This window comes from Haliotis rubra, unplaced genomic scaffold (assembly GCF_003918875.1).
Source record: "Haliotis rubra isolate DU_JTF1 unplaced genomic scaffold, ASM391887v1 Scf659, whole genome shotgun sequence".
NCBI classification, from domain to species: domain Eukaryota; kingdom Metazoa; phylum Mollusca; class Gastropoda; order Lepetellida; family Haliotidae; genus Haliotis; species Haliotis rubra.
The window spans coordinates 400-72,488 of NW_025767367.1; the positions used below are offsets into that span (position 1 = coordinate 400).

The following is a 72,089-nucleotide window of genomic DNA, read 5'->3' on the forward strand; positions in this document are numbered from 1 at the left end:
TATATTACAGTTGTTTATCATCATCCATATAGCTTTCTTGCTTGTTTTGCTTGTCAGAATTGAGGCAGTAAATGTGTCATTTATTTACAATTCATCACAATTTTCCAGCGTCCCCTAACTTCCTGTTCGAGCGAAAAAAGCACACCAAAGGGACTATGACTTTTACAAACAGTGATTTCTATTTACTTGCTTGTTTTGGCTTGAGCAAGATTGTTAAAGGGACACAACTCGATAAAAACTCTTCAAAAGGCTGGGCGTGTGAATTATACACATAGTTCAGTTAAAGGTATCAACGTTATCGTAAATCATACTGTGATATGGCATGGTGTTATTCACGTGTCCGCGGAATCTATGGGTGCAAGTGGATGTTACAATGTGGCTATAATACAGTTGTATACGTGTCCACGAGGAATCTATGGTACAACTGATTGTTACAATATGTATATTACAGTTTACGAAAATTGTCCGCCGGACTCTCTATGGGTACAACAGATTGTTACAATATATATATTACAGTTGTTTACGTGTCCGCGGAATCTATGGGTACAACTGTTTGTTACAATGTGTATATTACAGTTGTTATACGTTATCCTGCGAATCTGTGGAGTACAACTGATTGTTACAATATGTAACCATATTACCCAGATTGTATAAGTGTCGCGGAATCTATAGGTTTAGCTTCAATTGTTACAATATGTATATTACAGTTGTATCGTGTCCCGCCGGAATCTATGGGTACAACTAGTTACAATATGTATATTACAGTTGGTAATGCGTGTCCTGCCGGAATCTATATGGTTTCAACTGATTGTTACAACCATGGCAATATTACAGTTTGGTAATGCGTAATCCGCGGAATCTATGAGTAAAACTGATAGTTATAGCGTCGTTGCTCATTACAGTTGTATATCGTCATGGAATCTATGGGTACAACTGATTATTTACAATATGTATATTACAGTTGTTATCGTGCCTTGGAATCTATAATAGTACAACTGATTGTTACAATAATATATTACAGTTGTATCGTGTCCGCGGAATCTAGGGTAGAAGTCGTTGTTACAATATATGTATATTACAGTTGTATCGTATCCGCGAATGTATGGGTACAACTGATTGTTACAACATAATATATTACAGTTGTATCGCGTGTCCGCGGAATGTATGGGTACAACCTGATTGTTACAATATGCTAGTATTACAGTTGTATCGCGATGTCATGGAATCTATGGGTACAACTTCCAGTTGTTACAACATGTATATTACAGTTGTATCGTGTCCGCAGGAATGTATGGGTACTTCGATTGTTACCAATATGTATATTACGAAGTTGTATGCACGTGTCATGGAATCTATTATCGCCTGAGATGGTTGTTACAATGTGTGTATATTACAGTTGTTTTGCGTGTGAAGGGAATCTATGGGTACAACTGATTGTTACCTAATATGTATATTACAGTTGCAAGCGTGTCCGCGGACCCTATGGATCTACAACCAGATTGTTACAATATGTCACGCTGCAAATGTCTGTACATATATTACTTTCTACCGCGGTTCCAACTTATAAACTTTATTCTGTGTTTTATCTGTATGTACTGTTTCTGTTACTTCTGCTGTTGCGGTTGAAAAACCGTATTGCCGCCACTGAACTCCCACACTGAACACTGTACATTGCATGCTTCTGTTCCCAAAGTTATCTCCCCTTTTACAGTCATGTGACTTACCACTAGATCACATATGATCTCAATCTAAATATAGCTCAAGCATTTGACGCCAACATTCAGACCCTTAGTTGTTGCAAGTAACAATTACAATACTAATAGTACTCTCGTCAAGCGATCTGAAACATATTCAGTTTCACATAAACTGATACATTTAAACTGAACATAACTTTATAACTGCATCAAATGGCTCTGAGAGATGTGAATCAATCACATACACACACTCATACACATTATGAACTTTGCATAATAAACCTAAAATATCCACACTGGTTAAGTAAATTATCAAATGTACACTTCTCTACACTATCAGCTCAGCAGTAGAGACTGAAAACTGATATTGTCGCACTGGCTTAGCAGTAGAACTGAAAACTGATATTGTCAACATTCACCTTCAAGCAGTAAACACAACTTTAGAAGTAGATCTGTTCAAAACACCTGGCTTCGTTTGACTTCAACACTCTTTCAAACCAGCTGTGATCAGGATAAACTTTCTCTCAATTTTGCCATAATAAGACCATGAATTTCCTAGGTGCTGCTTCATCGACGACCAGAACTACATCTCAACATGAATATTATTGCGTCGGGCTTTGACCACTTTTATTAGGTACCTGTAGCGACGTAGCAAGATACTCTCGAGACCACCTCTTCAAAAGAGATCTGCTAAGTATTGGTTATGTCTCCATAAGCCGGCGTGGAGTGCGCAAGCTCTCAGAAAATATACCGGAGGTAGGTTAGAGCTTGCCTTTAAACAAAGCAGGTGATTTGGTGTCAGCGCATCTAAATCACTTGGATCATCGAAACTCTTGAGAAATTGTGACTGTTAACTATGGCTTCTACTTCACACAGCACTGTGGTAATTCCTCATCACCTACAGGCTGATCCTTGAGAACTGAAAAAGTATCTTCCGGACACTCACATTATCTATGCAGTTCCCAGATTCCGCCATGATGTGATCAGTAGGAGGATTGAATATCCACTCAACATTCTTCTGTATCATACTTCTCTTAATGGTAGATTGATTCCAATGCTTGATTGCCTCCCAGAAGTTCCCTCTCTGTGCCTTTCAGATTGGGGTACCATTATCTGACCTGATTTGCTGAATCTGACCTCTCCTTTGCTACAAATCTTCTCAAAAGCGTTGATACATGAACTGGTATCAGCTGATGCTAGAACCTCGATATGAACTGCGCGTTAGTCAAACAGGTGAAAATTACTCCATACCTTTTGACCAAGGCACGCGACCACGCAACTTCAAGGGACCAAAATAATCCGCCCCTACAAATGTAAATGGAGGATCATTTGGAGGTAACCACGATCTCTGGAAAGATCAGCCATCTTCTGTTCCAGAACACCAGCATGATGTCTTCTACATGTAACACATCTGTGTATCACTCTCTTGATTAAAGAGGTAGCTCCAAGAATCCAGTACTTACTGAGTAACTTTGTACAATACATGATTTCTGCCAACATGTCCTGAAGATTCATGGAATATTCCTAACTATCATCTCTGAAATATTGCTGTCCTTAAGGCAGTATCACTGGATGTTTTGGTATGTTCAGACATACATGCTCTGTCGAGCACGCCCGTAACCTTCAACAGGTTATCTTCTACAAAGGGATCAAGCTTGTATAGCTTACTTGACTTACAAAGTCCAGCCTTAGAGTTCTCAATGATGTGAATTTCATGTGCAAATGCAAGTCTCTGTACAAACTGAACAATTGAAGTTAAGCTGCATCAACCATGTCCTGCAATGTTAATTCAATGTCTGAACCCTTCTGTTGCAGATCTGTATTGTTCCCCTTGACTTTGTCCCTCAAGTGTCTCCTCACTTGATGTAAAATCCATGCTACTGCGTTTCAGTCTGTACCACTGTGAGAAATGGCTAAACAATTTCATAACTTTAATAAGCTAGCATCTGTGAGTTTTACTGTATTTACAGTTTCCATTTCACTTCTGAATCGTTGCCTGGAATCTCCACGGTTCACAACAATCACTGGCCATTCATCTTGCTGATGCCACAAGAATTCAGGACCACTTTTCCATCGTTCACTCTTCATGAAATCTTTCACTGAGAGTCCCGTGAAGCATCATCATCAGCTGGGTTTAGCTTCGAGAGTCAACATAGTGCCACTCTCGTTGGAGATGAGCCATCATGGATAACTGAAAGTCTGTTTGCTACAAAAGTGTGAAATCTTGAGTTGACATTTTTCAATGTATCTTATTACAGACATACTGTCTGTCCAATAAAAACTGTCATCAATAGCAATCTCCAGTTCTCTTTTGAGCAGATTATCAACTTTCTCGGTTGCCACTGTAGCTGCAGTTAACTCCATCCGGTGGAATGGTTATTTGCTTGAGAGGGGCTACTCTGGACTTGCTCAATATAAATGAACAATGAATGTCTCCTGTTTCACTGACAAGTCTCAAATAGGTCACTACTCCATACCCAGTTTCACTCGCATCCACAGAAATGGTGAAGCTGTGAAATAACAACCCTTCAAACCAATTTGGCTTCATGCATCTGTCAAATGAAGTGTACTCTAGTTGTGGCAATTCTGCAAGCCATTTCTTCCAGCACGAGAGATACTTGTCCTGAATTTCATCATCAACCACATTTTATCCTGCATAAGTCCTGCAATAATTGTTTAGCTGGTAAGATTACTGGAGCTACAAAGCCCATTGGGTCATAGACTGAACTGGTAATGGAAAGAATGCCTTCTAGTTGCTGGTTTGTCTTTTATCAAGATCTTGAACACAAACTGATCCGATTCAATGCACCATCCGAGTCTAATGCTCTTTCCATTGGCAGCTTGTCTTGGTCCAAGTCTAAATCCTTGATTTTACTGCTCTTTCCTGTTCAGGTACTGTCTCTAGAACCAACCGACTGTTACTCACCCATTTAGTGAGATGAAAACCTCCTCTTGAACAAACATCACTTATGTCTGCAACAAAGTTAATGGCATCTATGTCTGTTTTCTACAGACTTCAGGCAATCATCAACATAAAAGTTTCTTCTGATGCTATCAGTTAATCCTTTATCAAAATATGCTGAGTTATCTTTCCCTGTCAATCTGGCCGCATAGTTAGCGCACAACTTGGACTTGACACAGCACCAAAGATATGTACTGTCATCTCATATTCCTCTAAATCTCTTGTGATGTCACCATCTGCCTACACAAAAGCATGAAGACACTCACGATCACTTGGTAGCACCTTTACCTGGTAAAACATTGCCTCAATATCAGAGATTAACGCCAACTGGTTCTTGGTGAAACCTCAATAGGACTCTAGCAAAGAACTAGTCATATCCGACCCCTTTTAGCAACTGGTCATTTAATGAAGTTCCCTGATAGCGTGCAGAACAATCATAAACCACCGCAATTTTGCCTGGTTTTGAGGATGATAAATACCATGATGTGGTACATACCATGTCTTCTCTGTATGATGACTGTCATCTGTCAGTACTTTCTCTTCTGATAGCCTTTCTTCAACAAATCAGTCATGAATACTGTATAGTCCTTGTGAAATGATTCGCTTAAAAACTTCTTCTTTAACTGCTCTGCCCTGTATTCTGCATGTGTTCTGTTGCTGGGTAAGGTTTCAGATGATGGCTTAAATGGCAAAGGGATTTCATAATGTCCATCAACAAGCTCAGCAAGAGTTCATAATGTCCATAAAGAGTTTGTCATTCTTAGACATTTCGAGCTTGTCATCTACAAGTCTTTCACTGAAATCATGGTTGTACTGGCTGACTAACTGTTTCTCTAAATTTTCCATCACACCAATTCTGTTCACTGATACTCTTGTCAGACACCCATCAATGTTGCCACATTCACCACTGACAATCCACCCTAACAAGTCCGTACTGCATAAGGTCCACCTTGCTGAGAGTTTATGATCTGCCATGGTTCTAGAGCAATGGGAACATTACTTCCTATCAACAACTGTACTTCAGCATCAATCTGTGGCAATGTAACTTCCTCTAAGTAAGACCACTTATTCAAAGCTTTCCAATCGTATGCATCATTTCTGGTGACTGGGATCTCCTTCTGAGTATATAGTTTAGGTAACTTCACACAGTTGTCACCCTTCAAATCTGTCACTACCAACCCTGTCACTGTGTAGCACTGAACTGACTTTTTCTGACTCATAGTTTGCAACATTATCTGAGTTTTCCTACCCTCTATACCTAAATCTCCCATCAGGCTTTCTGTACAAAATGAAGCAGAGCTTCCATAATCAAGGAATGCATAGGTTTCATAACACCTATCACTATTCTCCAAAATCACCCTGACAGGCACAATAGGCAAAGAGCCACTTGTTCCACTACCACAACCATATGTCACACCTTCACACATGCTCACACAATTATTACAAGCAACCTTCACATCTGTTTTAGTGTCTTTAGCATTAACCTTGAATGCAATACTGTCTTTGTCATAAAACTGAGAATGCAAAACAGTTGCATGCATGCGTTCACACACATTGCATTTCAGTCTGTTAGTACAATGTTTACTCAAATGCCCTGGGGATAAACATCCAAAGCACAAAGATTTTAATTTGAGAAAGTCAAGCTTTTCAGGATATGGCTTATTCCATGCAGTTTCTTACACAAGTTCAAAACATGCTGTTCCCCTACAAAAAAGGAACACACTGCTGCATTTATCCACTGTCTGCTAGGCACTTGGATGTCTCTATGTTTCATCTTGTCAACAATTGTTCTGTCTGGTGTTTCGATGTTAGTTGCAAAGTTACTGCCTCTGGTTCCTTTCATCTTGTCTTGTCTATGTCTGTTAACTCGTGGTGGCACTTGTCTCCCATCCTCAATGTTACCGTACAATGGATCGGCCAATATCTGTGCCTGTTCTTCAACAAAGGTAACTAAATCTTGAAAGTTACTTTTTGTCCTTTTCCCTGAATAGTGAACACAAGACTACGCCATCTGTCCCAAGCATCTTGTAAGGCAACTTGGAAATGATAATTTTCATGTTTTGGGGGTGTTCTAGCTCCTTCAAATACTCAATGTCTGCCATACTGTTGTAACACTCAAGCAGATACAATGAATATCTGTTCAGTTCATCACTGTCTTCAGCTTTTATATGCGCCACTGTAGAGCTTTCTCTGTGTATGCTGTAGCTACTTTAAACTTATTTCCAAACTTGGTCTGAAGCAGCTGTTTAGCTCGTGGTAGCCTTGCTCAGGCTCCATGTGAATACAGCTACGCACCAATTCCCCTGGCATTCCACTAGTATATTGTTCCAGATAATAAAGTCTATCTTTGAAACTGTCTGTCTTACTTTCTATGCAATGTTCAAATGCCATGACGAATGTCTTAAAATCCAAAGGATCTCCTCTGAACACAGGAACTTTACGCCCGGTAATGTAGCTAATCGCTGATTCTCAATGACCATCTTCATCGTTGGCATTTTCAGTATTCTGTGGAACATCTTCAAACAATTGTGTCTCTGAGGCACAGTCGGGTACACAAGTCTGGCTAGTGGGACATAGTACTGATGGAGGATTTGATTTACCACTCTTAAACATGTTCAACTGTTCTTTGCGATTCATTTTACTCACACTGTCTGTCTCCAATTCCTCAAGTGCTTCTACCTGAGCATTAGCAACTGCCAATTCTGTCTCTATCTCTAACTTTTCTTTCTTCTGTTTTAGATACTGTTCTTCCTCCTCCAAGGCATGTCTCTGTTGAAGACACTGTGAACGTGCCTTTAACTCTGCCAGCTTTGCTACCATCTTCATTCTTGTAGATGAAACACTACTCCTAACTGAATCTTTTGAACCCTGACCTGAAGATTTCTTGCTTTCAGACTTCTTTGACTGAGCGCTACTTGCTACACTAGCCTTCTCAACCTTTTCAAGGCTCTGTGAATTGTCTTCTATCCACACTTCCATATCAGCCTTAAAACTACGAAACATACTGTCTTTTTAGCAAACCATGACTGAACATCTGCATCAACAACTTCTGGTGTAAGCATATCGCAATATGAATCATATGACTGAAGAAAAGCACTGTATTTATCCTTCCATCTATCATAATGTTCCTGGATATCTGACACTTCTACATTATTCTTCAGCAAATCTTCAATAATGCTCTTTTCTCTTGTTACATTCCAACAAAGTCTACACTTCTCTTCCTTCAATCTTTGTATTTTATACAAACGTCCTTTCTCTGACAAAGTCCTTGATCTGATTGACATATCGTCTTCCTTGCGTTCAATGTTCCTTTCTGGTAGAGCATATGCACCTTTAGACGACATGTTGACACAAATTATCAGTCAACAATACAATTATTCACAAAATATGTCAATGTCCCATTCAAAATGTCTGCATAAAACTTTCAAACTTGTGCGCGGCGAGGCGAATTTAAACTGGAAACGTGCTTGCCACTTTGTAAACAAACCTCTTGCCGTCACTTCCGGTCAAAGGAACGAAATTCACGTGCGAAGTGTGAAGATACAGAGGATATTCAACAATTCACTAAAAAGTCACTTTAAGTCAATATTCCACAGCAATATCCTTTCTTCATTCAAAATAATCAACTGTCATTATAATATCCGAAGTTAGAATGCGAAATATCAAACTTAGCTGAATATCACGTGCACTGTCAAACTGCATGTGTAGTCCACGCTCGCTGTCCAGGTTTTTCAACTTTGTCACCGCTGCAAATGTCTGTACATATATTAACAACTCCCACGGTTCCAACACAGCAAACTTTATTCTGTGTTTTATCTGTGTGCACTGTTTTCTGTTACTTCTGCTGTTGCCGGTTGAAAAACCGTATTGCAACACTGAACTCCACACTGAAACTGTACATTGCATGCTTCTGTTCCCAAGTTATCTCCCCTTTTTACAGTCATGTGACTTACCCTAGATCACATGATCTCAATCTAAATATAGCTCAAGCATTTGACCGCAACACAATATGTATATTACAGTTGTTTACGTGTCTCAAAATCTATGGGTACAACTGTTTGTTACAATGTGTATATAACAGTTGTATACGTGTCACGGAATCTGTGGGTACAACTGATTGTTACAATATGTATATTACAGTTGTATAAGTGTCACGGAATCTATGGGTACAACTGATTGTTACAATATGTATATTACAGTTGTATACGTGTCGCGGAATCTTTGGGTACAACTGATTGTTACAATATGTATATTACACTTGTTTACGTGTCACGGAATCTATGAGTAAAACTGATTGTTACAACGTGTATATTACAGTTGTATATGTGTCATGGAATCTATGGGTACAACTGATTGTTACAATGTGTATATTACAGTTGTATACGTGCCTCGGAATCTATGGTACAACTGATTGTTACAATATGTATATTACAGTTGTATACGTGTCACGGAATGTATGGGTACAACTGATTGTTACATTATGTATATTACAGTTGTGTATGTGTCACGGAATCTATGGGTACAACTGATTGTTACAATATGTATATTACAGTTGTTTACGAGTCGCGGAATGTATGGGTACAACTGATTGTTACAATATGTATATTACAGTTGTTTACGTGTCGCGGAATGTATGGGTACAACTGGTTGTTACAATATGTATATTACAGTTGTTTATGTGTCGCGGAATCTATGGGTACAACTGAATGTTACAATATGTATATTACAGTTGTATACGTGTCACAGAATCTATGAGTAAAACTGATTGTTACAATATGTATATTACAGTTGTTTACGTGTCACGGAATCTATGGGTACAACTGATTGTTACAATATGTATATTACAGTTGTGTACGTGTCACGGAATGTATGAGTAAAACTGATTGTTACAACGTGTATATTACAGTTGTATATGTGTCATGGAATCTATGGGTACAACTGATTGTTACAATGTGTATATTACAGTTGTATACGTGTCACGGAATCTATGAGTAAAACTGATTGTTACAATATGTATATTACAGTTGTTTACGTGTCACGGAATCTATGGGTACAACTGATTGTTACAATATGTATATTACAGTTGTGTACGTGTCACGGAATGTATGAGTAAAACTGATTGTTAGAACGTGTATATTACAGTTGTATATGTGTTATGGAATCTATGGGTACAACTGATTGTTACAATGTGTATATTACAGTTGTATACGTGTCACGGAATCTATGAGTAAAACTGATTGTTACAACGTGTATATTACAGTTGTATATGTGTCATGCAATCTTTGGGTACAACTGATTGTTACAATATGTATATTACAGCTGTGTACGTGTCACGAAATCTATGAGTAAAACTGATTGTTACAACGTGTATATTACAGTTGTATATGTGTCATGGAATCTATGGGTACAACTGATTGTTACAATATGTATATTGCAGTTGTATACGTGTCACGGAATGTATGGGTACAACTGATTGTTACAATATGTATATTACAGTTGTGTACGTGTCACGGAATCTATGGGTACAACTGATGTTACAATATGTATATTACAGTTGTTTACGTGTCGCGGAATGTATGGGTACAACTGATTGTTACAATGTGTATATTACAGTTGTTTATGTGTCAGGGAATCTATGGGTACAACTGAATGTTACAATATGTATATTACAGTTGTATACGTGTCACGGAATCTAGGGGTAGAAGTGGTTGTTACAATATGTATATTACAGTTGTTTATGTGTCACGGAATCTATGGGTGAAACCGATTGCTACAATATGTATATTACAGTTGTTTACGTGTCACGGAATCTATGGGTACACCTGATTGTTACAATATGTATATTACAGTTGTATACGTGTCGGGAAATCTAGGGGTACAACTGATTGTTACAATTTGTATATTACAGTTGTATACGTGTCGCGGAATCTATGGGTACACCTGATTGTTACAATATGTATATTACAGTTGTATACGTGTCGCGAAATGTATGGGTACAACTGATTGTTACAATATGTATGTTACAGTTGTATACGTCTCACGGAATCTATTGGTACAACTGAATGTTACAATATGTATATTACAGTTGTATACGTGTCACGGAATCTATGGGTACAACTGATTGTTACAATATGTATATTACAGTTATTTACGTGTCACAGAAATCTATGGGTACACCTGATTGTTACAATATGTATATTACAGTTGTATACGTGTCGCGGAATCTATGGGTACAACTGATTGTTACAATATGTATATTACAGTTATATACGTGTCACGGAATCTATGAGTAAAATTGATTGTTACAATATGTATATTACAGTTGTATACGTGTCGCGAAATCTAGGGGTACAACTGATTGTTACAATATGTATATTACAGTTATATACGTGTCACGGAATCTATGGGTACAACTGATTGTTACAATATGTATATTACAGTTGTATACGTCTCACGGAATCTATGGGTACAACTGATTGTTACAATATGTATATTACAGTTGTATACGTGTCACGGAATCTATGAGTAAAATTGATTGTTACAATATGTATATTACAGTTGTATACGTGTCGCGAAATCTAGGGGTACAACTGATTGTTACAATATGTATGTTACAGTTGTATACGTCTCACGGAATCTATGGGTACAACTGATTGTTACAATATGTATATTACAGTTATTTACGTGTCACGAAATCTATGGTTACACCTGATTGTTACAATATGTATATTACAGTTGTATACGTGTCGCGAAATCTAGGGGTACAACTGATTGTTACAATATGTATATAACAGTTGTATACGTGTCGCGAAATCTATGGGTACAAGTGATTGTTACAATATGTATGTTACAGTTGTATACGTCTCACGGAATCTATGGGTACAACTGATTGTTACAATATGTATATTACAGTTGTATACGTGTCACGGAATCTATGGGTAGAACTGATTGTTACAATATGTATATTACAGTTGTATACGTGTCACGGAATCTATGAGTACAACTGATTGTTACAATATGTATATTACAGTTGTATACGTGTCACGGAATCTATGAGTACAACTGATTGTTACAATATGTATATTACAGTTGTATACGTGTCGCGGAATCTATGGGTACGAGTGATTGTTACAATGTGTATATTACAGTTGTATACGTGTCGCGGAATCAATGAGTACAAGTGGTTGTTACAATATGTATATTACAGTTGTATACGTGTCACGGAATCTATGGGTACGAGTGATTGTTGCAATGTGTATATTACAGTTGTATACGTGTCGCGGAATCTATGAGTACAAGTGGTTGTTACAATATGTATATTACAGTTGTATACGTGTCACGGAATCTATGGGTACAAGTGGTTGTTACAATGTGTATATTACAGTTATACCATCAGGGTGTGGTCATGTTATCAACATCCACAAATAGCTACCTCTGGCTAGTCTAAACCACCACACACTGTACACTAGACAAATCATCGTTCCGTACAGATGTACGTACAGTGTACACCTTACCTGAGTAAGATGGTACAGATGGTTTGAACACAGAGAGGGCGAGAGCAACTTTCACCTGTCGGATACCTGTAATCCTAGTTTCGGTTTGACCCGACTTCCGTTTAATCAGTGTATTTTACGTGCACTTTATTTAATATCAAACGGAGGACAACTCTGTGATTAACGTATTGTAAGACCAGAATAACACTCACCCCCCCCCTCCCCATACAGTCTAACGTCAGAAGGACGTTGTTATCATCCAGTAACAGTATTTAAATCTACATGTTATCAACGCTGTATTCAATAGAAGCCTATCTACATTGGAGGTAGATGTCTACCTCTGTAACAATGTCTCTCATATATACGTTTCACAATTTTGATTAAAAAGAAACTTTCAGCAATCGTCAGCAAGAGATGTTCATTTCCAAACAAAGTTGATCTTGAATCCGAAGACTGGAAGATCATTCATCCCCAGAAGAGTTACACTGCATCATGTAAATAGCTGAAAATAATGCAGGAATGAAGCACTGATTTTATTCAGGGTATACGAAAGGAAAGGCTGTATCCTCCTCTGCCAGTGTTGAGATCACCATGTACAGGTTGTTTATACTAGAAATCCAATTAAACATATTCCTAAAATTCTCAATAATTTCTGGTCATACGATAACACTCACCCCCACCCCTCTCCCATACAGTCTAACGTCAGTAGAACGTTGTTGTCATCCAGTAACAGTATTTAAATCTACATGTTATCAACGCTGTATTCAATAGAAGCCTATCTACATTGGAGGTAGATGTCTACCTCTGTAACAATGTCTCTCATATATACGTTTCACAATTTTGATTAAAAAGAAACTTTCAGCAATCGTCAGCAAGAGATGTTCATTTCCAAACAAAGTTGATCTTGAATCCGAAGACTGGAAGATCATTCATCCCCAGAAGTGTTACACTGCATCATGTAAATAGCTGAAAATAATGCAGGAATGAAGCACTGATTTTATTCAGGGTATACGAAAGGAAAGGCTGTATCCTCCTCTGCCAGTGTTGAGATCACCATGTACAGGTTGTTTATACTAGAAATCCAATTAAACATATTCCTAAAATTGTCAATAATTTCTGGTCATACGATAACACTCACCCCCACCCTTCCCCCATACAGTCTAACGTCAGTAGAACGTTGTTGTCATCCAGTAACAGTATTTAAACCTACATGTTGTCAACGCTGTATTCAATAGAAGCCTATCTACATTGGAGATAAATGTATTGCTCTGTAACAAACGTCTCTTATATATACAAATCTGATTAAAAAGAAACTTTCAACAATCGTCGCATGGGACTCAACCCCCAAAAGTACTAGAATTTGTACTTCAATGAGAAAGTGTAATCCCAAATGTACAAGTATATGCATGCATACATTCTGTGTCCTGTATAACACCGGAGAGGCAGCGGAGGTCTGGTGTCGGTTTCTATATAATACCTAATACTGGACTAAATCTTCGACTATAACCTGAATATGTGTTGAGCGACAAATTTCAACTCTTATATATAGCAGTTGTACATTAAGTAAGGGCAGGTGCTGGAATGAATGATCTGCAAAAGGCTACAATGAGCTTATGCCAACACTGTAAGGGACATAACTCTGTAAAGACTCTTCTAAAAGAAAACCATAATCTACTGACTTTCAAAAGATAAAAACCGCATCAGCAATCAGTGTATTATGCGAGTTTTTGATGTTGTTTAATCCAATCCAATCCAATCAGTTTATATAAATAAAAACCATGTGTTTTTGAGTGTTAACTAATCTCCAGTACCGCTATGTGAAGCCCATTTCTGGTTTCCCCCGCCGTGATATGTGAAGCCCATTTCTGGTTTCCTCCGCCGTGATATGTGAAGCCCATTTCTGGTTTCCCCCCGCCGTGATATGTGAAGCCCATTTCTGGTTTCCCCCGCCGTGATATGTGAAGCCCATTTCTGGTGTCCCCCGCCGTGATATGTGAGGCCCATTTCTGGTTTCCCCCGCCGTGATATGTGAAGCCAATTTCTGGTGCCCCCGCCGTGATATGTGAAGCCCATTTCTGGTTTCCCCCGCCGTGATATTGCTGGAATAGTGCTAATAGCGGAGTAAAACCATACTCACTTACTCTTTTTCATATACTTTCGCCAACTTGACACATTTTCGAAGAATGATTATACATATGACAAATTAACTGAGAGGTATTAACACAAGCAGTGACAATAGTTGAGCTGGGAGCAGGGTTCTCAAACTAATCGCCAATTCGTGTGGCTAGCTATTTTTCGGTTGTGTAGATTGAGTGAGTGAGTGAGTGAGTATTACGCCGCTTTTAGCAGTATTCCATCACTATCACGGCGGGGGACACCAGAAATCGGCCTTAACATATTGTACCATGTGGGGAATCGAACCCGGGTCTTCAGCGTGCCGAGCGAACGCCTTAACCACTAGGCTATGATATGTGAAGCCAATTTCTGGTTTCCCCCGCCGTGATATTGCTGGAATAGTGCTAACGGCGGAGTTTAACCATACTCACTCACTCTTTTTCATATACTTTCGCCAACTTAACATATTTTCGAAGAATGATTATACATATGACAAATTAACTGAGAGGTATTAACACAAGCAGTGACAATAGTTGAGCTGGGAGCAGGGTTCTCAAACTAATCGCCAATTCGTGTGGTAAGCTATTTTTCGGTTGTGTAGATTGAGTGAGTGAGTGAGTGAGTTGTACGCCGCTTTTAGCAGTATTCCATCACTATCACGGCGGGGGACACCAGAAATCGGCCTTAACATATTGTACCATGTGGGGAATCGAACCCGGGTCTTCAGCGTGCCGAGCGAACGCCTTAACCACTAGGCTACCCCACCGCCGGGTTGTGTTGAACCTAAGATAACTCGAACTCCCTTCGAGTTCCACACACCGCATTTTCAACCAAACCCTATATACTGTTCCATTTGGTGTACACATAAAATGATGCAAGTTTTTCTTGTGTATTGTTTTGGGAAAGAGGCACATCGCTAATCTACTCAGCATCATGATTGTCAGATGTTCCAGTAACTTTATCACTATCCCTTTAATGCTCCTTACTTACACTTGGTTCCTTAACTTGCATCTTGCACCTATTGTTCCCTCTGTATACACCTTCCACGGACTAAGTTCAACCTGTACACATGTTCTCGTCAGTCATCATGGGTACGCGATACCAGTTGTTTCTGTACCACGATTTACCCATCACTCGTACTGTAAATATGTATGGTGTTATTTTGCTTATACAAATTTCGGGACGAAATTTCAAAAGAACAGGGGGATACTATTAACACGGTAAAACTGGACAAAGTTTTACCAATATTTATGACAGTATATATTAGTGAAAACTGGACATGTACAGATTAACTGACCGCGTTTCACAATCTTCAAGCTGCAAAGGGTCACATTGATAATGAACATCCGAAACCAGTATCTGGTCGTGGTCTGCAGATAGCAATAAGCTAATCAAATGCACTGTGAACTTCACCCATCAACACTGATGTCTTCAATACATTTATGAAAATTATCATATAATCCGGTCAAGATAGAGTAGCTTAAGTGCGCAGTTGGCACCGTATCGTCAGTCGAGTTAGGCAATAGGATTTAGATATAGCAACTGAAGTTCACAACAACAACTTTATCGTCAGTGTATCAGTAAATGGGATTATCTATGATAACTGGAATAGGTATAAAACAGGGACGACACACAGTCACAAATCGTTCAGTGACTGCTGTGTAATAAACGTCTTGTTTATTTACTCAGGTAAGAAACCTTACTTTCTTCTACTTTGACATATATACCATTGTTATTCTAGGTTAACTTTAATCTATTGTAAATACCTTAACTATAAGTTACAACCCTGGCAGTACCTTCAGGTTTATGTGGAACGAGGCATCCCTTAGTATGTGTCTCATATCTTCTGTATTACAGTTTAGGATTGTTTATTTAATACTGATTGACACTTCACTCTTTTGTGATTATTATAGAATGTATAGCGGGTGTCGGATATTTTAACTATTGTATTACGTTGTGAATACTATGCTGTTTGGGACCGTTGCAGAAAGTAGATTGTATGAACCCCCACTGGGGTGATGTGTAGTGTACTGAACTATTGTTGTGCACATTGAAAATATGTATCGTGATGAATGTGTCGTGTGTAACGAATCTACATGTGATGTTTATGTACTTTGATATCTGATTGCATTGTGAACATGTTCTAATAATTAATTGTAAACCACTCAGTTATTGACTGATTATGCAAATCCTTCAGTGACTGCTGTGTAATAAACTCCTTGTTTATTTACTAAGGTGTTGTGTTGTGTGTGGGTTGGTATGGGCAGACCTCTTGCCAAGCGAGCTGATTCCCCCAAACTCGCGTTTTAATAAATATCTCCTTCCAGATGGAAGCTTGACAAATTCACTGTGCAGCAGATGTTGTGGATCAGAGAAAATGTTCATAGATAAATTCAAAACTCTTTTTTCATAAAAATACGACAGATTGTTAAAGGAAACTCTGTTTTACCCGCGATTAAAACAACTAACCATAGATAAGGAACCATACCAACATTGGAACGAAAACCTTAGAACGCTTTGAACAATGACAAGAGAGGAATAATACACGTTCATTTTCTTTAAAAGATCGCAACTTGCGCAGGAATTGTAATCTCTAGTATCTCTGTTGACATTTTTGGAGATCAGCATCTGTATTAGCATTCAAACTGAATTTACTACCTATAATTATGCCAAGGCACTTATAAATCATTTACAATTTCCACATCATCACCACAGATACACAAATGGCTTTGAATGCTTCGATTGTTCCTGAAATTGATAGTAAGTTCTTCAGTGTTGTACGGTTTTTACATTACATTGTTTACTTGCAAGCTTAATGGTATACACTTTTTATTTATACCTGCAATTGTATTGTACCTGTAGGTAGTTGGAACGGCAGTTGTTTGTAGCTCCTGGTTTGTTACGGAGGGATGTTTGTTGTCCAGATGTTTCCACATCGATGACGTACCCCCTCCTCTGTGACCTAGCAGCACTGAGCACAAAATGCATTTTGTCTTTGTGCCTGATGCGACGGATTCACAATATTTCCAGACGCCAATCTTGATCTCGGCCTTCACTGATTTTACTGAAGGTGAATAAGTCGCAATAAGCGTTATAACGGGTACCCAGGTTGGTTCGGGTAAAAGGGGTCGGGTACCCGGGTAGGAAAAGTGGACCCGTGCCAGCCCCAGTGTGAATGTCGTGTTGTCCCGATTCATACAATGTTTACATTATTCTGTACGACTGTTTGCTATCAGCGGCAATACCCTTCCTGTTGACGGACGACAGACGGTACCGGTAGATTTCTATTAACATACGTGGTTTGGGTGTGAGATTTACCAATTCCGACACATGAACCATGTTTGATATGGAGGCTAAGCCCTTGTATATTAATGAAATTGAGATTTTGGGCCTGCGTTTATTGCAATGTGGGCACTTCGTGTAAAACGAGTTCTTTCCCCCTTTGCTAACAATAAACCTCCGTCAGTGTAGAAACTATGTCTCGGCATTGCGAGTATATAGAACATAAACATTTTACGTCTCCCTCAGCAATATTCCAGCTATATGGCGGAGGTCTGTAAATAGTCGAGTCAGACAATCCAGTGATCAACATCATGACCATCGATCTACACAATTAGGATACGATGACATGTGTCAACCAAGTCAGCGAACCTGACCACCCGTTGGACCGCAAATTCTAGCCCAGATCTTCATGGTTTGTTTCTTCTTCATCGCGACGAGCACACACAATGGACCTATTGCTAATGATTCCTTAGAGAGTCGCATTCTGTACTATTGTTTGCGGAAACAGCCAAATGATTAAATAATGATTAGTAAACCACCAAGCATCTGAAATTAGATTTTTAGTCAACATCTGCATATAATGATATGGGTTCCTTTCCATAAAAACAACATGTTTTCAGAAATTAAAATGCTAAAGTGTTTAAGTTCATGTTTGAAAGCTATATCAGAATATTCACCATCGATCTCCGTACACGTTAAGGATACGGTGACACACCTGTTTAAGCAAGGTGTACTACAGGGAGGGCATGACCTGTTTATGCAAGGTGTACTACAGGCAGGGCATGACGTGTTTACCCTGGTGTCACAAACACCGGGTGTCATCACTGATTTTCAGTGATCCGCTCTCATAATTTTCATCACTATTTTGCCTCTTGACTTATATACTTTGTTTTCCAAGTAAAATTGTTACAATGTACAGAACTTCTTTGAGAGGCATTTTAGAAGTTGTATAGATGAAGGAAAACCAAGTTCTATGGATAGTCAACTTCTTTATTGCAATTAGTGCGACGTTTCGGTGTAGGTACTAACACTGTTATCAAGCAAGTGACGCCGCACTCATTGCAATAAAGAAGTTGACTATCCATAGAACTTGGTTTTCCTACAATGTACATACTTTATATGTGGAATGTTCCTGTGTATTTCTTTGCACCTACTGTGTTAGAACATACATTGTATAGTTTATAGAATTTTGTCACTGTTCCTTCATGGAACATAAAAACAGCTGCAGCTGTATCATATTATAGGTGAGGTCGACTAGTTTTTGACCCACCCTCGTAAGTGAGACTTGTCCTGGCGTTGATTGTTTCGTAAATGTCAGTGAGTCTTCCGCATACATTAATGTAGTTCACTTAAAGGAACCTGTCTGATGATGGCGAGTTCGGCAAAGGACGTCGAGAAAGATAAAAGATAAGATACGATATTTATTGCATAGCATTCCACGAAGAAACAGTGGCAATATTCTATAAGCTACAAACATAAACACTGCAGGTACAAGAAATATGGATACATTTCACACATACATGTTGTACATTATGAAATTGTTTTTTAGATATCATGTGGTATAATGACAAGGAATTAATATATGAGGAGACTATGGTAAGATATAGAATTCATCAAGTTGTAAATATGGTGACATATTTTGGAAATAAATTCAGGAATTCTGTTCGTGAAAATTATTAGGAATTGTTCTTTTTTTGAGAGTGTAGTAAATCTTGGTCATAATAAAGCATTGTGTGTATAAGTGATTCCCTTCCTTCGCTTTATTCTGGTGTCCCCCGCGGTGATATTGCTGGAATATTGCTAAAAGCGGCGTAAAACTAAACTCAGTCAGTCCTTCGCTTTAGTTGGTACATGATATTACATGGTGTTGCTCATCGTCTAAGACACTGCACATTTCACAGAGACGTTGTTCTAATGGGGTTGCAGGTTTTGTAAATCTTCCAGTTTTAATTTTGAGTTTATGATTACTTAACCGTGGTTTTGAAAAATGTGATCGATGAGCTTTGTTTTTACAATGAAATAGATAATTTTCGAGTTTCATAGACGACTTGACCAATCTGTATGTTCTTAATTTGTTATTTGAAGTATGGGAATCACTTAATGAATGCTTGAACATGTCTTCACATTTTGACTGGAGTTTATTCATTGTAGATAGATTACATTTATTCGTGTTCGCTATTTCAAAAGTTAGCTTTATTTTATTAACTTTATGAACCCATGATATTTTTATGGATTAAACTTCTTTTTAATTTCTCTCACAACGTTTCGAGACCATTCCAGGTCCCTTCATCAGGTGAACTGGCAGTTAGGACTATGACGTCGTCACTATGACGTCATTACTGAGTTATGACGTCACAATGCAGTGACATCACAGTACACTAGGGAGAGTACTGTATAAGTGAGTTAGTTACATAATGATGAAACTCATGCTAAATAATAGAGTTGAAAGTGTACTGTGTCCCTAGTGGACTGTGATGTCACTTGCATTGTGACGTCATAACTCAGTAATGACGTCATAGTGACGAAGTCATAGTCCTAACTGCCAGTTCACCTGATGAAGGGACCTGGAATGGTCTCGAAACGTTGTGAGAGAAATTAAAAAAGAAGTTTAATCCATAAAAAATATCTTTGACATCAATGTACAACTTCTAAATGCCACTGAAAGTCATTTATGAACCCAGCCTATATTGTGATCACAGAGACTGATATTTGCTTCCATGGCATCTTTGAAGATGGTATTTGTTGTGTTATCTATATGGAACTTGTAATCAATTATCTTTTTGATGATTGGTACTAGTAATGGGTACACACCTAGTTCTGCGCGACGGCCCAGTTATGTGTGTTTTTGCCTACTCCTAGCAATGATTTACAAACCTGAAGGTGTAGCTTTTCTGGGAGCAGTGCGTCAATATTTTTTAACATTGTAAAATCTACACCCCAGACTTCACAATTGTATAACATTTGTTATAATGAATATGAGCGCATGAGATCTTTGTCGGGATCGAAACAAGTATTTTATGTGCCCCTCACTCACTACACAAATACAAGTGAACATAACCCAAACAAACACAAATAAAAGTGAATATGGCAGCAGCAACAACAACAGCAGCAAGAACAACAACAGCAGCAACTACAACGTCAACAATAATATTTATCTCAACAGTATTTATTGGGATTATTTGAGAGAAAAACGCTTTATTCAATAAAAGCTGACTGTAGCCCCTGTTTACAATGTCTTTAACAAGTTTATGTTACATGGTGCACTAGTTAGTATATCTGACATAGAGTTAAGGCTGGAAATTTTTAGACCAACCGAAAGTTTCCAGCGTTGAGCGACCCAGAGAAAGTTCAGGACAGAAACTTCTTGAAACCTTCTTCAGTAGATCATTAGTCATATCCCATTACAAGAGTGAGTGAGTGAGGTGGAGTGAGTGAGTGAGTGAGTGAGTGAGTGAGTGAGTGAGTGAGTGAGGAGTGAGGAGAGTGGTGAGTGAGTGAGTGAGTGAGTGAGGAGTGAGTGAGTGAGTGAGTGGAGTGGAGGAGGTGGTGAGTGAGTGAGTGAGGTGAGTGAGAGTGAGTGAGGTGGAGTGAGTGAGTGAGTGAGGTGAGTGAGTGAGTGAGTGAGGTGAGTGAGTGAGTGAGGAGGAGTGAGTGAGGAGAGTGAGTGAGTGAGAGAGTGAGTGAGGTGGAGTGAGTGAGTGAGTGAGTGAGTGAGTGAGTGAGTGAGGAGTGAGTGAGTGACCAGACATCGTACCCATGCGGCGAATCGAACCCAGGTCTTCAGCTTGAGGAGCGGGCACTGAGAAGATAATATTTCTCCCAACATTCCCAGCCGAGATCTAATTTGGAAGGTTGACCAAAGTGGCAGTTAGGTGAATATTATCATCACTGTCTTCCTTGCTATAACCTCTTCTGTCATTTTATATTGCCCTTGTATTTGTACAAGGGCAAGTACGTCTCCTGTATTTTGTACTGCCATTGTATTTACTTTTTAGTGGTTTTTAATATTTACTTCAAAACATTGTTAATATTAGAGTACAATTGTCAATTATACACACATTGGATTGATGATCACATTCGTTGTAATCACCAGACATTAGGTAGGTTGGTGGAATTACTCTACAGAGCGTGGAGAAACTATTTCACACATTCAAAACAGTACAATAGAATAACAGACAATTGCTGCTAGAAGATGTGTTATGAATCAAGCTACATTATATAATTAGGATATTTTGCAAACAGATATGACGCAGGTTTCACTCATTCCGTAGAAACATGAGACTATAGAACATGAAGTTACATGATGGACACGCAGTTACTTCCCTCAGACCATACAAGCGACATACATTCCCATGCATGTCAGTTTTTGATTTTAAACATGGTCGTTGATATTGAATTGGTATGTACATCTATAATTTGGAATGCTCATCGGCATATTGTATTTAGTTACGTTTCCTGATTAACGCTTTCAAGTATAAGAGTTCTTTTGTCGTGTGACGACAGCTGTCATCGATGTATCAGATAATAGAGGTGTTTCTACCACACGAGGTACAAATGCAGATCTGATGGGTGTTGTGGTCAGCGTCACCCATTTGGTAGATGTATTCATCGCCAGCCCACATGCTACTTTAATGCTGGGATACTGAATATGAAGCCAGGAATGTTTCCTTTCAGAACTGTTGTCTCTGTATTGTAATTATGGGCGTCAGAAAACGTGAACTGAACCCCATCAGTGGTAACAGTCTGCTTTCCATTTAACCCAGTGTAGCCTATCTGAACACACTGAACCAAGGAATCCCCATACTGCATGGAAAAGACTTCTATTTCCACATACATAATGTATGATGTGCCTGGCTGCAGTAGTACCGACTCAGAGAACAAGATGTCAGTCATCTGCCCACCCCCGAGAAGCTGCACGTCGGTCTGCAGTTGTTCAAATATATATGCGCCATCTTCGTCATGCAGTGAAATAATCACTCGAATCTTCATGTCATCATATCCACCATACAGCTGACAACCTTTCAGTTGAATCCTGTGATTGACTGAAAAAGAGAGAGCATGGCTTCCTGACATAACACATCCGAAACCCGACGCAGATGCAAATCTTTGGACGTATTTACAAACATCAGGTTCCCGCATTTGCTTTCTCTTTAAACCTACAAATGGGGAAATGTCAACAGTAGAATCAAATGCTCTGTCCACAATTCTAACTCTCTCCTCCGCTGTCAGTAGTCCAGATGGGCCCACAACCTTACTCAGATACTCCTGTGGTAGGCTGGTAAACCGGATCTCATACCTCATTTCACCCAAGAGTCTTCGTCTGTTCTCAGGCGTGTCACTCACACCTTCCTTCCGGCATCTTTCCTTTGTCCAGGACAGCACTGAGTCAAATGCATCTTCCTCTTTCATGTTCAGCGTGTCCGATTTGAGGAGCTTCCCCAGACACTCAGAGCAAAGACCCACAAACCCTGGAGACTTTGTGACTCTCTCCCCTCCTTCAGTCAAGATCTTCAGGGCCTTCTGTTCCAAGTCCAGTTCCCCGTAACCATGGCACTGCTCCAGGATCTGGCAGACATTGTCTTCTGACAGGGACTCCTCCAGGAAAGTTACACAGAGATCGTACAATGCATCAAGAGAGTATTTCCTGGATGTGTACATTAGTCCGGTGACTGTTTCAGCGTTGATTCGAGCCTTGTCTGTGTACATATACCTACAATAAATCATAATGGTTCATTTGGGGACACAATTGTTCTTGTGAATCACCGCTCTTTTAAACATTACTTCCCATAAATATTAGAAGTCACATCGGGGAGGATGTGGGTGTTGAAGATGGAGGGGTAATGGAATATTTCTGTATTTTCAGCAACACATTCTTCAATACTTGCAGCTTAGCTATAGATGGTATTGGTACATACTTTGTTCCTTGAGTCTTGCTACACTGAACTTCAACTTGATATTCAACAGTTTTTGCTAACAAACATAAAGGGTTTGCACTTACTATTGCAGTGCGCTATAACCTATACTCACGAATTTAACCTGCTAAGTAATAAGTGAGAAACACATGTAATTCTGGATCCGTTGCAGCCACATTTCACAGTATAAATGCTACAATGTCTGTTCACATGTATAGTAGGGCTGGGACAGGTCCATATTTTCTACCCGGGCACCCCACCTCCTATTACCCTACCCTACCCGGATACCCGTTATGTTAACTCCTGACATCGAAGTTGTAAGAAATGGCAATATATTCTGCAATTCGGAAGTTTAAATTTCGAGTTTTTCAAAATCTAAATCATGCATTATATTTAAAACAGGAGACAGTAAATTATGTCTAAATCTTCAAAGACAGCACAACCTATTAATCGTGAAAGAATAACATATTTTATTGTTTAATGAATTAGTCACATGATCATAACAGGTCCGGGTATTGAGACGGGTACCCGGGTCCAACTAATTACCCATCCGTCCAGAGTATCCGGGTTACCCGTCCCAGCGCTAATGTATAGCTTGTAAAAATTTCACTAAGTGAAGGCGTCTGTTCCCACTTCGGCGTTGCCTTCAATATCGATTGTAGCTACCATGAGCCCCCAAAACGTTTCTGCACCGTCTCGGCATGGACTTAATAAATCTTTGAATTCGACCTTGTGGAATTCTGGTCCATTTCCCTTGCAATGCAGCGAAAGTTAATCTAACGTCTGGAACGCTGACGTTCAAGATAAACGTGAACAGTGGCATGTGCTGTGTGAGGCCTGTCATTATTTTGCTGGATCAACTCCCTCTGGCGGTCAGTGATCGGGACCATAAGACTTCTTAAGATTTCGTCTCTACCAAATTGTAGGCGCATGAAGTTAGATTTCTGTTTGCAGGATATGGTTTCCCACATGACCACCATATCGGTCAACCTTGCCAACACAATTCTGTTCAAAATGTTCATTTCGACGTCGATAGGCACGTACTCTTCCGTCACGGCACTGAAGCAGAAAGCGTGATTCGTAACCATACACGTCGCCAGTTTGTAGATTTCAGCATCGAACACTATTCCACCTCTGGACCCGTCGATGTCGTCGTCGCACTACAGAGTCAAAATAGGGTCTTCTGGCTCGAAGTCCAGCTTGTCGTAAACGATTACGAATGGTTTGCGCCGACGCTATCCTCAAACCGATTCCGCAAATGATGTACCGGGATGTACCTACCCTTCGCTGCACTGGTAATCCGAGGCCTACCACATCGAGACTGATCTTTCGTAGAATCGGTTTGTTGTTATCGGTCCCATAAACGACTGATGGTACTCTGGTGAACATTGAGGTCACATGCAACGGCATTTTGAGACTCTCCAGCCTCGAGTCTCTATTGACAGCAGTGATTCGCGGAATAACTATATTCTTTCATTGAGCTTAAAAAATGCGAATGACCGTCTAAAACCAAAACCTCCTTATACAGGCAATGTCCCTGCTCACGATTCCTCAGAACTGCACTTGCAAATTTTCGAACCACGTTTCCTCCATGACATTTTCATGCAAGTTGGCACTTTAATTTCGAACGTAAACGTGCATTAAATTTTCCGAAGATGCGGTCTTTGCGCTGTCATTCATTCCATGTATACAAACCAACATTTTAATGGCGACATTATAACAATGAAACACTAATTTTGAAAAATATATGAAATTTCATGTACTATACCACTATCACTTCTGCGTTTCATGTTTTTTTGGGGGGGTGGGGGTGGGGTTTGGGTGGTTGGTGTTGTGTTGTTTATATGTAAAGACTGACTGAAAACTAAACATCATTATAAAACGGTGTCCACAATACCATGTCGTAGCTTGACATTTATGATTAAGCAACTTAGTTGGCAGTTTCTTACATAGATTGTGACAATGATATCTGCTTAGCGACTATGGATGGTCTTTTTATTTGGTATTAAATGAATTGTAAAATTGGTAGATTAAACACACCTTAAGAATTCCTTGAAAATGTCTGCCTCAATATCCGGGATGGTCACCTCCCCTTTTTCCGCCAGGGGGCCACAGAACATGGCATGGAACACACAGCTGCGACTGACAAGAACATAGCGGTGAGCTCGTACCACCTGTTGCTGTGATCCCACCCGGAAGGTGGCGTCACTGAAGTCTTCGGTTTCGAGCATGCGCAGATTACACTGTGTAAGAGTCTTCCTTGCCTGCCAGTTGTCCACATACCCAGATTCTTGTCTTTTAACGGACATCGTGTAGCTCTGAACAGATAAATCGAGAATATATATATATATATCACTGAGTGGTTGGTGAAACACTGAATATATATATAAGTAAACCAAGTAGTGTAAACATGATTCGATTACAACTAAGAACAGAAATTCATCTCACCACATTTCATTTTTCGATATCTGTTTCCACCAATCCTTAACAGATGATGTATTGAGAAATGACTGACATCTTCAATTATTTTGAATATATTTTGAACTGAAATGAAGATATTAAATTTATTTTGACTTAAAAGCAGATAATAACGTCATATATACATTCAGTGTGATGCAGCCAAAGTGCTTGCGCTCGAAACGAGAGGCAGAAGTGAGTATTGGGCACCGCTAATGAAGAACATCCTTAGAAACGGATTATAGAAATTCGACGCATGCGCACCACATGTCACCATGACACCTCGCTACCGTTGATACAAGAATTGAACGGGTTACAGGCCTATTATTATCTAAATTTACTGTCATAAAAATATGAAAAAGTATGGAATTATCTGGGAGTACATTGATATTAACATTTCAGTAAAAAACCCACGGGAAATATTCCTAAAAAATCTCAAGAAAATGGTAATCTGCCACTAGAATTTGAATAGGTGTGAGTTGAGTTTTACGTCGCATCGGCATCAATTCAGCCATATAGCGACGAATCTGAACACAATTCTTGAAGGTGGTATTCTCGGCCGCGATGTAGGGTCATGTCGTGGCTCTCGACTAGTACGAGTTGTACATGGTTACCCGCCATTTTCCGAATCGGAAGTATTTACATATATGTAGGCGGAAGTATTTGGTTCAAAGATATATGGAAATCGTTTAGAATATCTCTATTCAAGATATCTTAAATTCAATTCAAAATACATTTGAATAAAAATTAAATTCATTACCTCTTTTTGAGAATTCTATAATTCATTTCAAGGTATCTATAATTCATTTCAAGACATCTATAATTCATTTCAAGACATCTATAATTCATTTCAAGACATCTATAATTCATTTCAAGACATCTATAATTCATTTCAAGACATCTATAATTCATTTCAAGATATCAGCTATTATTTCCAGATATAACTGATATGCTTCATCTTCTTCATCAGCTGAAGATATCTCTATTTTCATTCAAGTTATCTTTAAAACAATTTAAGATATTAGTATTTCTTAATAAATGTGAAAACGGCTTGCCATACTGCCGAAGTGATGCTCTTGTAGTTACATATGAACTTAGTTAATATTGCAGTTGTTTATCACATCATATAGCTTTGTTGTTTATTTGCTTGTCAGAAATTGAAACGTAAATATGTCATTATTAACATTTCATCACAATTTGTCCAGCGTCCCTAACTTCCCGTTCACTTCGAAAAAGCACACAAAGGGACTATGACACTATAAACAGTGATTTCTACTTAATGCATGTTTTGACTTGAGCAAGATTGTTAAAGGGACACAACTCTGTAAAAGCTCTTCCAAAAGGCTGACGTGTGAATTATGCACATAGTTCAGTTAAAGATCACATGCAACGTAAAACACAACTTTGCAGATTCTGATACCTTTCGGTATGGACTTACCGAAACAAATCATCAAAAATGCAAATTCAACTTATAAAAATAACGCGATGAAAAAAACCGCGCGAAATCGTCGTTCAAACTATTCACTAACTTTGGGGAATTGAAGTGGTTTCAATAGCTGGGCTGCGCTCATAGCACGTGCGCAGTGAAATAGGTTCGCGCAACTTGGAAGCGGGTTGTCCGGTGAATATTCGATGAAGGCTTTGGTGTGAGCTATTTTTCTAATGTTTTGTTGATATTTCACAGGCGAGAGCTTTTTGGTACAGTAGATTACCGATTTAACTGTTTATATAATTTCATTTGTCTATTTCACCGCATGTTCTTCTTACCGAGTCACTTTCTCAGTTCGATACTTAAAAGCAATGTCATTATTTATAGCGTCGACAGAATTTCTAACTGTGATATAGATATGTCGTTGTCACAGACAAAACTCAAAGTCTGTTTTATTGACACCTATGTGTCTGCCTGCCTGTCTGCTAATGACAATATTCAATAAACAATTTCAATCACTGACCACATGCAATTTGAACTTAGCACCTATCAGGCTATACACCATAAACAAAACGCATTGATTTATGGCCCGAGTTCGGTCTCTGTCACATTATGTAATTACACAGACAGGCAGGTGTGATACTTGTACACATGACATGTTATGATGTCTGTTGATTGCAAAATGTTATACACAAAAAATGAGCATGTATTTACAAAACCCAACATCTCTATATATACACACACAATGAGCCGTGAGAGCGGCATCTGCAAATGAACCAGCCGTTACACTTGAGTGCACACCCACCCGCTCTGACTGGGTTGGTTATCCCGGCTGCTTCGTTTCTTGGGAAGTAAACCCAAGTACAAAATATTGCACTTTTGATTTGCGATTGTACGCTTATAATTTAGTTTTTATGTTTTTTCATAACCAGCAATGTATATTATATGTCATGAATAAGTGATAATTGTGTTTTAATTATGTTTGATTTTTTTGGTTGCATATGACCTTTAAGGTATCAACGTTATCGCACACGTCATACTGTGATAGCCGCATGGTGTGTTACGTGTCACGGAATCTATGGGTACAACTGATTGTTACAATAAGTATATTACAGTTGTTTACGTGTCACGGAATCTATGGGTATAACTGATTGTTACAATATGTATATTACAGTTGTTTACGTGTCGCGGAATCTATGGGTACAAGTGGTTGTTACAATATGTATATTACAGTTGTTTACGTGTCGCGGAATCTATGGGTACAAGTGGTTGTTACAATGTGTATATTACAGTTATACCATTAGGGTGTGGTCATGTTATCAACATCCACAAATAACTACCTCTGGCTAGTCTATACCACCAAACACTGTACACTAGACAAATCATCGTTCCGTTCAGATGTACGTACAGTGTACACCTTACCTGAGCTGGTACAGATGGTTTTTGAACACAAAGAGGGCGAGAGCAACTTTCACCTGGCGGATACCTGTAATCCTCGTTTCGGTTTGACCCGACTTCCGTTTAATCATTGTATTTTACGTGCGCTTTTTGTAATATCAAACGGAGGATAACTCTGTGATTAACGTATTGTAAGACCAGAATAACACTCATCCCAAGCCCCTCCCCCATACAGTCTAACGTCAGTAGAACGTTGTTGTCATCCAGTAACAGTATTTAAATCTACATGTTATCAACGCTGTATTCAATAGAAGCCTATCTACATTGGAGATATATATTTTCCTCTGTAACAATGTCTCTTATATATACGTTTTACAATTTTGATTTAAAAGAAGTTTTCAGCAATCGTCAGCAAGAGATGTTCATTTCCAAACAAAGTTGATCTTGAATCCGAAGACTGGAAGATCATTCATCCCCAGAAGTGTTACACTGCATCATGTAAATAGCTGAAAATAATGCTGGAATGAAGCACTGATTTTATTCAGGGTATACGAAAGGAAAGGCTGTATCCTCCTTTGCCAGTGTTGAGATCACCATGTACAGGTTGTTTATACTAGAAATCCAATTAAACATATTCCTAAAATTCTAAATAATTTCTGGTCATACTATAACACTCACCCCACCCCCACCCCACCCCCTCCCCATACAGTCTAACGTCAGTATCACGCTGTTGTCATCCAGTAACAGTATTTAAATCTACATGTTATCAACGCTGTATTCAATAGAAGCCTATCTACATTGGAGATGAATGTCTTCCTCTGTAACAATGTCTCTTATATATACAAATCTGATTAAAAAGAAACTTTCAGCAATCGTCGCATGGGACTCCACCCCAAAAGTACTAGAATTTGTACTTCAATAAGAAAGTGTAATCCCAAACTTACAAGTATATGCATGCATACATTCTGTGTCCTGTATAACACCGGAGAGGCAGCGGAGGTCCGGTGTCGGTTTCTATATAATACCTAATACTGGACTATATCTTCGAAAACTAAAAAACTATAAAACACCCTTAAGTGACGAGTGTAACGAGACGCGCGCAAAGCACTTAGAAGTTTTCGGTGTAGACGCTCAGAGAGAAACAGAAATTATTTTTGTAAAATGAGAAACAAATACAAAGCTTCATGTAGAAAATTCAAATTTAACCTCCGTAATCAAAGATTGAACAGATTGAATGATTCTATTCACAATCCTGCTATGTTCTGGAAACAAATTCGTTCATTTAGAAAGAGATCAAATCCTAAAAGTAATATTTCAAAATGTGAATGGATGACACATTTCAAGACAGTTTTTTCTAATGATGCTGTTTTTTCAAGCGATGGTTATTCCTTCGACGATGATATTATCTCTTCGAATGACTATGACACTGTTGATCAAATGATTTTGGAAACACAAATTTCAGTAGATGAGATAAAGAATGCTATAAATAACTTAAAGAGCGGAAAAGCAGCTGGTCCCGACAATATTATAATCGAAATGATTAAATGTTCTCAAATCGAGTTAATGCCCTTCCTCCATAAGTGTTTTAATACTGTATTTGAAAGTGGTTCGTTTCCAGAAAGCTGGTCTCGTTCAATTATCGTCCCTATACATAAAAAGGGGGCTCAAGACAATCCAGATAATTACAGAGGCATATCTTTAATGTGTGTTATTGGGAAAATATTTACAACTGTTTTAAACAACAGAATCTCAAACTGGTCAAATCTAAGAAACTTAATTCCTGAATGTCAGGCAGCTTTTAGAAAAGGTTATTCAACTACTGACCATATCTTTACACTATATGCAATGATACAAAAGTGTCTATCACGTAATAAACACAAACTTTATGTAGCATTTGTTGACTTTAAGAAAGCTTTTGACTCTGTGGATCGTTGTAAATTATGGCACTGCTTACGAAAGTCTGGTTTACAAGGGAAAATGTATTCTATTTTAAAATCTATGTACTTGAATATTAAATCATGTGTTCGTTGTGGTGATGATTTCACCGATTTTTTCGACTGTCCCATGGGAGTTCGGCAAGGGTGTATTTTAAGCCCTGTATTGTTTTCCTTCTTTATAAGCGAACTGTATTATGATATTTCCAATGCAGGTAAACATGGTGTGCAAATGTTTCCAGATATGATTGAAATTTTTATCCTCCTTTTTTGCCGATGATGTAATTTTAGTGTCAGATACTATCGTCGGTCTACAAAACCAACTGAATATTTTGGAACGTTATACAAATGAATGGAAATTATTTGTTAATTTTGAAAAAACAAACATAGTTATCTTTAGAAGAGGTGGGCCTGTCGCCTCTAAAGAAAAATGGTTCTTGAGTGGCAAAAAATGTATCTATTGTTAATCAGTATACCTACCTCGGGCTATTGTTTTCCCATACCATGAACTCTAAAAAGAGTGTTATATACCTGAAATCACGTGCTAAGAAGGCTCTTATTAATGTTATGTCCGTTTCCCAGAATTTTGGAATTTTAACCCCGAAAATATATTTTAAATTGTTTGATGCACAAATCCAACCGATTATGCTTTATGGGTCTGAAATTTGGGGATTTCAACGTCATGAATGTCTAGAGAAACTACACCTTTTAGCATGTAAAAGGTTTTTAAATGTAGCGCAAACAGCACCAACTTGTATGGTTTATGGAGAATGTGGTAGATATCCGATATATATAAATTCACAAATCAGATGTTTAAAACATTGGTTAAAGATCCTTGGAATGCACGAACAAAGAATCCCCAAACTAGCTTATAACATGCTTGTACATTTAGATGATAGGGGTAAGACAACATGGGCGTCTCATATTAGAACCCTTTTATTTTCTCATGGCTTTGGATTTGTGTGGCTAAACAGTTGGTAATATCAATCTATTTCTTAAGCAATTTCGAGAACAATCTGTTAGCATGTATTATCAAGAATGGCATTCCTGTCTAGACAATAGTTCAAGATACCAGTTGTATAGATCACATAAGAGCTTAATTCAACCAGAACTATATCTATCTGTATTGACATCTAGAAATATCAGACGCACACTTGTCAATTTTCGATTGAGCTTATTAGACTTATCAGTAAATAAGGGCAGACGATTTCCAATAGAGAGACGTTTAAGGATATGTACATTATGTAACTCGGCTATAGAAGATGAAATTCACTTCGCTTTTGTATGCCCACATTATGCTGATTTAAGAAAACAATATATCCCAAATAATTACCTGTTAAAATATCCTAAATCTGCCTTTGCTTCCATTCTATCTTCCAAAAATGAAAATGTAATACGTAATCTTGCGCTTTATGTAAAACATGCTGTTTTCCTTAGAAGCAATATCTTATCTGAACTGTAATTTCTTTGTAAAATGTCTGTAACATGTGCTGTATATTTACTTGTATTACTTGTCTATGGGCCGGAGGCCTAAAGTACAATAAATATCTTTGACTTTGACTATAACCTGAATATGTGTTGAGCGACAAATTTCAACTCTTATATAAAGCACTTGTACATTAAGTAAGGGCAGGTGCTGGAATGAATGATCTGGACAAGGCTACAATGAGCTTATGTCAGCACCGTGGGGGAAATAACTCTGTAAAGACTCTTCTGAAAGAAAACCATAATCTACTGACTTTCAAATGATAAAATCCGCATCAGCAATCAGTGTATTATGCGAGTTTTTTATGTTGTTTAATCCCATCCAACCCAATCAGTTTATATAAATAAAAAACATGTGTTTTTGAGTGTTAACTAATCTCCAGTACCGCTATGTGAAGCCCATTTCTCGTGTTCCCCGCCGTGATATGTGAAGCCCATTTCTGGTTTCCCCCGCAGTGATATGTAAAGCCCATTTCTGGTTTCCCCCGCCTTGATATGTGAAGCCAATTTCTGGTTTCCCCCGCCGTGATATTGCTGGAATATTACTAACAGCGGAGTAAAACCATACTCACTCACTCTTTTTCATATACTTTCGCCAACTTGACACATTTTCGAAGAATGATTATACATATGACAAATTAACTGAGAGGTGTTAACACAAGCAGTGACAATAGTTGAGCTGGGAGCAGGTTTCTCAAACTAATCGCCAATTCGTGTGGCAAGCTATTTTTCGGTTGTGTAGATTGAGTGAGTGAGTTTCACGCCGCTTTTAGCAGTATCCCATCACTGTCACGGCGGGGACACCAGAAATGGCCTTAACATATTGTACCATGTGGGGAATCGAACCCGGGTCTTCAGCGTGACGAGCGAACGCCTTAACCACTAGGCTACCCCATCACCCGGTTGTGTTGAACCTAAGATAACTCGAACTCCCTTCGAGTTCCACACACCATTGTTTGACTGCTGTTTCTTTGCTTCTTACATTATATGAACTTACGTCTTAGAAGTCCTCGTCTCTATCAAAGGTTAGCTGTGATATTTGTAGTTGTACATGTTTACCGTTCTAAACTGTCAGCTGAACGAGACTGGAACATAAACATTAATTCAAACATTGAATCTAAACGAATCTATTTCATGATTGTATCGTCCGACTCTGGCCAGTCTGTAAATTGTATCGTAGGTGCAAAACCCCATGAGACTTGTCTTCAATTAAAGTTGACGGTCCTGTAAATGTTTATTTTAGTAGTAGCTTGTTGTCCATAAACACGACACGTTGCGATGAATAACTACGTGTGGTATAAATAGATTATCCACCAACTGTATGATACTGGGGCACAAGGTGTTAAGGTCGTCCAAGCGGCCACGATTCACGTTTATTTTGAACCAAACCTCCTCAATTTAGGTGTCGCTTTCGCGGGAACGATCAAGCTACTGTGAACACCGAATTTAGCGTTCCCGGGACTCTCAATACACAAGAAAAACAACAAAGAAATGTGAGCCGTCGTCTGATACTGTAGTCATGGTAGAAATTTAATAAATAAATAACAATAAATGCTTGAGTCACAGACTGTTCACCGATGTCACATTGATAGGTCATGAGTCCAGGCATGGTCTTGTGCCGCCGTCTGTAGAGAATGGTCTTGTGCCGCCGTCTGTAGAGAATGGTCTTGAGTGAAGCGAAGGAAGGTATTTCCTTTAACAAATTAATCTTAATTTTAAAGTTTCATAAATCGTAATTCTATATTTTATGTCGCGGTTTTTGGCAGTATGTCGTTAACTAAGACGTTACAGACTGCCCTTCTTAGAAGAGGTCCTACAATGATTCACAATTCATCTGGCTCACTGAATACACCTCCTATGCGTGCTTTGAGCTTATTAAGTGTATTGTATTTGTGTATCGTACAATGTGGTTGATATAATATCAAGGCCGTAAAATACCGGCAAACTTTCCTAGTGACCGAGCCTCGTTTTGAGATAACTACGATTTCAAGATTTCCGTTTGTCAGAGCACGCCGTGTTTGCAAGGATTAGAAGGAGCGTAGTGTTGCAATATACAAGTACTTAGATGTATCAAATAATACTGATTAATATCTATATATCCAGTTGAATGAGTTGGTGTCAAAATTCTGGACTGGTTATTGTACTAAGCGCAATAGGACGGATCCCAGTCGGCAGGAAACGAGGCAGTTGTGTAATCAATGTTTTGACTTGAATTCTGTTTTGGATATCTGGAATCCGAATCAAAGATATTTTCAATTATTTTCCGATATCTTCCGATTTTAAAGACGTCTTGGATGTACACAGAGATAATTGAAGATATCTTAATATGAATTAAATAATCTGGAATAGAAATAATTATAGATCTCTGCAATACAATTCATGATAATGAATTAAGGATACGATAAATATTTCTAATATACTTTTGTACAATATGACAGTAAATGTTTTGTGGATATCTTTAGAGATATCAGGAAATATTGTCTTGATATCTCAGCAAGATTTTACGATATCAGTAGTTCTATTTTGGACATCAGAAATTAATTATCATCTTCAATTATTTTCCGACATCTTAAATACATTATTGATATCTTTAGGTATAATATGGACATCTTTAAAACAATTGAAGATATCAGTAATTTCACGGAATCAGCTAAGCCTGTGCATCTAAGACTAGGTTCCTGTCTATCTGATATAGTGGAACCAATACAATGGAACCGGCTAAGCCTGTGTGTCTAAGACTTTGCTGCTGTCTATTTGATAAAGTGGAACCAATGTACTATGGAACCAGCTAAGTTTGTGTTTCTATGGTAGATTGATGACGTATCGCCCAGTAGAGAAGGCCGCCATTGGCCGCCATTCGGTAGTCAATGCCGGGGTCAGTGTTGAGGCGTAGCGCAGCGCAGCAGACCCCGTTAACCAGGCTGCCTGAAGCTGCAGCTCCAGTGAGAATTAGGGCTGGGACGGGTAACACGGATATCCGGGACGGGTGGGTAAAGAGTTGAACCCGTGTACCCATCACATTACCCGGAACAGCTTTGATCACGTGACTAATAATGTAAAATTAATTGAATGTGTTTGTTATTATTTTATTTAAGAGATTGTCGTCTTATGTTTGAGATTGTGGACAAAACTTGCTCTGAAAACTCACAAGATATCAACTGTCGACAACTAAGCATGTCACGAGATAGATAGATAGATACATTGGCTTTATTTCCTCCAGATATGAAGATTACAAGCATTTAAACATCACATGATATTTACAGACAAGTAAATATATGAATGCATCAGAAAGTTAATGAAACAGGAAATTGCATTTACTGACAAAATCAGCCACAATTAACATTATTTGGCACCAGGTATCAAAGTGAATCTCTTCTGGGAATCCACCAAGGAAGAATTAGATGATGGAGTCGTCATCTTTTGACCATATGTCAGCAAAGCATTTGACACCCATCAGGTCAAATACTTTGTCAAACAGTTCGTCTCTCTCTGACATGTTCTTGGAACATGATATGAAAACATGGTTCACAAGGTCATAAACAACTGTATCACATGCACATTCTCTCGATTCTATAATTTGGCATGCGAGTTTTTTATGTTGTTTAATCCCATCCAACCCAATCAGTTTATATAAATAAAAACCATGTGTTTTTGAGTGTTAACTAATCTCCAGTACCGCTATGTGAAGCCCATTTCTCGTGTTCCCCGCCGTGATATGTGAAGCCCATTTCTGGTTTCCCCCGCAGTGATATGTAAAGCCCATTTCTGGTTTCCCCCGCCTTGATATGTGAAGCCAATTTCTGGTTTCCCCCGCCGTGATATTGCTGGAATATTACTAACAGCGGAGTAAAACCATACTCACTCACTCTTTTTCATATACTTTCGCCAACTTGACACATTTTCGAAGAATGATTATACATATGACAAATTAACTGAGAGGTGTTAACACAAGCAGTGACAATAGTTGAGCTGGGAGCAGGGTTCTCAAACTAATCGCCAATTCGTGTGGCAAGCTATTTTTCGGTTGTGTAGATTGAGTGAGTGAGTTTCACGCCGCTTTTAGCAGTATCCCATCACTGTCACGGCGGGGGACACCAGAAATGGGCCTTAACATATTGTACCATGTGGGGAATCGAACCCGGGTCTTCAGCGTGACGAGCGAACGCCTTAACCACTAGGCTACCCCATCACCCGGTTGTGTTGAACCTAAGATAACTCGAACTCCCTTCGAGTTCCACACACCATTGTTTGACTGCTGTTTCTTTTGCTTCTTACATTATATGAACTTACGTCTTAGAAGTCCTCGTCTCTATCAAAGGTTAGCTGTGATATTTGTAGTTGTACATGTTTACCGTTCTAAACTGTCAGCTGAACGAGACTGGAACATAAACATTAATTCAAACATTGAATCTAAACGAATCTATTTCATGATTGTATCGTCCGACTCTGGCCAGTCTGTAAATTGTATCGTAGGTGCAAAACCCCATGAGACTTGTCTTCAATTAAAGTTGACGGTCCTGTAAATGTTTATTTTAGTAGTAGCTTGTTGTCCATAAACACGACACGTTGCGATGAATAACTACGTGTGGTATAAATAGATTATCCACCAACTGTATGATACTGGGGCACAAGGTGTTAAGGTCGTCCAAGCGGCCACGATTCACGTTTATTTTGAACCAAACCTCCTCAATTTAGGTGTCGCTTTCGCGGGAACGATCAAGCTACTGTGAACACCGAATTTAGCGTTCCCGGGACTCTCAATACACAAGAAAAACAACAAAGAAATGTGAGCCGTCGTCTGATACTGTAGTCATGGTAGAAATTTAATAAATAAATAACAATAAATGCTTGAGTCACAGACTGTTCACCGATGTCACATTGATAGGTCATGAGTCCAGGCATGGTCTTGTGCCGCCGTCTGTATTGAATGGTCTTGTGCCGCCGTCTGTAGAGAATGGTCTTGAGTGAAGCGAAGGAAGGTATTTCCTTTAACAGGTCGTCTGTAAATCCGATGTTTTCATAGCAATTCGCCTTTTGGCTTTACCGGGAATAGGCAATATTGAAATTCGCTTTCCCATGCCGACACCCGTTTTGCCGCTCAGGGTTGCGTCCCGTGGGTACGCCAGAAAGCCATGATCGTGTGTACACCTGATTACTTCTCTAGGATTGTCAGCACGATACTAGCAAGTTTCACCAGGGAGACTATATATGTTGTAGAGTATCCCTGGTTTCACCACAGTGGAAAACGTCGGAGGCCTGCATCACTCCGGGCTTTCCCCCCATATTGTAACCCGACTAGAGTTCCAAACCTCCCACTGTATCATGCGGGCCACCAAACCGAAACATGAGTCCCATGAGTGAGTGAGTGAGCGAGTTAAAAATTAAAGTCACTTTGGCAATACTTCAGCCATATCGTGACTGAAACAAGTTTTAGATTAACAATAAGCAAAGATAGATTATAAAATCCTGTCAACGAAGGACAGTAAAACAACTAGAACATCACAGATATAAATGTAAAACCAGTAATTAAATCTAAAACATTTTTATCATAGAGGACAACACAATATAAAAATAGGCTATAGATCGCCAACAACTGAGGGTAGATCACCATACTAGGGACCATGGGGACTTACAGTATCTTTGCTACCTGTATGGACCCTAGTCGGATTTACACCATCCCCTCAGCCACTGGCGATTGTAGGCAAATTGAGCCGAGAATTAAAATAGTAAAAATGCTACGTTTAAAAAAATTAGGTATGATTAAATGTTACTTTGAAAGTTTTGGGTCTTACGTACCCTCTCAGGGGGACAATAATTTTACGATACTTTAACCCCCTTTGAGGTTACAGTCACTAACAATCTAAGTTATTAATCAAAACTACCAATCATTAAAACGCATCTATCTACAAAACATATTAATAAAAAATCATTAGTTAAATCAATTTCTTTTAAAAACCCAAGAATTAAATGGAAATGAACAGTATAAAAAAGATCTTTAACAGTTTTTACATTGAAATATTTATTCCTTGTGATGGAGAATTCAACACAGTCAAGCAGGAGATGCTTGACTGATACTCTCTCATCACAAGGGATACAAAACGGCGGATCTTCACCTTTTAACAGATATTTGTGAGTATAACGCGTATGGCCAATGCGACATCGTCGCATAATGACCTCCTAAAATCTGGACTGACAACCCAAGTAGGGTTTTATTTCATGTAATTTACTGATACCTACCTGGGTGTCCCACTTCTTCTGCATCAGATCACGGATGTAGGTTCTAATGCTAGCTTTGTAATCAGAGTATGGAATAAGAAGTGGTGTCACAGATTTGTTGAGTGCTGCCTTGGCACCAAGATCAGCCAGTGTATTCCCAGAAATGTGAGTCCCATTAACCAATTCACGACAATGACCTACTTTTCAGCCGATCCGAATTTTTTCGTGAGAAAGTGAAAAGAGACACTACAACAACTATGGTTACACTAAATTCCAATTCCTTGCTTCATAAGAAAATGGCATTTACAAATTAATCTTAATTTTAAAGTTTCATAAATCGTAATTCTATATTTTATGTCGCGGTTTTTGGCAGCGTGTCGTTAACTAAGACGTTACAGACTGCCCTTCTTAGAAGAGGTCCTACAATGATTCACAATTCATCTGGCTCACTGAATACACCTCCTATGCGTGCTTTGAGCTTATTAAGTGTATTGTATTTGTGTAGCGTACAATGTGGTTGATATAATATCAAGGCCGTAAAATACCGGCAAACTTTCCTAGTGACCGAGCCTCGTTTTGAGATAACTACGATTTCAAGATTTCCGTTTGTCAGAGCACGCCGTGTTTGCAAGGATTAGAAGGAGCGTAGAGTTGCAATATACAAGTACTTAGATGTATCAAATAATACTGATTAATATCTATATATCCAGTTGAATGAGTTGGTGTCAAAATTCTGGACTGGTTATTGTACTAAGCGCAATAGGACGGATCCCAGTCGGCAGGAAACGAGGCAGTTGTGTAATCAATGTTTTGACTTGAATTCTGTTTTGGATATCTGGAATCCGAATCAAAGATATTTTCAATTATTTTCCGATATCTTCCGATTTTAAAGACGTCTTGGATGTACACAGAGATATCTTGAATTTAATTGAAGATATCTTAATATGAATTAAATAATCTGGAATAGAAATAATTATAGATCTCTGCAATACAATTCATGATAATGAATTAAGGATACGATAAATATTTCTAATATACTTTTGTACAATATGACAGTAAATGTTTTGTGGATATCTTTAGAGATATCAGGAAATATTGTCTTGATATCTCAGCAAGATTTTACGATATCAGTAGTTCTATTTTGGACATCAGAAATTAATTATCATCTTCAATTATTTTCCGACATCTTAAATACATTATTGATATCTTTAGGTATAATATGGACATCTTTAAAACAATTGAAGATATCAGTAATTTCACGGAATCAGCTAAGCCTGTGCATCTAAGACTAGGTTCCTGTCTATCTGATATAGTGGAACCAATACAATGGAACCGGCTAAGCCTGTGTGTCTAAGACTTTGCTGCTGTCTATTTGATAAAGTGGAACCAATGTACTATGGAACCAGCTAAGTTTGTGTTTCTATGGTAGATTGATGACGTATCGCCCAGTAGAGAAGGCCGCCATTGGCCGCCATTCGGTAGTCAATGCCGGGGTCAGTGTTGAGGCGTAGCGCAGCGCAGCAGACCCCGTTAACCAGGCTGCCTGAAGCTGCAGCTCCAGTGAGAATTAGGGCTGGGACGGGTAACACGGATATCCGGGACGGGTGGGTAAAGAGTTGAACCCGTGTACCCATCACATTACCCGGAACCGCTTTGATCACGTGACTAATAATGTAAAATTAATTGAATGTGTTTGTTATTATTTTATTTAAGAGATTGTCGTCTTATGTTTGAGATTGTGGACAAAACTTGCTCTGAAAACTCACAAGATATCAACTGTCGACAACTAAGCATGTCACGAGATAGATAGATAGATACATTGGCTTTATTTCCTCCAGATATGAAGATTACAAGCATTTAAACATCACATGATATTTACAGACAAGTAAATATATGAATGCATCAGAAAGTTAATGAAACAGGAAATTGCATTTACTGACAAAATCAGCCACAATTAACATTATTTGGCACCAGGTATCAAAGTGAATCTCTTCTGGGAATCCACCAAGGAAGAATTAGATGATGGAGTCGTCATCTTTTGACCATATGTCAGCAAAGCATTTGACACCCATCAGGTCAAATACTTTGTCAAACAGTACGTCTCTCTCTGACATGTTCTTGGAACATGATATGAAAACATGGTTCACAAGGTCATAAACAACTGTATCACATGCACATTCTCTCGATTCTATAATTTGGCATGAAATGCATGTGGACCCGGCTTTTTGTAAATATCTCTTCATCCAATGATCCAATCGATCTTAAACTGTGCAAGTGGATGTTTTGTCAGACAACCTAATCACATTGTAAATCACCGATTTTATGCATTTGTATTAAAGAATCTGTCTATGTAACTGTCAACAAAATAAACAGCAGAACGCAGACTACTTGCAGAGGGAGGGAACCAATGACCTGTAACAACGGCAGTGTTGGGTCATAAGGGTAAATGCACGTGCAGTTCATGATAGTTAGCTGTGCACTGCACAGTGAGAGACCGTTTGGATCATTCACATTGACTACTTCTAGCTGTCATCATGAAAGCTTATTCAGATGATGCTAAACGTTTAATTAGAAATGTGTTGAATTTTTTTTAAAAAGAGAGCAAACGTAGCAAACCGATTTATAAGGTGTCGGATTACATGAAACGTACAACTTTTGCTCTTGGCATGAAAAAGAACGTCGTGCTAAAAATTGTGAAAAATAAACCAACAACCAATAAACAAAACCTTGTACAAAAAGGTAGGCATCCAAAGTTAGATTCTTTTGACATCAGGGTCATCAGAGATGTCATTCGCCGGCTATTTGCTAGAAATGAACACCTGTCCACAAGAAAGTTAAAACACATCTTTGCAGAGGATCACGACATTAATGTTTCTAGGTTTATGCTAAGCAAACTACTGCTCACATTTGGATACAAGTACAAGAAGTAGCAAACCAGAAACTTGTAATGTGTGAGAGATCTGATATTGTGAAAATAAGGTGTAACTATCTGAGAGAAATTAAGCAGGCAAGAGAAGATGGGTTCGAACCTATATATCTGGATGAGACCTGGGTCAATGCAAACCATACTGCTGCCAGACAGTGGCTACCCACTGATCCCAGTGATGGTAGGAAAATACTAACAGGCAAAGGTGAACGTTTAATCGTTCTTCATGCTGGTTCCCACCCTGGATTCCTACCTGGGTGTGATCTGGTATTTCGTTCAAAGAGCACAGATGGTAGGGACTATCATACAGAAATGAACTCAACTGTTTTCACACAGTATGTTGAGGAACAATTGTTGCCAGCTCTGCCTTACAAAAGTCTTGTTGTCATGGACAATGCTCCCTATCACAGTGTTCGAGATCCAAACAATAGGTGCCCAACTTCCAATACAAAGAAGTCAGATATGCAGCAATGGCTAACACATAACAATATACAATTTTCAATTAAGGCCACTAAACCACAGTTGTACTCTTTGATTAAACCTAACAAACCTCCACCCACATATAACATTGACAACATGCTACGCCAACACGGCCATAAGGTCTTGAGATTACCACCGTACCACTGTGATCTCAACACAAGCGAACTTATCTGGGGAGACCTTAAAAGTACAGTGGCCCGGAAAAATCAATCATTCAAGTTGAATGATGTCAAGCACATTGTCAACACTGCTATATGTGACATTGACATTGCACGCTGGCATGCATGTGTTGAACATGTAAAGAAGGTTGAGAAAGAGTACTGGCTCAAAGATGGCTTGAAGGAGCAAACAGTTAATCCTGTTGTCATTCGTCTTGACACTGATGACTCCTCTGTGGAAGAATGGAGTGAACTTGATGAAGTTTAATTCTGTTATTATAGTTACAGATAATAATAGTATCCAGCCAGATATGCTCAAAGAAATATAACTTCTTTTAACAATGACAGCACTGACTAATTCCAACGACTTATAGTGTAACATGAAACACTCAATTTGGAATGTGAACGACATCAAAACATAACACTTTTGTCTTCATTCTATCTTTTCTTCAATGAGTGTGCATGATTGTGTGTGCTTGTGTCCGAGGGAACGGGGCTTTAACAGTTGTTGAGTTCTAACCATAGGTGGTCCGATTAATGATTTAGTGTAAATATACTTTCTGTGTTCTTTAAATGCATTTCAACTTAGGTACTGCATAAACAAAATATGACATTAACATTACAAATTTAAAGATTTTAACCTACAGAATAATTCTTACTAATGGGTTTTGTGGTTAATGTTGAACAACTCAGAGCAACACACTCCGTATGATGGTTAACAGTTGGCACCCACCTTACCCTATTCACGACCTGTGCCACCTCTTCATACCTGTCACGTGCATAGCTGACCTACATTGACGAACGTTGACCTTTATGACCCAACACTGCCGTTGTTACAGGTCATTGGCTCCCTCCCTCTGCAAGAAGTCTGCGTTCTGCTGTTTATTTTGTTGACAGTTACATAGACAGATTCTTTAATACAAATGTATAAAATCGGTGATTAACAATGTGATTAGGTTGTCTGACAAAACATCCACTTGCACAGTTTGAGATCGATTGGATCATTGGATGAAGAGATATTTACAAAAAACCTGGTCCACATGCATTTCATGCAAAACTATAGTGGTCTACATGCAATTTGGACAATTTTAGATATAACATTAAATTTCAGGGGAAGTCTCTTGCACAGTAGCCAGAGTCTATTAGTCGTACAGTCATGCATCTGGACAGATCTAATCTGTTGGCTATTCCGTGCATTCGAGTAGATATGTGGAGGCTTCTAACTCTATCTGTGACCAGCCGATTCCACTGAGGCTTGCTGAGAGGATTACAGGCATAGAAGTAGTCCCTGGCCTTCGTTTCAAGACTGTATTTTTGTACAAGTCTGAACATGCTGAAAGCGGGTGAGCAGAAGCATCGTTTATCGTTGTTAAGGTCACATTTATACTGACCAAATCGACCAATGAAGACACGTTTAAAGTAGTATTTACTACTCACCCTGCAGTGCTTGCCCATGAGTAGGAGTGATTGACGCTCAATGTAAGATTGTATTGTGGAAAGGATTGATTGATGGCGTATCGCCAAGTAGAGAAGGTCGCCATTGGCCGCCATTCGATAGTCAATGCCGGGGTCAGTGTTGAAGCGTAGCGCAGCGCAGCGGACCCCGCTAACCAGGCTGCCTGAAGCTGCAGCTCCAGTGAGAATTAGGGCTGGGACGGGTAACCCGGATATCCGGGACGGGTGGGTAAAGAGTTGAACCCGTGTACCCATCACATTACCTGGAACAGCTTTGATCACGTGACTAATAATGTAAAATTAATTGAATGTGTTTGTTATTATTTTATTTAAGAGATTGTCGTCTTATGTTTGAGATTGTGGACAAAACTTGCTCTGAAAACTCACAAGATATCAACTGTCGACAACTAAGCATGTCGCGTGTAACATAGGTTGCAAGTGCGCCAAGTAGGTAATATTTTACATGAAAAAGACTCAGGAACGCAGACATCCTCCTGAAATAGGTGTGCACATACTTTATTCAATATTATCCAGCTATCACATTCTACATGCCATATAAAAAGACTCATTCATGATCAACATGACAGGATTTAAAACGAAACTTAACCATTTTGCGTGGATATTGTTGCCTCGAATGTAACTTTGAGGTAAGCGAAACAATCTATGACCTGATGACACGTCGAATGTCACAAACACGCTTGAAACATTAACGGCAAAGGGCGACTTACTACTACTACTCTTACTACTACTATTCTTACTACTACTACTACTACTACTACTACTACTACTACTACTACTACTACTACTACTACTACTACTACTACTACTACTACTACTGCTACTACTACTACTACTACTACTACTACTACTACTACTACCACTACTACTATATACTACTACTACTTGCTGCCCAGGACCAGTCACTTCCCACTCGCAATCGCCAAAATGTGATTTTAAAAGGAAATATTAACATGAAATGTCGATTATGAAGAGAATTTACAGAGACTGTCCAACACCTTGTCAGTGGATGTCCTTTCTTGGCACAAACAGCATATCTTAAAAGACATGATGGAATTGCTCGCCGCTTCTATATACTACCGTCTTCGCAATGCCTGTGGCTTTGACTGCGAGGTCTATCCATAGTACGACCCTGAACATATCCAGGACGTCATTGAGAATCATGCTTTTAAACTTCTTTAGAGTAGGCCTCTTCGAAGAAATCTTGCCAACAAACCTGAACTTGTCCTTTTCGATAAAGCCAATATATTAATGTACATCATTGGATTTTCTGCCCCTTTTGGCAGCAACGTGACTGGCAAGATTCAGAAAAGCATGCTAAATGTGCGGACCACACCTTTGAAATGTCTACTTTGCCTCCCCATTGTTCTCGTTGCCCTTGGTTTGGTAAATCCTGATCTCTTGGCGCAGATCAGGAGCGTGCCCGGGTTCTCCACAGGGAGCACAGCCCTTCTGACACTCCGCGTAATGCAGAAGGCTGCAGTGTTGGGGAGCGTTCATATTCTCCGGAAAGTTCTTGGTAGGTTCGACTAGGCAGCGTTTCCTGGGAGAAGTCCCATTCGCTGTCTGGGTTGCGTGTAGAGGGGGCGAGGGCCCTGAGCTGATGGTGAGCCTTACCAGCCTGACTGTGCCAGGATCACCCGAACCCTCTCAGCTACTTTATTAATCTTAATCAAGTCGGGTCGGGTAATACGGGTCGGGTACCCGGGTAGGAAAAGTGGACCCATCCCAGCCCTAGTGTGAATGTCATGTCGTACTGATTCAGATAATGTTTACATTATTCTCTACGACTGTTTGTTATCAGCGTCAATACCCTTCCTGTTGATGGACGACAGACGGGACCGGCCGTTCGTAGATCTCCATTAACATATATACGTGGTCTGGGTTTGAAATTAACCATTTTCCGACAGATGAAACTTATTTGATATGGAGGCTAAGCAGTTATATGTTTATAAAACTGAGATTTTGGCCCAGCGTGTATTACAATGTGTGCACCTCGTGTAAAACGAGTTCTTTTTTCACCTTGGCTAACAATAAACCTCCGTCATTGTAGAAACTATATCTGGTCATTGCAAGTAAACAGAACATTAACGTTTCTTCTTCCCTCTTTGGTTTTTTTACGCCGCACTCAGCAATATTCCAGCTATATGGCGAAGGTCTGTAAATAGTCGAATCTGAACCAGACAATCCAATGATCAACACAACTGGGATGCGATGATATGTGTCAACTACGTCAGTGTACCTGACCACCCGATCCCGTTAGTCGCATGGATTGATGAAGACCAGTTCTAACCCAGATCTTCATGGTTTGTTTCTTCTTCATTGCGATGAGCACACAATATACCTATTGCTATCTGGACCTTGGGAATGATTCTTTCAAAAATCGCACACAATGCTTTTGTTTGCGGAAACAGCTTAATGATTAAACACTGATTTAAAGTATCTGAAATTACTTTGTTGTCAATGATCTGGTTTCCATAAGATTAAAACAAGACATTTTCAGAAATTAAAACCCTAAAGTGTTTAAGTTTATGTTTGAGAGCTGTATCAGAATATTCAGCATCGATCTCCGTAGGCATAAGGGGTACGGTGACACACCTGTTTATGCAAGGTGTACTACAGGTAGGGCATGGCCTGTTTACCCTGGATACGGTGACACACCTGTTTATGCAAGGTGTACTACAGGTAGGGCATGACCTGTTTAAGCAAGGTGTTCTACAAAGGTGTCACAAACACTTGGTGTCATCACTGATTTTCAGTGATCCGCTCTCTTAAGTTTCATCACTATTTTGCCTCTTGACTTATACTATGTTTTCCAAGTGAAATTGTTACAATGTACATCATTAATATGTGGAATGTATCTGTGTCAATATCTTTGTACCTATTGTGTTAATATATGTAGATGATATAATATTGCCACTGCTCCTTCATGGAATGCTATGTAATAATATCTTATCTCACCCTATCTTGACCAATGGTTTTGCTTGACCAGATAACTGAGACTTGTATTCTCTGGCGTTAATGGTTTATATCATCGTGTTGATGATTATGAGCGCATGAGATCTTTGTCGGGATCGAAACAAGTATTTTATGTGCCCATCACACACTACACAAATAGAAGTGAACATCACCCAAGCACCAGAAGCAGCAACAGCAACAACAACAGCAACAACAGCAGCAGCAACCACAAGTCAACAATAATAATTATCTCAACAGTATTTATTGAGATTATTTGACAACAATAAAGGCTGATTATCGTCGATATTTACAATATCCTTAAGTTCATGTTCCATGGTGCGCTAGTTACTACATTTGACTTGGTGTTAAGAGTGAAAGGTTCTGGAGCACGCAGGATATATCACCGACCCAGTAAGTTACCGAAAGTTCCAGAATAGAACCTCCCGGGACCTTCTTCAATATAAAAAAAGTCTCGTCCCCGTCATTTCCCATTACAAGCAGGCCAGCAGTTGTGCGAAGAATACGTTACACCTCTTTCACATCATATTGCCTTCGTGTGTGTCCTGCTAATGAATTTGTACGTCTCCTGTATTTTGTACAGTCATTTCATTTCCTTTGTAGATTTCTTCAGTTATTTCTTAACTTTGTTAATTTTAGAGTACAACTGTCAATTAAACAAACATTGTTGGTTTCAGAATGTATTGTGATCACCAGGCATTAGGTAGGCAGATGGAATCACTCTATAGAGCGTTGAGAAACTATTTCACACATTCAAAGCAGTACAATAAAATAACAGACAATTGCTGCTAGAAGATGAGATGTGAATCAAGCTGCATGTTATTATTAGGACAGGTTCATTCAATAGAAACAATAGACTATAGAACATGAAGTTACATGATGTACACAAAGTTACTTCCATTAGAAGCGACATACACATACACATGCAGTTTCGCATTTCAGTTATCAATTTTAAGCATGCTCATTGATGTTGAATTGCTTTGTACATCTCTAGGGTGAAATCAACAAGGAGAGGCATTTTGTTTTTAATTATGTTTCATGATTAAAGCTTTCAAGTATTAGGTTGTTTTGTCGTCTGACGACAACTGTCATCGATGTCCATTCAGTTTATATTAGAACCACATGAAGTACAAATGCAGATTAGATGGATGCTGTGGTTAGTATCACCCATTTGGGTAGATGTATTTACAGTTTCATCGCCAGCCTACATGCAACTTTCATATTGGGATACTGAATATGAAACCAGGTATGTTTCCACCCAGAGCTGTTGTCTGTGTATTGCCATGCCCGGAGTCTGAAAACGTGAACCGAACCCCCTCAGTGGTTACAGTCTTCTTTCCAAACTCGCCCCCGCAGCCTTCCTGAACCCCGAAAGTCACATGGCGTCCTGATCTCCGTTTCCCCATCTTGCAACTCCTGGGCCTCTGAACCACGTAAGACCCCTGACCCAACTGAAAACCGTGAGCACCGTAACCCTCGTCATTGTAATCTATGTCCACATACACAGTGTAGGTGAGGCCTTGTTCCAGTGGTACCGACTCAGGGAACAGGATGTCAGTCAGGTGCCCACGTCCAAGAAGCTTCACCTTGGTGTATAGTAGCGGTGCAGGTATCAGTAAGTCATTTAGCTCAAACAGTGAAATACCCACTGGAACCTCCATGTCATCATATCCACCGTAAAGCTGACAACCTTTCAGCTGAATCCTGTGATCGACAGAAAACGAGAGAGCATGGCGTCCTGATAAAGTCCACTTTTCATCTGACACAGCTGCAAATCTTTGAACGTATTTACAAATGTCAGGTTCCTGTATTTGCTTTCTCTTAACCCTACAAATGGGGAAATGTCAACAGTAGAGTCAATAGATCTGTCCATAATTTTAACTCTCTCATCCACTGTCAGTAATCCAGATGGGCCCACAACCTTCACCAGATACTCCAGGGACAGGCTGGTAAACCGGATGTCATACCTCATGTCACCCAAGAGTCTTCGTCTGTTCTTAGGCGTGTCACTCACACCTTCCGTCCGGCATCGTTCCTTTGTCCAGGACAGCACTGCGTCCAATGCATCTTCCTCTTTCAGGTTCAGTGTGTCCGATTTCAGGAACTTCCCCAGACAATCAGAGCAAAGACCCACAAATCCTGGAGACTTGGTGACTCTCTCCCCTCCTTCTGTCAGGATCTTCAGGGCCTTCTGTTCCAAGTCCAGCTCCCCGTAACCATGACACTGCTCCAGGATCTGGCAGACATTGTCTTGTGACAGGGACTCCTTCAGGAAAGTTACACAGAGATCGTACAATACATCAAGAGAGTATTTTCCTGGATGTGTACATTAGTCCGGTGACTGTTTCAGCATTGATTCGAGCCTCGTCTGTGTACAAATACCTACAATAAATCATAATGGTTCAGTTGGAGACAAAACGTTTTCTTGTTAATCACCGCTCTTTGTAACATTACTTCTCATAAATATTCAGAACGTTAAGCATGTCATATCGGGGAGGATGTGGGTGATAAAGATGGAGGGGTAATGTTTCTGTATTTTCAGCAACACATTCTTCAATACTTCCAGCTTGGCTATGGATAATATTGGTACATGCTTTGTTCCTTGATTTGAGCTAAACTGAACTTCAGCTTGATATTCAACAGTTTTGCCAAAAAAGACATAAAGGGTGTGCAGCTGCTAATGTAGTACGTCATAAACTATACTCTCCTCAAATAATAAACGCCCTGGTGTATTTTCACGAACTTAATCAGCTAACTAATAAGTGAGATAACACATGTAATTCTGGATCTGTTGCACCCACATTTCACAGTATAAATGCTACAATGTCTGTTCACATGTATAGAAGGGCTGGGACAGGTCCATATTTTCTATCCGGGTATCCCACCCCTATTACCCTATCCTACCCGGATACCCGTTATGTTTATTCCTGACATGGAATTGGTAAGAAATGGCAATACATGTATATTCTTCAGCTCGGAAGTTAAAATTTCGGATTTGTCAATATATAAACCATGCATTATATTCAAAACAGGTGATTGTAACTTACAACCTTTTAATCATGAAAGAATAACTTATCATAGTGTTTAATCTATTAGTCACAACGGCTTGTGATGTGTGAGGCCTGTCGTTATCTTGCTGGATCAACTCCCTCTGGCGGTCAGTGATCGGGACCAAGTGAATTCTAAAGATTTCGTCTCTGTACCGAATTTGGAAGCGCACGAAGTTAGATTTCTCTGTGCAGGATATGACTTTCCACATCATGACTCTCTCACCATCATATCGAAAAACGTTCATTTCGACGTCAACAGCCACGTACTCTTCCGTCACGGCACAGAAGCAGAAAGCGTGATTCGTTACTGAAATATACACGTGGCCAGTTTTATAGATTCAAGATTCAAACGATATTGAATCACTAGACCCGTCGATGTAGTCGTCGCACCACAGGGCTACCACAGGGTCTTCTGGCTCGAAGTCCAGCTTCTCGTATATGATTACGAATGGTTTGCGCCGACACTATCCTTAATCGATTCCGCAAATGAAATATCCTGATGTACCTATCCTGCGCTGCAGTGGTATCTGAGGGTTTGCTTAGAATTGGCTTGTTGATAGCGTTCCCATAAACGACCGATGGTACTCTGGTGAACATGGAGGTGAATTGAAATGACAGGTTGAAACTCCCCAGTCTCGAGACGTCCAATGGCAACGTTTCGATTTACAGCAGTGAGTCGCGGCATAGTGATATTCTTTCAGTTAGCTGAAAGTGCCAATGACCGTCTAAATGCAAATCGGCCTTATATAGGCAATGTCCCTGCTCACGGTTCCTCAGAACTGCACTTGCATATTGCGAACCGCGTTTCCTCCATGACATTTTCATGTAAGTTGACACTGTCGAACGTTAACGTGCATTAAATTTTCCGAAGATGCGTTTTTGCGCTGTCATCCGTTCCATGTATACAACCATACCCTAATTTTTAAAGTATATTTCATGTACTAATATCACCTCTGCGTTTCTTTCTTTGGGGAGAGTATGTGCAAACACTGTGAGTAAAGAGTATGTGACTGAAAACTAAGCATCATTATAAACGGCGTCCATAACGTCCATGCCATGTCGTAGCTTGACCTTTAGGATTGAACAACTTAGTTGGCAGTTTCTGACATAGATTGTGGCAATGATATCTGCCTAGCGACTATGGAAGATATTTTTTATTTGGTAATACATGAATTGTAAAATTGGTAGATTAAACACACCTTAAGAATTCCTTGAAAATGTCTGCCTCAATATCCGGGATGGTTACCTCCCCTTTTTCCGCCAGGGGGCCGCAGAACATGGCATGGAACACACAGCTGCGACTGACAAGAACGTAGCGGTGAGCTCGGACCACCTGTTCCCGTGACCCCACCCGGAAGGTGACGTCACTGAAGTCTTCGGTTTCGAGCATGCGCAGATTACACTGTGTAAGAGTCTTCCTTGCCTGCCAGTTGTCCACATACCCAGATTCTTGTCTTTTAACGGACATCGTGTAGTTCTGAACAGACAAAACGAAGATATATATATCACACCAAATATAAGTAGTACTTATATTTATAGCAGTACTACCAAGTAGTGTAAACATAATTTGAATTAAGAATAGAAATTCACATTTCATTGTTCTCTTTCAATTTTCAGGAATCCGTGTGTGTTATACTGAAAACTCAGAGATCTGCGTTATTTATTTTAATACTCAATACTCTCATAAGGGAACATATTTTAGAAGGCTTTGAAACATTTTTTATGCGTGAAGATAAATTAATGTTTTTGGACCATGTTGATCTTAAGATAATTGCCAATGTTTTAAGATTTCAACATCGTACATTGAATACCTTTTAAAGAATTGACGAGGGTCCAAAAAAGCCTCCAAAACGTGTCTTCAAACGACAAATGCAACTGCATTATTTAAAAACTTTTCCTTATAAACAAATGAGGTAGGTATAAGATGACAAAATAAATTTTATCATGGTAGCAGGAATTAAGGTCATATTCTCCGGAAAGTTCTTGGTGGGTTCGACTAGGCAGCGTTTCATGGGAGAAGCTTCTGAGATAGTCACCCGATGATTCATCATGGACACGGTCTTGGGCTAGAAGAAGTATCTTGTTCTGAATCCTGAAATTCACGGACAGACAGTGGAGGGCCTTCAGGATAGGTGTTAAATGCTCAGATCGCGCGTTACAACCCTTGCTGCATTCTGGAATCGCTGTAACTTTGTGAACAGAGATGGAGGAATAAGGAAGAAAAGAGAGTTATAATAATCCAGTCGTGAAGTTTTGTGGTTTCACAGTCAAGAAGATGTCGGATTTTACTGATGTTGTAAATGTGGAAGAAGCAAGCTCTTGCTCAAGTTCTTGACATGCTGGATTGAAATATGATTCCATAAGTTTTAGCAGATGGAGTGGTTCCGACATTGCTGTTGCCAATGTTAAGTGACAGACCCGCAGACACTTTCAAAAGCTGCTGTTTAGAACCAAGTAGTAGAAATTCCGTTTTAGTGTCATTTCATTTGATAAAAAATCACAGTCATCCAGGATATAACCTCGCTCACACAGGCTTCCAGTAGCGGTTTCAGATGGCTTTATAGATCTGTAGATTTGATTGTTGTCAGCATAGAGACGAAATATCAAGCCATGTTTCCTGATTATATCACCTGTTGGAAGGATAAATTTGCTGAAAAGCAAAGGCCCCAGAACTGAACCCTGTGGAACACCAACGTTAACTGTTCTCGGGAGTGAGGTCACGTCGCCAATCTTGACAACCTGAGTTCTGGCGGACAGATAGGATTTGATCCAAGAAAGAGTCTGTACTGTAAAACAGAGTCTTTCCTCCAAGCGAGAAAGCAGTATCGTGTGGTCTTGGGTGAGGATAAATCAAGAAGGACCAGCAGAGTGACATTCTGCTAGTCCATTGCCCTCATGACCTTGTTATGGACACGAGCAAGCGCAGTGTCAGTGCTATGTTTTGATTTGTAAGCACTCTGGAAGGGCTCAGGCTGGTCATTATTGAGTCGTTATTGAGTAGGTGTTCTTCGAGCCTTCGTGAAAGAATTTTCTCCAAACATCTTGAAATAAAGACAGAGTAGATACTGGCCGGTAGTTTTTCTTACCTCTCCGGATTTAAATTGGTCTTTTAAATGAGAGGAGTGACGACTGCCTGTTTGAAAACTTTGGGAACCGTGGCATCCCTCAATGAGCTGTTGACCATATTGGATAATGGACTGGTGAGAGAATCGAAGCTTGCTTTCAACAGCTATGTTGGTATGGCTTCAACGCTAAAAGTTGCTTTAGCTTTGGATATAACCTGTCTTATTTCTTCCGGACAGGTAAAGGAGACTTCAAACAAATATGTACCACTGAAACATTACTCATTGAAAGCCTGACACTGCAGAGTATGTCTAATGCCAAGTTCTTGATGTAGATCCCATGTCTTGACGTGGAAAAATATCTGCAAATCTATTGGCTAGAGTACAGTTTGTATCCCGCTTCAAGAGACTGTTCAACAAGGAATATAGTTCCATGAAATTGCTGCGTTCTATCGAGGTGCAAACAAATGCTCGTTTGGCTGCTGCTAAAGCTTTATTGGCATTATTCCTGGCAGTTTTGAACAGCTGGCGATGAAATTACCAATTTTGAACGACGCTATTGTTTTTTCAGCTTCATGGCATATCTGTTTTTTGCTTGCGGATGTCATCGTTATACCAGCCACAGCGAGGACGAATGACAACAGAACTAGACTTCAGAGGTGAAGTTTAACGTCGTGCTTGAGAATATTTCTCTCATATGACGACGTGCATGCGTGTGTATGTGTATGTGCGGCTGCTTGTACTAGCCCAGACTTAAGCTAGCCAACTGAGATACCATGCCACAGTGAAGTATGAACACCCCACTGAGACACATTATACTGACTCCGAGCCGAACAGTCCTTGTTGTACCCATTAATACCGAGCGCCAGGAAGGGACCAACAAGCACCATATTTTAACGTCTTTAGGTACGATGCGGCCGGGGATCGAATCCGGTACCTTCCGCTCGGGCGGACGCTCTAACCACTACACCACGGAGGCAGAGGCGGTGACTAGACTTCAGAGGAGCATGCTTATCGAATATTCGTGATAAGCAAATATTTATTATCCTCATCAACTCCGCAAGAATCAGAGAGTGACTGTAGCAGCTCAGAAGATTCAATGTCATAAGAACACTGTCTAATGTCTATATTTCAAGTCTTCCTGTAGCTAATTTCTTTTCTCACCTGCTTAGGTTCACTTTGCTTAGTTTGATAGAGCACTGAATAAGTGAATGATCACATAAATGTTTGTCACTAACGTCAACGACATCCAGAATATCACAACTATCCTTGGTTATGACTAGGTCTAGTGTATGGCCTGATAGATGAGTTGGACCAGACACGTGCTGTAGGAGATCGGAAGGTGCTAGCATGTCACAGAAAGATGTAGCAAAGGAGTCAGACGCGGAATCCGTATAAATATTGAAATCCCCCATTCGAACCAGATGACCTGGTTCAAGGGCACTTATAAGGGCTGAACTAATGTTCAGGAACACTTGCCACATGATTTTGGTCGCTTTTGCGAAGAAGACCCATTCCAGCTGCGTTAGTGGAGGTAGCAATCAATACCAATCTACTGTAAGTAATATACCACCTCATCATCGTAACTTATGTGATATTGAACAAACATTTCATTACCTAGCTCTTCACAGAACATTCCTGCATCATCGATTTATGTGTTTTGTTCACTTATTTTCAAAGAAATAAACTATGTGTCACAAAAATATGGTTTGGTTTCATTTTTCACGATGATCCTGCCAATGTTCCCATATGGGATATCACAATGAAATGTTTGATCTTTCTTAGTCACAACATTATGAGACTCTTCTGTAAATTTAAAGTGTTTCTGGGATCTAGTATCAGTATGATAAAGGTTATCTCTTGCCTTTCACCTCACATTACATCTGAAGTCACCTGACGTACAGCATTGTATGGGGTGATCAGTATACCCTGCCTATAGCCCTACCCAAATCGGGTTACTGTTGCTTAGGGGTGTCTTCATCGCAATTGTTTGTCATATCTGGATGTTGTTCTTTAATATAAAACGTTTCAAGGTTATAGTGTTTATGGTTCTGTTATTTGCGAGTTGAAAAATACCTATAGGCGTTTCTTTTGCCTATGAGGTTATGTGCTGATTATTAACCCTTGATACTCTATCGAGCCCTTACTTCCAGGATGGGCTACTGTCAGCTACTGTTATTTTCTATCATCACTGCTCTTGTATTATATCACCTTGGGAGTTTCTGATGTCACTCTGTTTTGTACTGCCATAGTGACACTCGTGCATTGATATGTAAACTTTTTTTTTCATTTTTTAATTCAGTATACCAGGGTTATAGTTGATACAGGGGCGATGGGGTAGCCTAATGGTTAAAGCGTTGGCTCGTCACGCTGAAGATCCGGGTTCGAATCCCCACATGGGCACAATGTGTGAAGCCCATTTCTGGTGTCCCCAGCCGTGATGTTGCTGGAATATTGCTAAAAGCGGCGTAAAACCAAACTCAGTCAGTCAGTATAGTTGATACAAGGTGGCTATATTCATGGACAGCTGTTTGTTTTAATTAAGAACAAGTTCATTTGCAAAGTTGCATTGTTATATTTGATAATATTACCAGTAGTAGTACTAGGAGAGGGTACTTCATGTTTGTGTCGTCAGTACTATAAACAAAAACCGAGGGTTTTACGCCATAGGGGATGCGACAACAAATTATAATCGCATGGCTGGAATGTTGTATTAATACAGCAGTGCATATACCTGATCCTTTGATAGTGCTTCTCCAATACAGCGTGAGAAAACATTCATAATGCAATAAATATTGCCCATGTCAGATAGCGGTATATCAATATCTATGAAAGGTTAATACCGTTGTGCCATCACCTGATACATCCATTAGTACTGTACGAGTACAAAGAGAAAAACAGTCACATTGCAATAAATATTGCACATGTCAAGGAGTGGTAGCAGGTATATCTGTGGTTATCAAAGTCAGTCAGTCTCTCTCTCTCTCTCTCTCTCTCTCTCTCTCTCTCTCTCTCTCTCTCTCTCTCTCTCTCTCTCTCTCTCTCTCTCTCTCTCTCTCTCTCTCTCTCTCTCTCTCTATCAGAGGTTAATACAGCACTATGGTTACCTGATGGATTTGCGGTTCTTTTCTAGTGCAGGAAAAGACAGAAAGTCACATTGTAATACATATCTCACATGACAAATGGTGGCAGTAAGTATGTCAATGTTTATGGTTAATGCAATAATACTGTTACATGGCACATTCATAGTACTTTCCAAGTACAGAGAGAAGAAAAGAGTCACATCGTAATAAATATCAAGTAGCAATACTACTAATAATGACATAAGTAAGAAAAACGCTTTGATAATCGCCGACCCGGAGGCCCAGCGCCGGTTGTTATTGTATCGGGCCGGCAGTTTCAAATATTTACAGGCCCTTGTGGCCTTCAGTAAATTATCTGTCTTTGTTCCCAAATGGAATCTTTCCCAATTTTTTTTATTAGCGTTCGGAAATTATCCATGATCTATCATGTCACGATAACTTACAGTTTCACTTCCTGGTATTTCAGCGCTAAAATAAAGCGCATAGGAATGTCAACACCCGTCTTTAACAAATGAAAACGTCTCCCTGTGCCTAGGCTTCGCTTATTGATTTTGTAGAAACGGTGCAAAACTGTGTTCAGTGTACGCTATTTTGTTTTTATTGGTTTGACTTTATCAAAATGGGCCTGTAGATTCTAAAGCCTTCAGGCGGCAGCAGGCCCTTATGGCCAACTGGCAAGTTAAAGTATTGTAAACACTGGTAGGTATCAGCGTTGTCGCGTCATAATGTCGCGTATTGCGCGTCACAGAATCTATGGGTACAACTGACTGTTACAATATCTATATTACAGTTAGATATATATAAACTCTTTCAAAAAAGAAACGCAACCCCTGTATTTTAGAGATTTTGATCTGAAGTTTTAGGACGACACGGCATTTTTATTATTTAAGACAGAAGTCTGAAATTTGGCAGAATAATAACCCAGATGGGCATGTTTAAAATTGTCATTTCAAAAGTCATCTCACAGACACCAGTTTGTCACCAGGGGGGCGTCTTTCTCAGTATCTCGTATGAGCACCACGCGCTGCAATCACTGCACGGCATCTCCTTGGACAAGAACGGATAAGACGCCGGATTCTTTCCTGGGAAATGGCTCTCCACACCTCCTGCAGTGCAACGGCGAGCTGTTGCAGCGTCTGTGGCGGCGGCTGACGTTGACGCGTACGCGTCGATCCAGAGTATCCCACAGGTGTTCAATAGGGTTGAGGTCTGGTGATTTAGAGGGTCAAGGCAAGACATTGACGTTGGAATTCTGCAGAAAGTTCATTGTTGCACGTGCAGTATGAGGCCGGGCGTTGTCCCGTTGAAAAATCTGTGTCTGTTGGTCAATAATCGGGAGAAGGTGAAGCTCTAACACGTGGTTGATGTAACGTTGGGCTGTCAGGTTCCCTGGAACGATCACCAAGTCTGATTTCTGGTTGTATGAGATGGTTCCCCAAACCATGACGCTTTCTCCGCCAAATCTGTCCACCTGTCGGACGCAGATGGGCGCAAAACGTTTATGACGTCTCCTATACAGACGCTGTCTTCCGTCGTGACGTTGCAAAAGAAAACGTGATTCATCAGAAAACCAGATTCGCCTCCAGTTTTGTAAAGTCCGTATCCTTACGTTGTTGCACCACCTGAGTCGTCGGCGTCGATGTAGGGGCGTAGTACAGGTCCAACAACTGGTCTACAGGCACGTAAACCCGCTTCTTTCAGACGGTTCCTAATCGTTTGAGCTGACACTCTCCTCAAACCTGGTATTTGTGTGGCAGTCACGGTTGGTAGGGCATGCCGATTACACAGGTGATGGACCCGGATGTACCGATCTTGAAGGGGGGTCGTGATTCTTGGCCTTCCACTTCTCGGGCGATCGTTGGTCAAATTGAAGTTGTTGTAGCGGCTCCAAAGTCGGGATATCGTTGTTTTGTGAACATTTAGGTGCCGTGCAACAGTTCCAAAACTTTCTCCGGCTTGAACACGACCAATGGCCATATTTCGGTCGGCAGCACTCAATCGTGGCATTTTAACACAGCTTTTCGGCGACAAATGAATGAATATAATACGGAAGCACATGGGCTTTATACACCCCTACATTAACTGCCATTTTCATGATTTGCATGTGTTTTTTTTGTGCGAAGTCACCATGAGGGTCATTTCATGCGTTGTGACGGAATAAGCAATAAAATACACTTATGCGTACAAATGCAGTTGTTTGGATGGTAATCTTCATTAATTACGTGTATCATTTCAATACATTCGAATAAAATTTAGTTTGGAAGCAATAACTTCATTCAAACGAATTTTTCATATCTGAGGACAGGGGTTGCGTTTCTTTTTTGACAGAGTTTATATTATTAGGGTGTGGTCATGTTATCAACATCCACATATCTGTCTAGTCTATGTACAATGTACACTAGACAAATCATCGCTCTGTACAGATGTACGTACAGTGTACAACTTACCTGAGCTGGTACAGATGGTTTGAACACAGAGAGGGCAAGAGCAACTTTCACCTGTCGGATACCTGTAATCCTAGTTTCGGTTTGACCCGACTTCCGTTTAATCAGTGTACTGTGCGTGTGTTGTGCCCTTAAACCAACAATGGTCTTAAGTGCACAGAAATCATGAATATTCATGAGTGGGCGGAGCTTATGTCACTACGTCACATACACGGCACAGTATCTTCCGCGGAACTAGAGTTGACCAATGCTTCTTCGTCTGTTATTGCCTTATACAATGTGACAGCTACAATATGCATGAGGTATATGTAGAGTGCCGTTTATTCAATATAATGTGCTGTATTGAAGTTTTGCGACGCAACTTCCCACGGTGAAGGAGATCAAGCGAGAACACACGTGCGCTTTATTTAATATCAAACGAAGGACAACTCTGTGACTTATGTATCTTTGACTCGAACGGTGTAGATACACACTTCCTGGTGTACACAGCAATCCCGCCACTGTATCTCCCCACGGAGTGAGTCCTCTTACAGGTGTATATACCATCAGGGTGTGGTCATGTTATCAACATCCACATATCTGTCAAGTCTATACCGCCACACACTGTACACTAGAAAAATCATCGTTCCGTAGAGATGTACAACTTACCTGAGCTGGTAAAGATGGTTTGAACACAGAGAGGGTGAGAGCAACTTTCACCTGTCGGATACCTGTAATCCTAGTTTCGGTATGACCCGACTTCCGTTTAATCAGTGTATTTTACGTGCGCTTTATTTACTATCAAACGGAGGATAACTCTGTGATTAACGTATGATAAGGCCAGATTAACACCCAACCCAACCCTCCCATATACGAAATTATTCAAAGGCATTTAGAAGTTGGTGTAGTAATACAAGACAAATCTTATGGATAACAACTTCTTGATTTATTTTTCACAACGTTTCTGGGAATAGTTCGTGCCCCTTCTTCAGGTGGATGATGGCGATGGTGAACAGTACAGTATATATATAGATGTACAGGAAGCTAGAAGACCAGCTACCGTCAGCTACCGTCAGTAGAATGTTGTTGTTTACGAAGGTCATCATCAAAACGCTACTGTCTCTGGTATTTAGAATGTGGGATGTACAAGCACATGGATAAGTACATCCTGTATTCTGTAGAACACCTGAGATGCAGCGCAGGCCAGGTGTCGGTTTCTTTGTAATACCTAATACTGGATTAAATCTTCTACTATCATCTAAATATATGTTGAGCAACAATGTTTCAACTGTTAAATAAAGCACTTGTACATGAAGTAAGGGCAAGGGGTGTGCTGTATTTAGACTAATACTGGAATGAATCATCTGGAAAACTAGATCGCAAATTCGTGTGGCAGACTATTTTTTGGTTGTGTCGAACCTCAGATAACTCGCGGACCACACAATATTGCTTGAGTGTTGTTTCATTTCCTTCTTACACTATATGAACTTACGTCTTAGAAGTCCTCATCTCTATCAAAGGTTAGCTGTGATATTTGTAGTTGTATATGTTTACCTTTCTAAACTGTCAGCTGAACGAGACTGACAAATAGACATCAATTCAAACATTGCATCTAATCTATCTCATGATTGTATCGTTTGACTCAGTCGAATTCGGAAAACGACAAATATTAGCTGGCATCTTTTGCTATTAGATGCTTGATTGGCATTTTAGAAGATGATATTTGATGAACATAGAGATTTTTTCTGGGTTACATCTTCTTTTTATTCTCGAGTACAACGTTTCAGGGCTTGTTCTGGCCCCATCATCAGGTAAACTGAACAGTAACTGTTAACTCTGGCCGTGACGTCACAATGCTTATGACGTCAAAATGCTATGACGACGCAATACATGTGGTGGTCAATAGATACAGATGACATGGCTAATAGAATACATGTTATTATGAATATATAAGATGTCATTTACTGCAAAATTAATGGATCAATTTAGAACTGTGCAGATACTTATACCAAATTATTGATTGAATTAGAAATGTACAGAGACGTATTTATAAATGTATAGAATGTAAAGTAATAGCAGTGTATACATAGAAATTATGCTTTATACATGGGAACAGTGACGAGGGTAGGGTATTGTCTTATTGTTTTATGTACCATGCATTTGGGAGGTAGACACCCTGGTCCCTGTTTATTGCTGGTTTTGTGCGTTTGATGAAGATAGCTTCAATCAACTTGCGTTTACGCCAGTCACTGATGTTTTTTGAGAGGACTTCAGTTTCCCAGTCAACTTCATGATCGGGATTATTCATAATGTGTTCAGAAACTGCAGATTTCAGATCTGATTTGTCCACTGAAGTTTTGTGTTCTTTCACACGTGTAGCTACTGGTCTGCCTGTCTCACCAATGTAGATATCACCACAGTCACATTTTTTTGTCAACATCTGCAAACAATAGAATGCTCTGGGTTCCTTTCCATCAAAAGCAAGACATTTTCAGAAATTAAAACCGTAAAGTGTTCAAGTTAATGTTTGAGAGGTGTATCAGAATATTCAGCATCGATCTACGTAGTCATAAGGATACGGTGACACCTGTTTCTGCAAGGCGTACTACAGGTACAGCATGACCTGTTTATCCTGGTGTCACAAACACCTGGTGTCATCTCTGATTTTCAGTGATCCGCTCTCTTAAGTTTCATCCCTGTTGACTTATATTGTGCTTTTCCAAGTGAAATTGTTACAATGTATATCATTTATATGTTGAATATTTCAATATACTTGTACCTACTGTGTTAATATGTGTAGTTTATAGAATATTGCCAATATTCCCTCATGGAATGCTGTGCAATATATTATCCTGTATGGAGTGGTATTCAGATAAGCAACATACTGCTTGTTTACCAATCCGGTTCCATGTTTGAAAAATATATGGTTAAAACAAATATCTTATCTCACCCTATCTTGACCGATGGTTCTCCTTGATCAGGTACGAGGGTCGGTCAAAATGTTGTCGGCCTAACTATTTTCTCGATGTCCAATCTTTGAAAAGATTCCATAATATTTTGAAGGAATCATTAGCAAAGCAATATCCAAAATTTCACATATGTGGGTAATGGTTAACGAGATATTAGTCATCACAACACATTGGGGTGTAATATTTCTAAACAAAATGGTAGATAATGGAGATAGTATCACATACAATATGTTCAGTATAGTATTGGATGACTTCCCGTCGTAATCAACAGTCACAGTTGTGGATTGCCTGATATAACATTTAGACGGAGGCTGTTTTTTAAGGACACCCGTATTTTAGTCTTTCAAAAACACTGTGTCCAGATATTCAAGCTGGCACTGTTTACAATATATTGTGAGCTGACACTTGTGTGACCTTTCAGTATTTTGTTTGAACCATTGGCATCATGCATGAATAAGAGAAACATTAGAATAAGTTATGTCCTTATGATTACGTCATACGAAATGGGTTGGGTAGTGTCACCAAAACAAGCCCTTTCAGTAAACATGAAGGGGGGGAGAGAGAGAGAGAGAGAGAGAGAGAGAGAGAGAGAGAGAGAGAGAGAGAGAGAGAGAGAGAGAGAGAGAGAGAGAGAGAGAGAGAGAGAGAGAGAGAGAGAGAGAGAGAGAGAGAGAGAGAGAGACTGACTGACTTTGATAATCATTGATATACCTGCTACCACTCCTTGACATTTGCAATATTTATTGCAATGTGACTGTTTTTCTCTTTGTACTCGTACAGTACTATGGGTGTATCAGGTGATGGCACAACGGTATTAACCTTTCATAGATATTGATATACCAATATCTGACATGTGCAATATTTATTGCATTGTGAATGTTTTCTCACGTTGTATTGGAGAAGCACTATCAAAGGATCAGGTATATGCACTGCTATATTAATACAACATTCCAGCCATGCGATTATAATTTGTTGTCGCATCCCTTTGGCGTAAAACCCTCGGTTTATGTTTATAGTACTGACGACACAAACATGAAGTACCCTCTCCTAGTACTACTACTGGTAATATTAGAGAGAGAGAGAGAGAGAGAGAGAGAGAGAGAGAGAGAGAGAGAGAGAGAGAGAGAGAGAGAGAGAGAGAGAGAGAGAAGAGAGAGAGAGAGAGAGAGAGAGAGAGAGAGAGAGAGACCCTCGTAGAGAGAGAGAGAGAGACTTGAGAGAGAGTCTTTGGCGTTGATTGTTTCGTAAATCTCAGTAAGTCTTCCGCATTCCGCATACATTAACGCAATTCTCCCAAGGGAACCTTTCTCATGATGCCGATTTAGGCAAAGGACGTAGACAACGAGTATAAGATCTGTGTCGGGATCGAAACAGGCATTTTGTGTGCCCATCACACATTACACAAATACAAGAGAACATGACAGAAAGAAACACAAATATAAGTGGCCACAGCAGCAACAACAACAGCAACAACAACAGTATTTATTGTTAATATTTGAGAGAAAAACGCTTTATTCAGTAAAAGCTGACTGTAGCCCTTGTTTACAATGTATTTAACAAGTTCATGTTACATGGTGCACTAGTTACTATATTAGACATTGAGTTAAGACCGGAAGTGTGTGGACCAACCGGAAGTTTCCAGCGTTGACCGACCCAGCGAGTAAGCAAAAGTTCCAGGACAGAAACTCTTGAACCTTCTTCCGTAGATCATTAGTCATATCCCACTACACGATATTCCCAGCCAAGATTTAATTTTGAAGGTTGGCCATTGTAGCAGTTAGGTGATTATTATCATCACCGTCTTTGTTCCTATCACCACTTCTTCTATTGCCCTTGTATTTGTACATGTCGTAACTGGCGATTGGGCTTCAGTAAACCCTACCCCAGTTACCTATTAATTATGGTCGTTCCACATTTTCCTGGGGATGGTAGCCTGGCGCTCCACTCGCTTAGTCCGTTGCAGGATGCTAAGTCAATGAGTGAGGGTCGGACGACCTAGACTCCTAACTCACCACATTGCATTCATGTACTGGCACACATACATTCATAGATAAACGCAACACCAAGTTATACTCACATAGTTTTACTCTGTCTCAGTACATCTATAACTACAACTTCATCAGCAAACAGGGTAGGCTCGTACCACACGGGGCAACTGAGTGGCGTGGATTGGCTTCCGTCACATAAAAGCGTGCACCCCTCGCTCAGTGCCAAACCTATCTTTTTATATGGTTCGAGCCTGGCCTGATCCTGATCACCTGTTTCAACCCATCGCTTTGATTCGTTAATCCTATATCCGTCCCAGTTCTCATGAATATTATGATTGGAAAATTATCGGTAAGTACAGTTCGGTAACTCTCCCCTTTTTATTGATCTGTTATTGTGTTCTGTCACAAGCGACGTATATATTTCTTACGACTAAACGCCATTCTCTTTAGACTTTGTCTCCCAACACTGTCTAGCCGTTATCAATCATGAGCCATACTGCAAATCTATAGGCGGAGTCTGATGTACTTCTCTTACTGATTTAGGGATGCATTTTTTACCTTATTACATCCTCCGCCTGTGGACAAGAGCTGCCCACAGCTCGGGTAAAGTAAACATGAGGGACGGTCGGATATGTCTAAACTTAAACACAACATACACCATCGAAGCAAAATAGGATCGATAATTTCTGATAAGAAGTGACCAGTCATGTCAAACCTTCGAAAGACGTTGGAAAATTGTAGATATGGTACACGAAACGAATATTATGCCAAAGAATAAAAGAGTAACCCTATGTTACTTCGGGTAACTACAAAGCATATACATCATACATCATACATCATATTATAAGATGAAAACACAACACTCAATTAAAATCAATACGAAATGTTAAAATGTCACTGATATGGCCAAATATGGCACCACCATTCATAAAAAAGTTCATCTGTCCATCGAATTAACTGGCACATGTCTACTGAAAGAGTTATGTTCCGATTGTCATTCATTATGCACTGAACACAATACACTGTGTGCGAGGCCACAACAATTTCCAAACACTAAGGCCTGATCGGATCGCACAGCATAGTTCTTGGCTTATGCATCAAAGTGAAGAGACGAAATGTTCTGCACACTGCGAATGTGAGTCACTTGGCTTTCGCTAAGATGAACCCTGATGCTTTCGCAACTGGTAGGCGGGGAACATCGTAGAGGTTTGCAGTATTGATCGCCAATGAGGAGCCTTCGTGAGCGGCGTGATGGTCAGCGTCCCAACCCGTGTGAGAGCGTTCGCCGGTAACAGTAAGTGTGAAGCCAGATTATTGATGTTGCGTGGACCAAACGACAGCGGGGAGGAGCTTATCTGTTCTCCCGTCCGAATGGGGTCCAGCCATCAATCTACAACACTTGAAACGAGTGTTAAACCCAATTATTTTCGTGGTGGTTTAACACTCGTTGGATACGACATCAATACATGGTAAAACATGACACGCTGAAATAAGTGTCAACCTGTGTACAGATCACAGTAGACAATATCAACATTCGTGACGGTTGATTTCGTGCCGAATAACAACTGGAGTCCCATATATAACATGATTAGTCTCCGATACCTGGCATCAATAAATAGGAATAAAATGTTATTTTAACCCTGTAATACATACAAGAGGGTAAGAACATCTAACTTACACAACATTCAGTAAATGCTTTGCAGTTAAAAAGGCAAGAACGAACGACATTTATAAATATGTGATGGACTGAGAGCATACATTGAAACACGGTTTTAAATCGACTATAGAACACGAATTCTGTTTGTTTTCCTTGGGTATACATGGATACGTGAACAGGTATATAAATATAGGTACAGTTGAAAACACTGACTTAACTTTACAGAAGTAAGAAAATCACATTAGTGAAATGAAAACGGGAAACCGTTAGTATCCGCAACCCGAGAATAATATTCGGGTAATACATCCGATTGGTGAGAAGAAATGAAGAAAGACAATAGACTTGCAAGAAGATATTCAGTCCAGCTTTAAGGAGGCAGTAATATTTAATTTTGGCCTTTCACAATCTGGAGGAAGAATCATCAGGCCAATATAGTCGCGACGTAGAGGCGTGTGGGCGGGCTACTGGTATTGTCTCAGAAAAGTGATACAATATTGTCATACGAATGAGCATTAAGATGGAATTGAATATTCCTTTTAAGATGACCATAAAAATTCTTCCATAGTGTCTGAAAGGAGACAGTCTAACATTATGGACATGTGACTCAATCGGTTTGAATCCACTTTGAAAAAAGTGGTACCAAAGACATGACAGATGAATGGTAACAATAATCATAAAATGGGTAAGTGGATATCCCATCTGTTTAGGGTTTAATTAACCGGTAATGGAAAAGCAACCCCACAATGCTGTAAAACCATAAAAAAACACCTGTAGTAGTGGGGAGGAATCGCTTTAACTGCCACGCCTTTAAACAACTGATAGCAATCTTACATAAATAGATTGTGTCGGGGTGTGGAATGAGCAAGTTAGGGACTATCGAATAACAAGTAATGAGTAAAGAAAACATGTTGAATACGAAAATTGGTTAAAGGGTTTGCAGAAGACAACATAAGGTCACGGGGACAGAGATACAATTGTGAGAGAATAATATCATGGCAAGCAAAGGAATTCGTTAAATGTAAAACTAAGGACGTAGCTTCGATTATACTTCTTGACTCTTCGAAAATAAATAAAACACCAGAAATAATGCCGATTTGATGAGGAAAACATCCATTGAAATAGTTGATTTAATCAAAGACATAAAACATGGTTTGGGATAATTCTGAGGGGTGGTTGTCTGGTATGCTTTCCAGTCTGTCAAACCATTAGTTGGAGAACCTGCTGTAAGTAAGGTTAAAGCAAAAAATAAGCGTCGAACTTTCAACCATAAATACAAAACCATTATTAATAAAAAGAGGGACAAACATGCGGCAAAACTAGCCGTTAAATGATAAGGGTTGCTGAACGACTGATCCAAAGCAGAGGATGGAAGGGAATCCATCCACTTATTTTCAATTAAATTATCCGAAATCACTTGTGCCTTTTTCATACGCTGGGAAATAAGGCGTAAATCAACTTGAAACTTTTTGTCTTGTTTCCGAATGTTATCGAAAACTTTATCCTCGATTAATAAATGAGGAATTTTGAAAGCAGAATCTTCTAAAAGAGGCTGTAAAGTTTGGAAAGGTTTCAGTACGGACGAATTGAAAAATTCCGATAAGAGTAGAAGATGTGAATCGTTTCCACGAGGCATTACAATTCCAAATACCCTAAGAAAAAAACAGCAGATAACATATCTGAGACGAGAAAAGGGAACCTACCGTCGTCAAACGTCAACGCAAGTGAATGAAAGGGTAGGAACGACCATAAGAAAAATAGCAATGGGGATCGTCTTAAACATTTTATTCAAGAAAATCCGCAATCTCTACCATGTCGTAACTGGCGTTTGGGCTTCAGTGAACCCTACCCCAGTTACCTATTAATTATGGTCGTTCCACATTGCTCGGGGAGATGGTAGCTCTGGCGCTCCACTCGCTCGGTCCGTTGCCGGATGCTAAGTCAAGGAGTGAGGGGTCGGACGACCGTGACTCTCAACTAGCCACATATACATTCATGTACTGGCACACATACATTCATAGATAAACGCAACACCAAGTTTATACTCACATAGTTTTTACTCTGTCTCAGTCCATCTCTAACTACAACTTCATCAACAGACAGGATAGGCTCGTACCGCACGGGAAACTGAGTGGCGTGTACTGGCTTCCGTCACTTAAAAGCGCCCACCCCTCGCTCAGTGCCAAACCTATCATTTTATATGGTTCGAGCCTGGCCTGATCCTGATCACCTGTTTCAACCCATCGTTTTGATTCGTTAATCCTATATCCGTCCCAGTTCTCATGAATATTATGATTGGAAAACTATCGGTACATACAGTTCGGTAACTCCCCCAATATTTATTGATCTATTATTGGGTTCTGTCTCAAGCGACGTATATATTTCTAACTTACGACTAAACGCCATTCTCTTAGACTTTGTCTCCTCCCAGCGTCTAGACGTTATCAATCATGAGCCAAACTGCAACTCTACACGGGGTCCGATGTAATTCTCTTACTGATTTAGGGATGCATTTTTTACCTTATAACATTAGGTTGTTTTGTCGTGTGACGACAGCTGTCATCGATATACATTTTACCACATGAGGTACAAATTCAAATTAAAGTGATGGTGTGGTCAGTGTGACCTATTTGGGTTGATGTATTCAGATAATAGAGGTGCTTGTACCACACGAGGTACCCATGCAGATCTGATGGATGTTGTGGTCAGCGTCACCCATTTGGTAGATATATTCATCGCCAGCCCACATGCTACTTTAATGTTGGGATACTGAATATGAAGCCAGGTATGTTTCCTGTCAGGGCTGTTGTCTCTGTAAAGTACTTCCTGGCGTCTGAAAACGTAAACTGAACCCCATCAGAGGTTACAGTCTGCTTTCCATTTAACCCATTGTAGCCTATGTGTTTCTTTTGACTCCAGTAACCCCACAGCTCCAAGAAACCCCTTGGCCTCCTGGGAAACGAATCCCTGAAACCTATTGCCACCAAGAGAGTGTATGTGCTGCCTGGCTGCAGTAGTACCGGCTGAGAGAACAAGATGTCTGTCATCTGCCCACGCCCGAGAAGCTGCACGTCGGTCTGCAGTCGTTCAATTATATCTGCGCCATCGTTGTCAAGCAGTGTAATACCAACTGGAAGTTCCATGTTATCATATCCCCCATACAGCTGAAAACCTTTCAGATTAATCCTGTGATTGACAGAAAACGAGAGAGCATGACCTCCTGCCCGATTACATTTGGCACGTAACACAGTTGCAAATCTCTGGACGTATTTACAAGCATCACCCTTTATAACTACAAATGGGGAAATGTCAACAGTAGGGTCAAAAGCTCTGTCCATAATTCTAACTCTCTCCTCCGCTGTCAGTAATCCAGATGAGCCCACAACCTTAGTCAGATACTCCTGAGATAGGCTAGTGAACGGGATCTCATACCTCAAGTCACCCAAGAGTCTCTGTCTGTTCTCAGGTGTGTCACTCACACCTTCCTTCCGGCATCTTTCCTTTGTCCAGGACAGAACTGCTTCAAATACATCTTCCTCTTTCATGTTCAGCGTGTCCGATTTGAGGAGCTTCCCCAGACAATCAGAACAAAGACCCACAAACCCTGGAGACTTGGTGACTCTCTCCCCTCCTTCAGTCAAGATCTTCAGGGCCTTCTGTTCCAAGTCCAGCTCCCCGTAACGATGACACTGCTCCAGGATCTGGCAGACATTGTCTTCTGACAGGGACACCTCCAGGAAAGTTACACAGAGATCGTACAATGCATCAAGAGAATATTTATTGGATGTGTACATTAGTGCTGTGACTGTTTCAGCGTTGATTCGGACCTCGTCTGTGTATATATACCTACAATAAATCATAATGGTTCATTTGGAGACAAACTTGCTCTTGCGAACATTACTTTTTTAACATTACTTCTCATGAATATTGCATGTCATATCGGGGAGGATATGAGTGATAAAGATGGAGGGGTAATGGAATGTTTCTGTATTTTCAGCAACACATTCTTCAATACTTCCAGCTTAGCTATGGGTGATATTAGTAGATACTTTGTCCCATGATTTGTGGTACACTGATCTTCATCGTGATATTTAACAGTTTTGCAATCAAACAAAACAAACGAACATATATATCTACTAAGTTATAAACTATGCTCTCCCTAAATAAGAAACGCCTAGGTGTATTTTCACGAATTGTATCTGCTAACTTTATCAAATTAGGTAACACATGTAATTGTGGATCAATTTCACGGTATAAATGATAAAATGCCTGTTAAATTGTATTGCTTATGAAAAGTCAACGAAGTGAAGGCGTCCGTTCCCAGTTGGGCGATGTTTTCAATATTGATTGTAACCACCATGAGCCTCCAAAACTTTTCTGATCCGTCTTGGCTTGGACTGAATAAGTCTTTGAATTCGACCTTGTGGAAAGCTGGCCCATTCCTCTTGCAATGCCAGCTAAAGTTGACCTAACGTCTGGGGCGCTGACGTTCACGTACGCGTGGACAGCGGCATGTGCTGTGTGAGGCCTGTCATTATCTTGCTGGATCAACTCCCTCTGGCGGTCAATGATCGGGACCAAGTGAATTCTTAAGATTTCGTCTCTGTACCGAACTGAAGGCGCACGAAGTAAGATTTCTCTGTGTATGATATGAAGGTATATTTCACGTACTAATATCACCTCTGCGTTTCTTTTTTGGGGAGAGTATGTGTAAAGACTGAAAACTAAACGTCATTATAACGGCGTTCATAACATCCATGCCATGTCGTAGCTTGATCTTTAGGATTGAACAACTTCGTTGGCAGTTTTCGACATAGATTGTGACAATGATATCTGCCCAGCGACTATGGAAGGTATTTTATATTTGGTAAAACATGAATTGTAAAATTGGTAGATTAAACACACCTTAAGAATTCCTTGAAGATGTCAGCCTCAATATCAGTGATGGTTACCTCCCCTTTTCCCGCCAGGAGGCCACAGAACATGGCATGGAACACACAGCTGCGACTGACAAGAACATAGCGGTGAGCTCGGACCACCTGTTCCCGTGACCCCACCCGGAAGGTGACGTCACTGAAGTCTTCGGTTTCGAGCATGCGCAGATTACACTGTGTAAGAGTCTTCCTTGCCTGCCAGTTGTCCACATACCCAGATTCTTGTCTTTTAACGGACATCGTGTAGTTCTGTACAGACAAAACGAGAATATATATATCACATCAAATAGTGTAAACATAATTCGAATTAAGAATAGAAATTCACATTCATTGTTCTCTTTCAATTTTCAGGAATCCGTGTGTGTTATATTGAAAACTCAGAGATCCGCGTTGTTTATTTAAATACTCAATACTCTCATATGTGAACATATTTGAGAAGGCTTTGAAACTTCTTTATGCGTGAAGATAAATTAATGTTTTTTGGACCATGTTGATCTTAAGATAATTGCCAATGTTTTAACATTTCAACATAGTACTTTGAACACTTTTTAAAGAATTGACGAGGGCCCAAAAATGCCAAAAAACGTGTTTTCAAACGACAAATGCAACTGCATTATTTTAAAACTGTTTTCACATGTCCTTATAAACAAATGATGTAGGTATAAGATGACAAAAGAAATGTTATCATGGTAGCAGGAATTAAGGTCAAAATTTTGAATTGAAGTGAAATGTTCCCATATGGGAACATTGGCAGGATCATCGTTAAAATCAATATATTCACATAAACTACATTAATAGATAAGAAAAACAACGAATGATCTGTTCAATTCTTTATTTCGAATGATATACCTTGTCCTTTTTGATAAAACCAATGAATCTATTTATGTTATTGAATTTTCTGTCCCTTTTGGGGCGGTGGGGTAGTCTAGTGGTTAAAGCGTTGGCTCGTCACGCCGAAGACCCGGGTTCGAATCCCCACATGGGTACAATAAGTGAAGCCCATTTCTGGTGTCCCCCGTCGTGATATTGCTGGAATATTGCTAAAAGCGGCGTAAAACCAAACTCAGTCAGTCAGTTCTGTCCCTTTTGACAGAAATGTGATTGGCAAGATTCAGGAAAGCATGCTAAATATGCAGACCTCGCCTTTGAAATGTTTAGCTTGCCTCCCAAGTACACTGTCGTCAGACTCCCCATTGCTCTCGGTGCACATCGTTTGGTACCCGGGTTCTCCACCGGGAGCACAACCCCCTCTGATACTCTGGAAAATGCAGAGGACTGCAGTGCTGGGGAGTCTACATATTCTCCGGAAAGTTCTTGGTGGGTTCGACTAGGCAGCGTTTCATGGGAGAAGCTTCTGAGATAGTCACCCGACGATTCATCATTGACACAGTCTTGGGCTAGAAGAAGTATCTTGTTCTGAATCCTGAAATTCACAGCCAGCCAGCAGAGTGACATTCTGCTGGTCCATTGCCCTCGTGGCGTTGTTATGGACACGAGCAAGTGCAGCGTCTGTGCTATGTTTTGATTTGTAAGCACTCTGGAAGGGTTCAGGCAGGTCATTATTGGGTCGTTATTGAATAGGTGTTCTTCAAGCCTTTGTGAAATTTTTTTTTCCAAACATTTTGAAATGAAAGACAGATTAGATACTGGCCGGTAGTTTTTCTTAGCTCATCCGGATTCAAATTGGCCTTTTTAATGAGAGGAGTGACGACTGCCTGTTTGACAACTTTGGGAACCCGTGGCATCCCTCAATGAGCTGTTGACCATATTTGATAATGGACTGGTGAGAGAATCGAAGCTTGCTTTCAACAGCCATGTTGGTATGGCTTCAACGCTAAAAGTTGTTTTAGCTTTGGATATGACCTGTCTTATTTCTTCCGGATAGGTAAAGGAGACTTCAAACAAATATGTACCACTGAAACATTGTTCATTGAAAGCCTGACACTGCAGAGTATGTCTAATGCCAAGTTCTTGACGAAGATCCCATGTCTAGGCGTGGAAAAAAAATCTGCAAATCTGTTGGCTAGAGTACAGTTTGTATCCCGCTTCAAGAGACTGTTCAAGGAATATAATTCCATGAAATTGTTGCGTTCTATCAAGGTACATACAGATGCTCGTTTGGCTGCTGCTAAAGCTTTATTGACATTATTCCTGGCAGTTTTGAAGAGTTGGCGATGATTTTCCAATTTGGAACGACGCCATTGTTTTTCAGCTTCATTGCATATCTGTTTCTGCTTGCGGATGGCATCGTTATACCAGCTTCAGCGAGGGCGAATGACAACAGAACTAGACTTCAGAGGTGAAGTGAAACTGGGTTTAACGTCGTGCTTGAGAATATTTCGCTCATATGACGACGTGCATGCATGTGTATGTGTATGCGAGGCTTCTTGAACTAGCCCAGACTGAAGCTGGTTTTATAGTGCTAGCCCACTGAGATACCATGCCGCAGTGAAGCAGGAATACCCCACTCAGACACATTATACTGACTCCGAGCCGACTAGCCCTTGTTGTACCCATTAATTCCGAGAGCCAGGCA

General features: G+C 39.8%; 2 protein-coding genes across 2 annotated transcripts; both read right to left on the minus strand.

Moving 5' to 3' along the window:
• Positions 1–21,728: 21,728 nt before the first annotated feature.
• Positions 21,729–58,743, minus strand: LOC124257336 (BTB/POZ domain-containing protein 6-like). The gene is made up of 4 exons (XM_046691372.1): positions 58,678–58,743; positions 58,033–58,083; positions 50,640–50,917; positions 21,729–23,256 (listed from the first exon to the last, which is right to left on the minus strand). Exons 3-4 carry the CDS (start codon positions 50,906–50,908, stop codon positions 22,170–22,172), a joined length of 1,356 nt encoding a protein of 451 aa, XP_046547328.1. The 5' UTR covers positions 50,909–50,917; positions 58,033–58,083; positions 58,678–58,743; the 3' UTR covers positions 21,729–22,169.
• An 8,626-nt stretch (positions 58,744–67,369) lies between these two features.
• Positions 67,370–69,793, minus strand: LOC124257332 (BTB/POZ domain-containing protein 6-like). Its single transcript, XM_046691367.1, has 2 exons — positions 69,525–69,793; positions 67,370–68,465 (listed from the first exon to the last, which is right to left on the minus strand). Exons 1-2 carry the CDS (start codon positions 69,791–69,793, stop codon positions 67,370–67,372), a joined length of 1,365 nt encoding a protein of 454 aa, XP_046547323.1.
• Between the last annotated feature and the right edge of the window lie 2,296 nt (positions 69,794–72,089).

Excerpts from the sequence above, each read along its gene's own strand:
- LOC124257336 (XM_046691372.1), bottom strand. The coding sequence starts at position 50,908 with ATGTCCGTTAAAAGACAAGAATCTGGGTATGTGGACAACTGGCAGGCA. Across the intron at positions 23,257-50,639 it reads ATTTTCAAGGAATTCTTAAG|GTATATGTACACAGACAAGG; the intron begins GTGTGTTTAATC and ends GATTTATTGTAG.
- LOC124257332 (XM_046691367.1), bottom strand. The coding sequence starts at position 69,793 with ATGTCCGTTAAAAGACAAGAATCTGGGTATGTGGACAACTGGCAGGCA. Across the intron at positions 68,466-69,524 it reads ATCTTCAAGGAATTCTTAAG|GTATATATACACAGACGAGG; the intron begins GTGTGTTTAATC and ends GATTTATTGTAG.